Source organism: Rana temporaria, chromosome 2, assembly GCF_905171775.1.
Source record: "Rana temporaria chromosome 2, aRanTem1.1, whole genome shotgun sequence".
Taxonomy (NCBI): domain Eukaryota; kingdom Metazoa; phylum Chordata; class Amphibia; order Anura; family Ranidae; genus Rana; species Rana temporaria.
In genome coordinates, this window is record NC_053490.1 from 17,475,664 (window position 1) to 17,547,752 (window position 72,089).

Sequence of the window (72,089 nt, forward strand, 5' to 3'; positions counted from 1 at the left end):
AAGTGAGGTCAAGCCTCATTACCATCAAACACGCCCCCCTCCAAGTCATTTGAATTCGGCGCTCCTTACGCCCGCCCGCTTTAGGCTACGTCGCCGTATATTAGCAGGCAAGTACATTGGCCTGGATTCAAGAAGCAATTGCGCCTGTGTAACCATAAGTTACACAGCGCAATTGCTTACTTACGCCGACTGCAGCCTAAGATATGCGTGGCATAAGGCTCTTATGCCCGCATATCTTAGGCTGCATTCTTGCGATGGCCGCTAGGTGGCGTTCCCGTTGTGCTCAGCGTATAGTATGCAAATTGCATACTAACGCCGATTCACAACGTTGCGCGAGCCCTGCGTACGCAATTTACGTTGTTTCCGTACGGCGGTTTTCGCGTAAGGCTGCCCCTGCTATTAGCAGGGGCAGCCAATGTTACGTATACCCGTCGTTCCCGCGTCGCGAAATTTTAAATTTACGTAGTTTGCGTAAGGGAATCGTGAATGGCGCTGGACGCCATTCACGTTCACTTTGAAGCAAATGACGTCCTTGCGACGTCATTTGCCGCAATGCACGTCGGGAAAGTTTTCCGACGGAGCATGCGCTCTACGCTTGGCGCGGGAACGCGCCTAATTTAAATGATTCCTGCCCCCTACGGGATCATTTAAATTGCGCGCGCTTACGCCGGGCATTTTACCGGCGCGCCCACGCAATTTACGGAGCTACTGCTCCGTGAATCAAGGGCAGCGCAGTAAATTTGCGGGGACGCAGGGCAAAAACGTTGCCCTGCGCCTCCGTAAAAAATGCGCAAATCTACTTGAATCCGGGCCTTTGAGAATCATGTACTTGCCTCGCTAACTTACGGCGGCGTAGCCTAAATTCCTTAAGCTACGCCGCCGCAAAGTTACAGTGATCTTACTGAATCTACCCATTAGACTCTAATCATGTGCTTAAAAAAAAAAACATTGGAATCCATGCACCCGGCGCCCTGTATGTAGATTAGGGGGCCGAGCGCATGGATTAGGGGAGCCTTAGGCACTGGTCTTTCAGATAAAGGGATCACTTTTAGAAGTGGTAGGATAGGTGCCGCCCCCCCCCTCCGCCCACCGATTCTCAGTGGCTCCCAGGCTTACGTTACCGATCGCTGAGCCCCTCGGAACCTTTTGGCATGGGCGACGTGGCTTGCTATAGAGATAAGCAATGGCAAGATGGCCACCACTCATCTCTATGCCTTTGGAGGACCGAAGCGACTTCTGGTTCTCAGGCCAGGTAAACATGTTTTTTTTTAAATCTTTTGCTTGTAAGGGTCCTTTAAAACCCCAAAGCTCTCCACAAAGAGGACCTGTCATGCTGTATTGTTATCGCAAGGGATGTTTAGATTGCTTGTGATAGCAATAAAAGTGATCTTTTTTTTTTTTTAAAGAAAAAAAAATTGAATACAAATAAATAAATAGTTAAAGCCCCCCCTGTCCCCGCTTGCTGGCGTGGCGTAGTAAATGCATACGTAGGTTACACCCACATATGTAAATTGTAAGAGCAATAATTCTAGCGCTAGATCTCCTCTGTAACTCTAAACAGGTAACATTTAAAAAGATTAAAAGCGTTGCCTATGGAGTTTTTCAAGTACTGAAGTTTTGCGCCATTCCACGAGTGTGCGCAATTTTAAAGTGTGACACGCTAGGTATCTATCACATTATGCAAAAAAAATTGGGTATATATTATGTTTTTATTTTTAATTATTATTCATTAAAGTGTATTTGTTTCCCCAAAAATTGTGTTTGAAACACCGCTGCGCAAAAAACGTGTGACATAAAAACATTGCAACGATTGCATTGTTTTGCAGAATTGTTTTGCAGAATTTTATTCTCTAGGGTCTCTGCTAAAATATATATATATAATGGGCCAGATTCACGTATCTGGGCGCATCTTTGTGCGGCCGTAGCGTATCCTATTTACGCTATGCCGCCGCAACTTAGACAGGCAAGTGCAGTATTCACAAAGCACTTGCTACGCGGCGGCGTAGCGTAAATTGGCCGGCGTAAGCCCGCGTAATTCAAAGTAGGCTGGTAGGGGGCGTGTTGTATGGAAATTAATCGTGACCCAACGTAAATGATGCGCCTAACGAACGGCGCATGCGCGTGCATGCTCAGTATCACGTCAAATTTTCTCCCTAAGTTACGCCGGCTCAATGCTTAGTCGACATGAACGGAACCTACGCCCATCCCCATTCACGTACGACTTACGCAAACTACGTAAAATACAACGCTGTTCCGACGTTTCCGACGTCCATACCTAACGTGACTTACCCCTGCTTTATGAGGGGTAAAGTTACGCCGGACCAACGCCTTACGTAAACAACGTAGCTAAATCCGACGGGTGCAAGTACGTTTCTGAATCGGCGTATCTAGCTAATTTGCATATTCAACGTGGAAATATACGGAAGCGCCCCCTAGCGGCCAGCGTAAATATGCACCCCAAGATACGACGGCGTAGGAGACTTACGCCGCTCGTATCTTGGCAACAGTGAGGCGTATCTGATTCTATGAATCAGTCGCAAACATACGACGGCGCACATTCGTAAGTTCTTTGTGAATCTGGGCCATATTGTTTAGGGGTTCCAAGTAATTTTCTACTGGATATTACTTGTGAATAACAAATGTCAGAAAAAGGCTGGGTCCTTAAGTGGCTATTGGTGTACTTGTGTCTTTTGTCTATATAATTTAAGCTCCATTCACACTGATGATTAAGGCTGGTGAGAATTGTAACAGCGGTTCCTACTGCAGCTTTCAGCGGCTAGGTGCGGCCGCCGGCCCCGTTCACTATAATGACAGGATATTGGTGGCCACAGCAACTTGCAGCTCTCTGAAAGCTACAGATAACTGCAGGTAATCGCTGGCTGTGTGGACAGCCGTGAATCGCTGCGGACACCAATGACCTGTCATTATAGAGAACGGGGCCGGCGGCCGCACCTAGCCGATGAGAGATGCAGTAGGAGCGGCCGCTACCGCTCGCACTGGCTTTAATCGGCAGTGTGAAGGTAGCCTTAGGTTACTTGCACATGGTACTGATCAGTGGCAGCCCATCCATTAGGGGCGCATGGCCACCTCCCCCCGTATCCATTTGTCTTGCCCCCTGATCTACATACAGGGCACCGGACTATGGATTCCAATGGGGAGAAGTGTTTTTTTGAAGCATGTGATTAGATCCAGAGGCTCTAATAGGCTTAAAAAAGAGTGGGCTTGGGGCGCAGTGCATTGTGCCCCAAGCCCAACCAAACTGGGCTAAATCTCCCCCGCCAATCAGGAAGCCGGTCGTGCGACCCGTTTCCCAATTGGCCAAAATGTCAGGCGATCCTATTGAACGCCTAGCACCTAGGAAGAGGAGAGAGAAGACGCACGGTGAAAGCTGCCGTGCTGAAGCAGAGGACACCGGAGCTGCTTCCCACAGACCGCTACTTGCCACCCGCCACCTAGATCGGGTTTGCTGTGCTGGAGCAGAGGACACCGGAGCCGCTGCCCGCGGCCCGCCGCCTGCCAACTAGATTGGGTACGCCATGCTGGCGCAGAGGATACCAAAACCGCTGCCTGCCGCCTGCCACATAGATCGGGTCGCCGTGCTGGAGATGAGGACACCAGAGCCGCTGCCCGCAGCCCGCCACCTAGATCGGGTCCACCATGCTGGAGATGAGGACACCAGAGCCACTACCCACCTCCCACCACCTACATTGGGTCTACCATGCTGGAGCAGAGGACACCGGAGCCACCACCCACCATCTAGATGGGGTAAGTGCCACTTACAGCGGGAGTCGTGGGGCTAGGGCCTGCCGCCAGCCACCCGGGAGGGGGTAGTTTTTTTCGCCCCCCCCCACAAAAAAACTACCAACTGCCACTGGTACTGATATATGCGCAAAAAACGCAAAGACTGGCTTTTTTAGGAAATGCGCATATTTGCGTGTTTTTGTGCGTATGCATACACGCACGTAAAATTTATTTTATCATTTTTTGGGGGGTGTCATACGCCTGTATATGTGCGCACATGCGTAAACCACCCTCCAGCAAAGCAGATTTGTGTATTAACTGATGAGCATCGCAAGTTTACACGCCCGTGCCTACAGGCCTCTTAAAAACAATGAGCTTCATTTAGATCAGCAAAACGAAAAATGCTACCCTGTTTCCCCAAAAATAAGACCTACCCTGAAAATAAGACCTAGCGTTATTTTCCAGGAGGGCTGCAATATAAGCCCTACCCCAAAAATAAGCCCTAGTTAAAAATGCTTGTAAAATCCTATAATCTACTATATTACAGTAGTTTATAATGTACAATGTGTGTGTTTCTGTAATATAATTGCGGGGAAGAGAGCTCTGGCGGGTAACAGAAGTGCAGAGTGGCACTATAACAAATGTATTTGGCACAATTATATTACAGAAACGCACACATTGTACATTATATACTACTGTAATAGAGAGGATTATAGGATTTTACAAGCATTTTAACTCAGTTTACACTGGGGATTCCTGACAGGCAGGGAGGGAGAGGGGGAGAGAAGACAGCACATTACATGGTAAGACCTACCCCGAAAATAAGCCCTACTGTGTCTTTTGTTGGCATAATTAATATAAGACCCGGGCTTATTTTCGGGGAAACACGGTAGAAGGCCAAAAAAATTGGCAATTTATAGGCATAAGCGTGCAAGAGCCCTTACGGCCTCATTCACACGGGCTTAAAAATGTGACATGTGTTTTCTGGGAGAAAAGTTCCTGCGTAATGATCAGTAAAGTCATTGCGCATAGATGCGTTTTTAATGATTAAAGATGCATACGAGTACATAATTTGATTTTAGGATAATTTATTTCCCTTTGTGGTTAGACTTAGTTAAGCATTTATAAACGCGTATGACATGCGTTTATACGTGTAAGAGCGTAAAGTGTAAGCTCTTAGACGCAGATTTTTGATTTCTGCGGTGCGGCACTGAAAGCAGCTCATGTTTACGCCCCTTTGTGAACGGCTCCATTGAAAGCAATGCAGATTCAGAATCAAAGAGCACTTGTATGGGCCGGTTCACACCCTAGAAACCAGTGGCGGCTGGTGGTATATATATATTTTTTTGTGGGGGCAAACAATTCACCCTCAGGCTCAGGCCCCAATCATGTGCTTTAAAAAAAAAAATGGAATCCATGCGTCAGGCGCCCTGCATGTAGATTAGGGGCCGGAAGCATGGATTAGGAGGCCTGTGCCCCGTATGGACGGTCCGCCAGTGCTAGAAATACAGTTTGGATGAGCTTCTGCATGTGCGTTTTTGCCGCATTTTTGATGTGTTGTGTGCAATCTTTTTTCTTTCTTGTTTTCTTCACCTTAAATAGGGGCATGTGCATTTTTGCTATGTTTAGGTGCATTCCAGTACAGTTTAGGGCAGAAAAACTGCAACATTTCTTACTTTTTTTTGTTCTAGAACTGGAACGCACTGAAATTCACCGCAATGGTTTTAACTATGGCATTGGAAACCATTTAACCTACAATTCATGTGTTTTTGATGCACTGAATTGCATGTGGTGCAGCCCTATATGAGTTTTTTTTCTTTTTTTTTTACAGCCGTGTGAATGAGACCTAAAGCAAGCCATAGATGATAGACATGTGACATGTGACATGTGACATTGTTCCAAAATTAAATTTGGACAAATTTTCATTTTAGAATAGTACAGAATTTAAACAAATCCGAAATAACGAATAAACAAATTTGGACGAAATTCAAATTTTAATTTTTTTCGAAACGTTTTCAAATTTTTTTTTTTTAATTCAAATAGATTTCCAATTTTCAAAGAGAAAAAAATTTAATAGAAAATAAAGGAATAGAACAGTATATATATATATATATATATATATATATATATATTGTGGGGCAGATTCACGTAGCTGCGCCCCTTCTTACGGCAGCGCAGCGTATCGTATTTACGATGCGCCGCCGTAAGTTTGAGAGGCAAGTGCTGTATTCACAAAGCACTTGCCTCGTAACTTACGGCGGCGTAGCGTAAATGGTGCCGGCGTAAGCGCGCGTAATTCAAAAGATGATGAGGGGGGCGTGTTTTATTTAAATTATGGTGACCCCGCGTTTTTTACGTTTTTTACGAATGGCGCATCCCAGTGCGCATGCTCGAAATTCCGACGCAAATCGTCATTGCTTTCGACGTGAACGTAAATTACGTCCAGCATTATTCGCGAATGACTTACGCAAACGACGTAAAAAATTCAAATTTCGAAGCGGGAACGACGTCCATACTTAACATTGGCTGCGCCACCTAATAGCAGGAGCAACGTTACGCCGAAAAAGCCTTACGCGAACGACGTAAAAAACTACCGCCGGGAGCAAGTATGTTTGTGAATCGACGTAACTGGGTAATTTGCATATTCTTAGGCCAAAAACAACGGAAGCGCCCCTAGCGGCCAACGTAATATTGCACACAATTATACGCCGCCGCATTCAAGTTACGTCGGCGGAGGAAGCCTATTTTTTAGACGTATCTGCCTTGGAGAATCGGCGTAACGATACGCCGACGCAGATTTGAAATTGTATGCTGAATCTAGCCCTATATTCCTTTATTTTCTATTCTATTTAATTTTCTTTGGAAATTGGACAACTATTATGCCGCGTACAGAAGACCATTTTTCAGGTTGTAAAAAAATCTTTTTTTTTTTTTTTTATGTCATTAAAAACGATCGTGTGTGGGCTCCAGAGCATTTTTCACGACGTAAAAAATGGGCATTAAAAATTTTAGAACATGCTCTAATTTTTCACGTCGTTTCTAACGTTGTAAAAAATGGTCGTGTGTGGGCTTTAACGACGTGAAAAAAACGTGCATGCTCAGAAGCAAGTTATGAGACGGGAGCGCTCGTTCTGGTAAAACTAGCGTTCGGAATGGAGTAAGCACATTCATCACGCTGCAACAGACAGAAAAGCACGAATCGTCTTTTACTAACACAAAATCAGCAAAAGGGTGGCGCCATCCGAATAGAAATTCCCCTTTATAGTGCCGTCGTACGTGTTGTACGTCACCGCGCTTTGCTAGAGCATTTTCTTTTCACGATCGAGTGTAGGCAAGGCCGGTTTAACGATCGGGTTGAAAAAAACATTGTTTTTTCTAGACCATTAAAAATGTAATTTTTTTACATCCCGAAAAACGGTCGTGTGTACGCGGCATTAGAGTTAAAAAAAACTACAGTGCTCTGCACCCCGAGCCCACCCAGTTGTGTGACAATAGCGACTTAATATTCGCTATTGTCTTCCTGATTCTCCTCCCGGCCAATCAGGAAGCAGGTCCTGAGACCCGTCATCCGATTGGCAGAGAGCCAAAGTGATCCTATTGGCTGCCGGGGAAGAGGAGGGAGGAGACGCAGGGGAAGCCTCTGGAGCTGAGGAGGGGGGGGAGACACAGGGTGCCCGGAGGAAGCACTACCCTCAAACTAGATGGAGCTGGTGACTAAGGATGAGCTCCGGCGTGTTCGCATAGAACACGTGCAGAGCCCGCCAGGAAGTCGGCACCCGCGCTGCGCTAATCACAGCCAGGCAGACATTTCCCGATCTCTGCAGCCGAGCATCGGACAATGTCTGCCTGGCTGTGATTAGCGCAGCGCGGGTGCCGACTTCCTGGCGGGCTCTGCACGTGTTCTATGCGAACACGCCGGAGCTCATCCTTACTGGTGACGAGGGGGGTTCTACAATTGGATTGTTTGCCTCCCCCAAAAAAATATACCACCAGCCGCCACTGGTCGTAATCATTATTAGCCCAGAGCTATCCCAGTAATAATAACATATCATTACGTCGTTGAGGGATAGAACTGTACATCTGTCGTACATTGAAATGAATCTCCTTCTAATGAAATGATACAATGCTACAATGATACAATGCTAAAATGACACAAGTGGTTCCTATGCTACTACAACAATACAAGTGTTTACAACGATACAAATGGCAACAAGTGGTTAAATGTTGAAGTAGCAGACAGATGTCATGGCTGATGTAGCTCTGGGCTAAGTTTTGGAAACCCAAAGTGGTGGGGGGATGGGTGTTATAAAAGGTTTTTAATGAACCGTGTGCTGCACCGGGCTTCCATATTCAAATTCCCTCCCCCTGGTCTTGCTTATAACCCGATTATCTACCCTGATTCCTATTCTGGCTCTTGGAGACAATACTTGTGGACTTCCCCATCAAACAATGACTAATGAGAAGTAAATTAACGTGGTGCCTTTAACTCTCTCATTCCCTGATTAGGAGGAATAAGGACTCCTCCACAGTCTGTACCGACCAGCATGACACACGATGCACTCAGCTCGACGTATAATACTGCGACGTGTACCATGGACAGCGCCAAGAGGACACAATGTGATTCCCTCCCTTACACAAACCTGGGCTGAGTGAATAACCTGATTGTCAGGTTAATCCAATGGCTTCAATACTTTCAGCATCACTAAAGAAACAGCAGAAACTCTGACTTTGCTGGCTGCATGCTTGATCCCAGTCCGTGACCCCAAAAGTATGGAAGCAAGAGACAGCCAGGCAATGAGTATTTTCAGCAGAAAGAAAGCAAAGGCAGATCCCATATATGTCCCGGCACCATCTTTCCTTAAAGTGTACGTATAGCCAAAAGTTTTTGTTGCTGATTTTGGATAGAGTAGGGAAGAGTAAAATCCTATCAAGCTGTGTCCTGTGTGTGTGTGTGTGTGTGTGTGGGGGGGGGGGGGTTCTTTTCACTTCCTGAGAGAGTGAGAAACTTATATAGCGCAACACATGCAAACTGAATCGCCTCTGGACTTCCTGTCTTGGAGGTGCAACAGGAAGTGAGAGGAAGTCTCCCCAAAGTGAGTGGATCCCCAAAGTGAGTGGATTTGCCATCTTAGAGTGATGCCAACTTTCATAAAAACTGTAAAGTAGACATGAGCGGTTCATTTAGACCCCTTTCACACTGAGGCGTTTTTCAGGCAGTCTAGCGCTAAAAATAGCGCCTAAATACCGCCTGAAAAACTCCTGCCCTGCAGTCTCAGTGTGAAAGCCCGAGGCGATGCGCTGGCGGGACCGCTCCAAAAGTCCTACCAGCAGCATCTTTGGAGCAGTGAGAGGAGCGGTGTGTTTACCGCTCCTCCACCGCTTCTTCCCATTGAAAACAATGGGACACCGCGGCTATACCGCAGAGGCGCATTGCCGGCGGTATTAACCCTTTTTCAGCCACTAGCGAGAGTTAAAACCGCATCGCTAGTGGTCGATTACCGCCACAATTCCGACGGTATAGCCCCGCTAAAAATAGCGACGCTTTACCGCCACCGCACCTCCCGCCCCAGTGTAAAAGGGGCCTAAGTTCAAAAGCTAAATTTGGACACAATTTTTGTTATATGGAGATTTGGATGTTTATTGAATCACAATAGTAGCAAATTTAAACAAATCCAAAATAAGAAAATTTTGTCCATAAAATAAATAATCCCAATTTGAATCAGATTTGAATCGGATTCAAAAAAGAAATTGAATTTGTTATTGTATTTTCCAAGAATACAATAAAAAATATTTGAAAAGAAAAGAAAAAAGAAATTGAATTTGAAAACAAATTTGAAATGTAAACATGTTGGTGGCTATTGCTGATTTCCTTCAAAGACTGAGTGTATCAGTTTTAAAATATAGCCTTCTTTCAAAATTTGAAAATAAAAGAATAGAGTAGAAACAAAAGAAAATTGAATAGATAGAATTTATCTGTCTTCCGTAATTCAAATTTCAAATTTTTGAATAGAACAGAATACATTTAAAAAGATAATGGCCGTCTTTTGAAATTCAAATAGAATAAAATAAAATAGAAAGAATCTAGCCGTCTAATGGAATAACATTTTTGAAAAGCACAGAAAAGAATAGGAGAAAACGGAGTAAAAAATAAATAAAAAAATAGAAAAATAAAATAGAAGAAAATAGGAAGAATATAGCCATCTTCTGAAATTAAAATTAAAAAAAAAGCACAGAAAAGAATAGAAGAAAACAGAGTAAAAAAATAAATAATAATAATAATAGAATCGAAGAAATAATAGAAAAGAAGAAAATAGAAAGAATATAGCCATCTTCTGAAATTAAAATTTTAAAAAGCACAGAAAAGAATAGAAGAAAACAGAGTAAAAAAAATAATAAATAATAATAATAGAATAGAAGAAATAACAGAATAGAATAAAATAGAAAGAATATAGCCATCTTCTGAAGTTCGAAATTTTGAAATTCACAAAGATTGGAATAAAATAAAATAGAAAGAATATAGCTGTGTTCCAAAATTCGAATAGAATAGAACCAGCTATTCTTCACAATGAATTTGGATTGATTTGATATTTTCAACTCAAATTGGATTTGAATACTTCACATCCTTAGGAAGACATCTAATCTGGTTGAAAACGAATAAACAAAACTCAAACTAAACAAATACAGCAAAACTAAATAAGTAACTTAACAAATTGATCTGTAATTAAACAATTTGTTTTCGTACTCCGCATGTCTACTTCAAAGGTTTTGATTTTCCCTAGTGACAAGGGTCAATAGGACAGGACAAATAGATTAGAAAGTGTGAATCTCCCATGTGATTTCACCTCCAAATACTGAAAGGTTTTTTCACAGTAAGAGCTGTGAAAATGTGAAACAGACTCCCTCCAGAGGTGGTTCTGGCCAGCTCAGTAGATTGCTTTAAGAAAGGCCTGGATACTTTCCTAAATGTACAGAATATAACTGAGTACTAAGATTTGTAGGTAAAGTTGATCCGGGGTAAATCCGATTGCCTCTCGGGGGATCAGGAAGGAATTTTTTCCCCTGCTGTAGCAAATTGGATCTCATGCTCTGCTGGGGTTTTTTGCCTTCCTCTGGATCAACTGTGGGTATGGAGTTGGGTGTATGGGATTGTACTGTGTTTTTTTATTTTGTTTTTTAATTTTTTGTGGTTGAACTGGATGGACTTGTGTCTTTTTTCAACCTGGCTAACTATGTAACTATGTGGTGATATAGACAGCAATATAAACTTGGCAAAGGACCTAACTCTTCCACACTCCATCCAAAACAATAAAACAAACAATGTTTTGCCTTTACATACCCTTTAAAAGCTCATTGGCCTCTAGCTTGACCTATGGCGTAGATCCAAGCCCAGAATTCATGTCCTATGACTTTATCTCCTCTATGCATTGAAATTGTTAAAAAAGAAACGTCATTCACGGCGTGAGCGATCAAGTTTATATCCCAGTAGAAGCATTTGATCTCCTGGGATCTGAGTCCTGCTCGTACCGGTAGTGATAGCCCTCCATCTGGTCCCTGCAGGCCTCCCGGAAGTTGTTCATCCACCTTTTAATCCCTCGCCTGTTTAGGTAGAGGACCATGAGAAATATGACCCCAATGAGAGCCAGGACTATCCCAAAGAAGACATAGGATGCTGTCTCCATGTTCTCGTTTGAACATTTCAGGTTGTCGCCTCTGAGGTTGGTGACCAAGGAACCATTCAAGGCCGAAGGTCCGAAGCACTGGAGCTGCCGGGCGTCCAAAGTCTGGGAAGTGTTTCGAAACCAAAAAATCATTTCCTTGATCCGACAATCACAAAAAATGGGGTTGGGGCTAATATAAAGCCGGGCATTCTTGTCTCTGAGCACCGAGATCTCCTCCTCTTTGAGTCTCTTAATAGAGTTATTTCCAAGGTGGACAGTCTGCAAGTTCTCCAGATCCTTCACAGCCATGGGGAAAGACTGTAGCTCATTTCCAGATAGCTCTAGAGTCCTAAGACTCGGCAAATGTTGAGCCCATCGAGAGTTAAAAATGTTGCTTCGGGCTGGTTCTCGGAGAGCTTGGTTTAATTTTAAAACTTGAAGCTGAGATAATCCTGCAAAAGCATCATCAGGAAGGGAGTTGAGGGCATTGAAGCTCATGTCCAAGGTGGTGAGGCTTGGGAGGTCAGAGAAAGCCCTGGCCTCTATGGCTTGGAGGTTGCCGCTGGCAAGTACAAGTGTTGTCAAATTGTACAGGCTTGTTCCATTTCTCTGGAAGGCTGAGGCTGGGAGGACGGTGATATTGCTGTTGGTGATTGACAGGTTCTGGACCCAGTGTGGTAAATCCCCCGGAATCTCCTGGAGAGACGAAGAGCGGCATTGCACAAGGCTGCTCTTGCTGTAACAGTCACAGTTTAAGGGACACGATAAGGTGGCATTCAGGAAGATCAGCAGCCCGACCAACTTGAAAACCAGACTGCCATTGGCTTCAGCTAATTTCAGTAGCGTGTTGTTGGGGTTGCCATGGCAATCAGGGCGTCTCGGTGACATCTTTCGGAGTTGTGTATGAATTTAGGACACGGCCCCAAAGTACCGAAAGTGCTTTGCCGTCCTCCTGTCCGTCGGTGTAACGAAGCACCAAGATCGACTTCTCTTTCATTCTCAGATGCTGTCAATATGTTGGAAGGCTGGACGCCCCTTCTGAAGCTAGACGAGCTTGCCGTCCTTGCTTGGAACTCTTAATTTGATTTTGACGTCTCTGGCAGGTCAGATGGATGGACTAGTGTCTAACGGAGATGCCTCTCCCCCCCTCTTCTCCCTCCCGCCTCTCCCCATCAGCTGCTCCACTCTCTTATTGAAGAAGAGAGGCTGGAGTGATTCGCTAGGATGTATTCCCAGCTGGAACAAGCCTTGCCTAGCTCTCATTTATACCTAGCTGCTGCTTAACCCTGCCAGAGCTCCAAAGACAAAGGGAGCCGGATAGGCATGGCTCCAGTGTCACTCCATGAACAGATACTCCAGAAATCATCCCTCAGGCTGCCATAGACACAATGGTCACAAGTGATGCTGGCAGAGTGCAGGGACCACAAATAATCCTAATAATCAGGGGTCACCCTTCATCACTTGCTAACCCTCACATGAGTAGAAGGGTATTACTTCATTTTCTTTTATGAAACAAGTCAACCTCTCTCGTAATCTCTATTATGTTCTCTGTATGTGTTTCTCTCTTCTCTTTCTCTCTCCACATCTCTTTGTCTTTCTTCTCTATCCTGCTCTCTCTCTTCGTGTCTCTTTCTCTCACTCTCTCTGTCTTTCTTTTTCTCTTTCTCTCTCTCCACATCTCTTTGTCTTTCTTCTCTATCCTGCTCTCTCTCTCTCTCTCTTTGCGTCTCTTTATCTTACTCTTTCTTTCTTTTTCTCTTTCTCTCTCTCCTTCTCACTCTCTCTTTCTTTCTCTCTTTTTCTCTCCCTGCTCTTTTCTTCCTCTTTCTTTCTTTCTTTCTTTCTCTTTCTTTTTCTTTCTTTCTTTCTTTCTTGCTTGCTATCTCTCCTTTTTTCTTCACTGTCTCTCTTTTTTACCGTGTCTACCTTTTTCCCCCTGACTCTTACTCTCTCTCACTGTCTCTTTTCTCTCTCCCTGTCTCTCCCTCCTTGTACCTCTCCCATTCTCTCTCTCTCTTTCTCTTCCCTCTCTCTCTACTTTCTCTCTCTTTTTTTTGTTGCTTACCGTCTTTCTTTTTTTTTCTCCCAGCCTCTCTCTCATTCTCCCTCTGCCTCTCCCCCCCTCTCTCTCTCTCCCTCCTTTTCACTCTCTCTCACTTTTTTTTTTTACTACCTCTCCCTTTTTGTCCCTGCCTCTCTCTCTCTTCCTCCTTGTCTGTCCTCTCCTCTCTCTTCTATCCCTGTCTATCTCCCCCCCTCTCTCTCTCTCTATCTTCCTCCCCCTCTCTCTCTCTTTTTTGCTTACTGTCTCTCTTTTTTTCTCCCTGCCCCATCTCTCTCTCTCTCTCGCTCCCTCTCTCTCTCTATGGCCCCGTACACACGAGAGGATCGATCCGCTGAAATTGATCCGCGGATCGGTTTCAGCGAATAGATCCGCTGGTGTGTACGATCCAGCGGATATTTATCCGCGGATATATTTCGGGCCGACCGATTTCCAGCGGATAAAAATTTCTTAGCATGCTAAGAAATCTATTCGCTGGAATCGGCTCCAGCGGATCGATCCGGTGGTCTGTACAGACTCACCGGATCGATCCGTCCGAACCGATCCCTCGCATGCGTCGTAATCATTCGACGCATGCGTGGATATCCTTATATGACAGCGTCGCGCACGTCGCCGCGTCATCATCGCGGCGACGGCGCGACACGTCACCGCGGTGTGAATTCGGCGCGGATTTCGATCCGATGGTGAGTACAATCCAGCGGATCGAAATCCTCAGAGGATTTATCCGCGGAAACGGTCCGGAGGACCGTATCCGCGGATAAATCCTCTCGTGTGTACCCGGCATATGTCTCTTCCCCTCTATTTCTCTCTCCCTCCTCTCCCTCTCTCTTTATCCCTGTCTCTCTTTTTCTCCCCATCTCTCTCGCTCTCTTTTTCTCTCCCTGTTCTTTTTTTCGTTCTCTTTTACACAGTTTTTTTTTCTCTCCGTCTCTCTTTTTCTCTCCCTCCTTGTCTTTCCCTCTCTCTCTCTCTCTCTCCCTCCCCATGTCTCCCTCTCTCTTTTTCTCTCCCTATCTTTCTTTCTCTCCCTCCTCTCTCTCACTCTTTTTTTCTCCCCCCCTGTCTTTCTCTTTCTCTCCCGCCTTGTCTCTCCCTGTCTCTCTCTTTCTTTTACTCTTCCTGTCTCTTTCTTTCTCTCCCTCCTCTACTCTCTCTCGCTCTCTTCTTTCCCTGTGTCTCTCTCTTTTTTTCTCCCTGCCTCTCTCGTTCTTTCTCTCCCTGCCCATCTCTCTCTCTCTTTTTCTCTCCCTTGATTTTTATTTCTCTCCCTCCTCTCTTTCTCTCTCTCTTTATCTCCCTCTCTTCTCCCCCTCTCTCTCACCTTTTCTCTCCTTGTCTCTCTCTTTCTCCCCCTCGTTCTTTCTCTCGCTCTCTCTTTCACTCTCATTGTAACTCTCCCTGTCAGTCTACCTCATTTTCTGTTTCTCTCTCTCTCTCTTTCTCTCTCTCCTCTCCCTGTCTTTCTCTCAAATTCAAATTCAAAGCTTTATTGGCAGGACCAAATACATGTTAGCATTGCCAAAGCAGTTGAGTTTGTATAAGGAAAAGGGAAGGGGGTAATATAAAGGGGAATGGACATAAGTATGTGAAAGGATTTTTAAGTCCTCAGTTTCTCATGTCCCTCTCAGTCTGTGACACGCTGTCACATATTGGGCAGCTACCTTTACCATTGGTTCCTCAGTCTATGTCATATTGCGCAGCTATGCTCCCCAATGACACCTTTTCTCCCTGTAGAATGTGGAGTCTCATCTCCTCTTCTAAAGAGTTGAAGTCCAGGATGACAGTGTAGAGTCTCTAGAAATGTGTACCTGGGGCCCCCGTAGCATGAAATGGCCCTCAACTTCCAGTGCCCCCCCTAGTCACACTGCACTCTCTTTTTCTATTGCCTATTATTGTTTTATTAATTGTTACATGTTTCTTTTCAAACCTTATGGACTTGTCATTGGAACATTTTATATATTTTTTGTTCCACTCCTACTTTTCTTTTGATTTCCAGTGCTCTCTTTTGCTAGACCAACCTTAGGTAGGGGCGGGTTTAGGTTATCACCTGCCCCCTATCCATTGATTAGCACACCTGTGCTCCTTTTCAGGAGACCTTAAGGGCTCTTTCACACGGAGCGGATCCGTATTGATCCGCTCCGTTAGCCCGTTTGGCTCAGCGGGGATTCCTCTGTAATCCCCGCTGAGCTGTCGGCGGACAGGGCGGTCCCCGCACACAGTGCAGAGACCGCCCTGTCTCTCTTCCGCTCTCCCCTATGGGGAATCGGATGAATACGGACCGTGTGTCCGTATTCATCCGATCCGTTCCGCCGGACGGAAAAAAAATAGGGTTTTCTTCCGTCCGCAAAAGCGGAACTTTGCGGACGCGGATGGTTGCGGACGTTAGCGGATGCATCATCCGCTAACGTCTGCAATCCCATAGGGATCCATTACAAGTCCGTAAACGGACTTGTAATAAACGGACCGTTTGTCCGTACGTCTGAAAGGGGCCTAAAATTCATAGGTAGGACTGCAGCTATACAGAGTGCCTTGTCGTTGGCCTGCAGCTTCCCAGGTATCTGCAGATACATGCAACTAAACCTCTGTTTCTATTCACACACATTTAGACAGATTCATTTGGTTTAGTGCTTTTTTGGTTGGCAACTTTGAGCCTGGCCAATATGGAAACATTTTTTATATTCCATATATTTATTTAATTGCATACTGCTAAAAACGCATCTCATCTAAAGTCCCAACCCTCCCCTCTTTTTGTATCTATTTACAGGGATGGTAGTTCTATCATATGCCTCATCTAAAGTCCCAACCCTACCCCCCCCCCCTTTTTGAACATGTTCCATTTCAAACCTTATGGACTTGTCATTGGAATATTTTATATATTTTTTGTTTGCATTATTACCCATTCGTGTTATGTCTATTGGTTTGAACAGCACCTTGGCGGATGGTGGTGCTATAGGATCAATGATAAAATAACAAATACAGTCCCTTGATGAAGTCTCGTGGCCATGACATCAAGTGCCTTTAAAAAGTCCCACTTTGGGGAAAATTCTCAATCTTTTTATGACGTAACGCGTAGGGCGTGAAGAGAGGCAGACGAGGACCAGAAGTGACGGGGGGGGGGGGGGGGGGTCAGTCTTAGTACCTGGTGTAGTTTTACTGTGGCTTTTCTAGGTCCCAAATGGACAAGAGGCTTTGGAGTGTCTGGAAATGTTGAGACATCTTGGTGGATAATTACGTACAGGCATAACTTCTATTGGTTGGAGGTGAGAGTTCTGAGAGCATGTGGGGTATAATTTTAGGAGCACATCTATATCTACCCAGCTGTGGGACAGCATGGAAGGAGCAATGTATTGTTATGTTCAAGAAGAGACAGATCACTATACGTTGTTTAATATTCGGCAATTGTGTTTGCATATTTTTAGGACACTAACTGACATCATTTAGGTGGAATATATGTGATTTCCATGGTGCATATATACATTTATTTGTTATTTTATACATAAGTAGCACTACCCCCGAAGGAGCTGCTGGTTTGTTTTGGGTGGCATGTTACCTCGTGTTCCTCTGCCGTCTAGGGTAGGGTGACCAGACATCCCCGGTTTCAGGGGACAGTCCCCGGATTGAGGACACTGTCCCCAGACAAAGTCTGCCCCCAGTTTTGTCCCTGGATTGGATTTGAACAGGGGCTGGGGCAATTTCAAAGACAGTCAATGCAGAATTAAAAAAAAATTACACCCCCCCGCTCCGCCGCGCCTAGTAGCTTAGGGGTGTATTTTTTTCCATTATCTATGCCCCTTTCTGATGATCATGTGCTGGTCGGAATGGAGTGAATATTTCTTCAGTTTCGGGTGCATGCCCATTCATCTCCGCTCGCATGTTCTTCTGTCTTGGCTCAAGTCTCGGCCAGCCACCTGCCTTTTTATCGCCTTCCCTTCCCTGGCAGAGGGATCTTCCTCCGCTCCCCACCCAGTAGTAGCTGGGGCCCAGAGAGTTAGACTTGACAGGCGGTGGCGGGCAGAGTGTCGCTGATTGCTGCCATTACTAGTAAAAAAAAATATGTCCCCTGATTTTATTTTAAAAATCTGGTCACCTTAGTCTAGGGGTATTTGGTGAAAGTTGTAGTAACAGAATGTCCACGTGTCTTTTTCTGTGCTCTTTATTACCCAGCCGGGTAAAAGCAATAAAACTTAGTGAAGAATAGAGGTTTAGCGAAAGTGGAGATAGCAGATTCAGGAGTGAGCAATAGGGAAACAGTCCTGCTTCCAACAATACTTTCTTTTTCACCACTCCAGCCTGAGTGGGTATAGCGTACCCGGATAGGCCACTCTCACAAACCTGGCAGCTAGAATGTCACTCGGAACTTGGGAAAGAAGTCTCTGCCACAGACCCTCCCTATGGTTGAAATAGCGGAGGTAATCCTCCTTAGCAGACTTGACACCTGGATCTCCTTCAGGTAGTTTTAAATTAGGGAACCATCTGACAGGTGGCCAACATCCAGCCTCTCGGTGTCCGGTTCCCCTGGTCCCCGATGGATGGTCAGGCCCCTATTGGAACACCAGCCTCTGGTACTCCTCAGGCAGACTCTCCACCATACAGCTTCCTCCAACAGGACGGACAGCCCAGGACCTCTTTAGATGGGACCCAGTCGACTACTGAGTCCCCAAATGGCAGATCAATTTCTCCGGGCCAACGTGCACCCCAGCCCAGAAGGCCATTTGCCGGGGCGGCGTGAAGGTGGGCACCACACGAGGAGAAGACCCAGGAAAATGGAGTCTGCCTCATAAATGCCCTCCCCCAGCATGCACAGCCAACTCCTCCTGATAGGCTGCTGGGTAAGAGCACCCAATCTTCGACTCCACTGCTGCCACCTGCCAACCTGGGGTGTGATCAGCCACCCAGATACAACAGAATGAGCCGTGTTGTGGGTAACTCTGCACTGCCAGTGAAAAATGAAGCTGCTAACACAGCTAATTGGAAAAAAAGCAAGTGAAAAAATTGTATTATGTATGTGTAGCGCTTAGAATAATACAATAAATAATAAAATAAATGTATCAAAAATTAACATAAATAATACTGTATAAATACAAAACAATTGTGAAAAATGTTCAGTGAAATCTCACAAAGATAAAATGTGAACCAAATACTGATAATAAGTCCATGTGTGACCGTAAATGGCCAAAAACATCCACCGCGTGTCATAAAATAGTCTGAAACCCAAACATTGAAGTGACGCAAAAATCAAGGTGACTTCTCATGTGCAGTAAAAGGACCCTCCACCGATAAGGATGCAGGCTTACCGGAACATATGGACTCAAAGAAATATATATCTCATATGAGTCAAACAAGCTTAAGGACCGAAAGTATAGTGATCTGTCTCTTCTTGAACATAACAATACGTTGCTCCTTCCATGCTGTCCCACAGCAGGGTAGATATAGACATGCTCCTAAAATTATACCCCACATGCTCTCAGAACTCTCACCTTCAACCAATAGAAGTTATGCCTGTACGTAATTATCCACCAAGATGTCTCAACATTTCCAGACACTCCAAAGCCTCCTGTCCATTTGGGACCTAGAAAAGCCACAGTAAAACTACACCAGGTACTAAGACTGACCCCCCCCCCCACATCACTTCCGGTCCTCGTCTGCCTCTCTTCACGCCCTACGCGTTACGTCATAAAAAGATTGAGAATTTTCCCCAAAGTGGGACTTTTAAATAGCACTTGACGTCATGGCCACGAGACTTCATCAAGGGACTGTATTTGTTATTTTATCATTGATCCTATAGCACCACCATCCGCCAAGGTGCTGTTCAAACCAATAGACATAACACGAATGGGTAATAATGCAAACAAAAAATATATAAAATGTTCCAATGACAAGTCCATAAGGTTTGAAAAGAAACATGTAACAATTATAAGAAACAATAATAGGCAATAGAAAAAGAGAGTGCAGTGTGACTAGGGGGGCACTGGAAGTTGAGGGCCATTTCATGCTACGGGGCCCCAGGTACACTCGGTCCTTAGCGTCTTAAGAGACAATGAGTCGACCAATGGAACTTCAGCAGAGATGGATTCAACCAAGCAAAGTGTAGACAATAGCCCCAATGGCTTACAGCTTGCCCTCACTTCCGCAGGTCAGTATCACGTGACGCCTGAGGTTCCTCTATGGTCCAACACAAGAAGAGTGATCCGCTCCTTCTGAGAACCACATTGGTCTACACTGCCCCCAGCGTCTGGTGACAGTGTAGGCCAATGTGGTTTTCAGAAGGAGCCCATTGGTCGACTCATTGTCTCTTAAGACGCCTTTGGAGGTGACAATGGTCCTTTAGCTTGTTTGACTCATATGAGATATATATTTCTTTGAGTCCATATGTTCCGGTAAGCCTGCATCCTTATCGGTGGAGGGTCCTTTTACTGCACAGAAGAAGTCACCTTGATTTTTGCATCACTTCAATGTTTGGGTTTCAGACTATTTTATGATACGCGGTGGATAGGGATGAGCTTCGAGTTCGAGTTGAACATTGCCTGTTCGGCGAACAACGAACAATTAGGGGTGTTCGCGGCAAATTCAAAAAGCCGCGGAACACCCTGTTAAAGTCTATGGGAGAAATCTAAAGTGCTAATTTTAAAGGCTAATATGCAATTTATTGTCCTAAAACGTGTTTGGGGACCTGGGTCCTGTCCCAGGAAACATGTATCAATGCAAAAAAAAGTTTTAAAAACGGCCGTTTTTTCAGGAGCACTGAATTTAATAATGCTTAAAGTGAAACAATAAAAGTGTAATATTACTTTAAATTTCGTACCTGGGGGGGGGGGGGGTGTAAAGTCAGCATGTGAAAAAGCGCATGTTTCCCGTACATAGAACTGTCCCTGCACAAAGTGTCATTTCTGAAAGAAAAAAAGGCATTTAAAACCGGCTTTGCGGCTCTAATGAATTGTCGGCTCTGGCAATTACAGAGATGATTCATTCATAAAGAAAAACAATGTGTGGGGGTTCCCCCAAATTAAATTACCAGGCCCTTCAGGTCTGGAATGGATATTAAGGGGAACCCCGCCATAAAAAAAAAAAAAATGACGTAGGGTTCCCCGCAAATATCCATACCAGGCCCTTCAGGTCTGGTGTGGATTTTAAGGGGAACTCCACCCCAAATAAAAAAAAAATGGCATGGAGTCCCCCTAAAAATCCACACCAGACCCCTTATCCGAGCGCGTTAACCTGGCCGGCCGCAGAAAAGAGGGGGGGACAGAGTGTGGCCCCCCCTCTCCTGAACCGTACCAGGCCACATGCCCTCAACATGGGGAGGATGTCCCCATGTTAATGGGGACAAGGGCCTCATCCCCACAACCCTTGCCCGGTGGTTGTGGGGGTCTGCGGGCGGGGGGCTTATCAGAATCTGGAAGACCCCTTTAACAAAGGGGACCCCCAGATCCTGCCCCCCCTATGTGAATTGGTAATGGGGTACACTGTACCTCTACAATTTCACGAAGGAAGTGTAAATAGTTAAAAAAAAACACACAGACACCGTAGAAAAAAATCCTTTGTTAATAAAAAAAAATAAAAAAATCCAGCGATGTGAATCCACTGTCTCCTATCCAGCGATGGATGATCTCTCCAGCGATGGATGATCAGCGGTCCGGTCCAGCGATGAGAAGATCCCATCCGTCCAGAGCCCAGCAGGGGAGCTCCACTCTCCGCTGGACACAGCCCAGCGGAATGACGCGCTGGAGTTGTGACATTACTTATATAGGGGAAGCGGCCACCCGTCACGTGACCCCGCCCCCTCTGACGCACCCTCGTACGTCACTGGGAAAGACCCTGAAAGACCGGGCTTTCCCAGTGACGTACGCAGGGCCGGATTAACAATGGGGCTGATGGAGCTGCAGCTCCAGGCCCCTTTCTCAAGATAGGCCCATTTGCCCAAAAAAAAAAAAAAAAATTTTTTTTTTTTTTTTTTTTAAGAATTTTTTTTTTTTAAGATCGAATTTGGGGGGTTGTAGCTCGATGACCAGAGGTCACAGAAACCCCACATTTGGGGGTAGGCATGGGAAGAGCTACCCCACAACTGGTTAAAATATGGGACGGCTATCATTTATGGTCCTGGAGATACGGGCCTGCTTGCACAGCCTGTCAGAAGCTACATTCAGAGCGGCCAATATAAATACAAGCTGACACACTGCAGCAGACTGATAGGATCACAGTGCTTATAATAATTATTTGTATATTACTCATGGTAATTACCCCCTTGCCACCCAGGCCAATTCTGACACTTCTCTACTACATGTAAAAATCATCATTTGTTTTTTGCTAGAAAATTACTCTATGGTGGTCTTTGCACTTTTTATGTTGCAGGGTACAGAGCTGCACGATTCTGGCTAAAATGAGAATTGCAATTTTTTTGCTTAGAAGATAGATCACGATTCTCTCACGATTGTTGCGGCGTAACATCATCTTTCACATTAAAACAAAAAAAAAAAAAAAATGGGCTAACTTCACTGTTTTGTTTTTATGGTTTTTATTATTCATTGAAGTGGGAAAATGCAGTGTGACATAAAATATTGCAGCAATAGCCATTGTATTCCCTAGAGTCTCTGCTAATATATATATATAATGTTTGGCGGTTCCAAGTAATTTTCTAGCAAATAATATTACTTTTTAACTTAAGAAACAAGTGTTGGACTTTAAGTGGTTAAATTTAGTTACAATGTTAGTTAGTTACAATGTTTCATTTTGTTTACAAACTTCGCAGACTGCCCAGATTTGTTCTTTACACACAGAAGTGTATCCCTTCGATCCAAGAAGGAAGTGTTAGTTACAATGTTTCCTGTTAAAAACTTGGCAGACTGCCCAGATATTTTCTTTTGACAGCTGAAAGTCTCTCCACTTGTTATATGAAAGAATCAGCAAACTCTACATTGGAGATCGTCAGGGGGGTTGAATCGAGATCACGATTTTTTTAACGATTAATTGTGCAGCTCTAGCACGGTATTTGCGCAGCAATTTTTCAAACATGTTGTTTTGGAAAAAAATGTTTCATTCATTAAAAAAACAGTTAGTTAGTTAGTTAAGTTAGCACAATTTTTTTTGGTATCCTAAGCGATGCTTTACATTTTTTTAGGTTACATGTTTAGAGTTACAGAGGAGGTCTAGTACTAGAATTATTGTTCTCGCTCTAACGATCGTGGCGTATGTAACCTGTGTGTATCTGGCTCTGATACTACCAGTGCCTACCCAGCCACTGACTAGTATCTCTCCCCAGCCTGTCCCCACACACCCTCTCACCTGCTGACCTGTGGATGGGGGAATCACTCTTGCAGTGTTGTGTTCTGCCAGTGCGTACAATGATCAGTGTTGCTAACTTTAGCTGGCAGCACTGATTGTTTTAAGAAAAAAAAAACAGGCTGGTTGTACTCAAGTTGATTAATAGATTGACTTGTGTAAAACCAGCTAGCCCATACATAGATTGACTATGGCTGGTCTCTGCATAATTGGCGTAATTTCAATCCATGTATGACCCGCTTAACCACTACGCAGTCCCTAAATATCCTTCCACTCCTGTACATAGTGCTCACTGTCATACTCTCCACACTCCTCTCCTGTACATAGTGCCCACTGTCATACTCTCCACACTTCTCTCCTATACATAGTACCCACTGTCATACCCTACACACTCCTCTCCTGTACATAGTGCCCACTGTCATACCTCCACACTCCTCTCCTATACATAGCGCCCACTGTCATACCCTTCACACTCCTCTCCTGTACATAGTGCCTGCTGTCATACACTTCTCTCCTGTACTTAGTGCCCACTGTCGCACCCTCCACACTCCTCTCCTGTACATACTGCTCACTGTCATACCCTCCACACTCCTCTCCTATACATAGTGCCCACTGTCATACCCTCCACACTCCTCTCCTATACATAGTGTTCACTGTCATACCCTCCACACTCCTCTCCTATACATAGAGCCCACTATCATACCGTCTACATTCCTCTCCTGTACATACTGCCCACTGTCATACCCTCCACACTCCTCTCTTGTACATACTGCCCCATCATACCCTCCACACTTCTCTCTGGTACGTACTACCCTCTGTCATACCCCCTCACTCTTCCTGTACATACTGCCCATTGTCATACCCTTCACACTCCTCTCCTGTACATAGTGCTTTTTTCCGTACCCTTTGTACTCCTCTCCTGTACATAGTGCCCACTGTTAGACCCTCCACATTCCTCTCCCTCACCTGCACATACTTCCCACTTATATACCGTCCATACTCCTCCCCTATGTCACTTACCCACAAAAACAGTCCTTTAAAATTATACTGAATATCCTCAATGTTACCAGCTCTAGAATGGACACACTTTTGTTAGTTCAACTAAAGGAAATATCAGTTCTCATATTTGTTCTGCCCCATTATTATTACTCATTTAATTTTGTGATTACTACTATGATGTATAGAGGAACATCGGGGATCTCAGCTACTCTAAATATAGCACTTATATAAAAATTTGGCCCTGAAAATATTTTTTAAATGTTGGCAACTGTGCACTTAGGCACTGCCCAAGGGCCACCGGGTCAGTAGGGGGCCCCATGAGAGGCTCCTGGGATTCTGTGATAATAAAGCGGTAGTAAACTTTCCTGACATTGCTACTTTTTAGAGGCCCTGGGATAGGTTATGCCACGACGTACAAGTATGCACAGCATATTAGCACATTAGTGTACACTTACATTTTCAGACTGAGCCCTCCAGTGCTGCGATGAATCAGGCGGGGCCTGGGCGCTTACATCTTCACCCGGTCTTCCTTCTGGGTTCTGTGCCTTTGGTCACTTGCCTTGGCTGGGCTGCGTTCATGTCATTCCCACGCATTTATTTATTATTTATTACACCCAATTCACACCTCCGCGACAAAACGCCCGACGCCGGCCGCTCGTGCCGCTGGAGGGGAGAATTCCCATTGCTGTCTATGAGATGGTTCACATCTCATAGACGCCGTACACCTGCGGCATGAAAAAAAGTCCCGGACCCTTTTTTTCAGGCGGCATTGGCGTTCGGCCATACAAAGCAATAGGAAGGATTTGTAAAAAAAAAGTTACACTATTCGCGGCAAAATACGCCGCGTACGCGGCGTTACTTGTCGCGGAGGTGTGAATGCAGCCTAAAAGGCCCCACCAAAATCCTCAGCACCAGGCCCATGATGTTCTTAATCTGGCCCTGGACGTACGAGGGTGCGTCAGAGGGGGCGGGGTCACGTGACGGGTGGCCGCTTCCCCTATATAAGAAATGTCACAGCTCCAGCGCGTCATTCCGAGTGGAGCTCCCCTGCTGCGCTCTGGACGGATAGATCTTCTGCATCGCTGGACCGGACCGCTGATCATCCGTCGCTGGAGAGATCATCCGTCGCTGGATAGGAGACAGTGGATTCACATCGCTGGATTTTTTTTTTTTTTTATTATTAATAAAGGATTTTTTTCTACGGTGTCTGTGTGTTTTTTTTTTTTAACAATTTACACTTCCTTTGTGAAATGGTAGAGGTACAGTGTACCCCATTACCAATTCACATAGGGGGGGGCCAGGATCTGGAGGTCCCCTTTGTTAAAGGGGTCTTCCAGATTCTGATAAGCCCCCCGCCCGCAGACCCCCACAACCACCGGGCAAGGGTTGTGGGGATGAGGCCCTTGTCCCCATCAACATGGGGACATCCTCCCCATGTTGAGGGCATGTGGCCTGGTGCGGTTCAGGAGAGGGGGGGGCCGCACTCTGTCCCCCCCTCTTTTCTGTGGCCGGCCAGGTTAACGTGCTCGGATAAGGGTCTGGTGTGGATTTTTAGGGGGACTCCACGCCATTTTTTTTTTAATTTGGGGTGGAGTTCCCCTTAAAATCCACACCAGACCTGAAGGGTCTGGTGTGGGATACCAATGATGGGGCACTATTCCTTCTACTGATACCAATGATGGGGCACTATTTCTCTCACTGATACCAATGATGGGGAACTGTTCCTACCACTGATACTAATGATGGGGCACTATTCATTCTACTGATACCAATGATAGGGCACTATTCCTCCCACTGACACCAATGATGGGGCACTATTCCTTCTACTGATACCAATGATGGGGCACTATTTCTCTCACTGATACTAATGATGGGGAACTGTTCCTACCAATGATGGGGCACTATTCCTCCCACTGACACCAAGTCATTTTCTCCCTCCACCGGCCATGGTCCAGTCTCACTGAAGTCTGAAGGACAATAGTGGGGCCCTAAGTTTGGGGCCCCCTGATCCCGATAACTGTACCAGGCGTGGAGAGGAAAGGGTTAATCCAGCAGGATGGGATGCAGGGGAGTATTGATTTTTCCTTTGCTTCCTACAAGTGGTAATAAACACTTGTGTAACAGCTTCAATCTGGTCCAGATACGCGTCATTAAATCTCCCCACCTCCTCTCCGCTCTCTCCAGCCATGTGAATGTTTTGTGGCGCTCTGCAAACACTGGGCTGGATTGAAGTCGAATTGCGCATTTTTTACGGAGGCGCAGGGCAACGATTTTGCCCTGCGCCCCCGCAAAATTACTGCGCTGCCCTCGATTCACGGAGCAATAGCTCCGTAAATTGCGTGGGCGCGCCGGCAAAATGCCCGGCGTAAGCGCGCGCAATTTAAATGATCCCGTAGGGGGCGGGAATCATTTAAATTAGGCGCGTTCCCACGCCGATCGTAGAGCGCATGCTCCGTCGGGAAACTTTCCCGACGTGCATTGCGGCAAATGACGTCGCAAGGACGTCATTCGCTTCAAAGTGAACGTGAATGGCGTCCAGCGCCATTCACAAATCACTTACGCAAAGTACAGTAAATTTGAAATTTCGCGACGCGGGAAAGACGGGTATACGTAACATTGGCTGCCTAATAGCAGGGGCAGCCTTACGCGAAAGACGCCGTATGGAAACGACCTACGCAGGGCTCGCGCAACGTTGTGAATCGGTGTTAGTATGCAATTTGCATACTATACGCTGAGCACAACGGGAACGCCACCTAGCGGCCGTCGCAAGAATGCAGCCTAAGATATGCGGGCATAAGAGCCTTATGCCGCGCAGATCTTAGGCTGCAGTCGGCGTAACGAGGTTCCTGAATCAGGAGCATTCGTTACGCCGGGGCAAGTAAGCAATTGCGCCTGTGTAACTATGGTTACACAGGCGCAATTGCTTCTTGAATCCAGCCCCCTTATTTTAGCTTTTGTGCGAGGGTCGGACCCCCATCAGCGCAGACTGATTGCGTCTCCTCCACTTGTGGTGTAAAGAAGCGATGACCCTTTGTGAACCGGCTTCCCGCTGGAGCTCTGCTACCGGAGAGTAGATCTATAATACAGTAGCTGTGCAATTTCATTTAAATCTGGGGGGGGGGGGGGGCGACCTTTATTTAAACCTTCATATCTCTCATTGATTGTTCATTAGCTGCGGGAGCTCGGTACATAACAGACTGCCGGATCCTTTTCTGCATAATAATGGCCGGAATTATAGAAGACCATCGGAAGGTACAAGGAGAGAGAAGAGCCCCAAGGCAAGTCAATGCAGCCGGAGCCCCTGACCTCCATCAATGGAGATATTAGGAGGAAGGTACGGGATATTAATAGGAAGTCATACATCATGGGAAGTGCAGGACTAACTGAGGAGGAGAGGAGAGGGATGGGAGAGGAGAGAGACTGGTAAAGGAGATGAGAAGAGGAGGGTGCAAAAAGAGGAGAGGAGAGAAAAAGGAGAAGGGAGAAGAGAGAGAGAGAGAGAAGTGGGATGGGAGAAGAGAGAGGCTGGTAAAGGAGATGAGAAGAGGAGGGTGCAATAAGAGGAGAGGAGAGAGGGAGAAAAGAGGGATGGGAGAGGAGAGAGACTGGTAAAGGAGATGAGAAGAGGAGAGAAGAAGAAGGAGAGAGAAAAGAGGAATGGGAGAAGAAAGAGGCTGGTAAAGGAGATGTGAAGAGAAGAGTGCAAAAAGAGGAGAGGAGAGAAGAGAGAGAGAGAAGTGGGATGGGAGAAAAGAGAGACTAGTAAAGAAGATGAGAAGAGGGTGGTGCAATAAGAGAAGAGGAGAGAAGGGAGAGAAGAAGACTGAGAGAGAGAGAAGAGGAATGGGAGAGGAGAGAGGCTGGTAAAAGAGATGTGAAGAGAAGAGTGCAAAAAGAGGAGAGAAGAAGGAGAAGGGAGAAGAGAGAGAGAAAAGTGGGATGGGAGAATAGAGAGACTGGTAAAGGGGATGTGACGAGGAGGATGCAATAGGAGGAGAGGAGAGAAGAAGGAGAGAAAAAAGAGGAATGGGAGAAGAGAGAGGCTGGTAAAGGAGATGAGAAGAGGAGGGTGCAATAAGAGGAGAGGAGAGAGGGAGAAAAGAGGGATGGGAGAGGAGAGAGACTGGTAAATGAGATGAGAAGAGGAGAGAAGGGAGAGAAGAAGAAGAAGGAGAGAGAAAAGAGGAATGGGAGAAGAAAGAGGCTGGTAAAGGAGATGTGAAGAGAAGAGTGCAAAAAGAGGAGAGGAGAGGAGAGAAAAAGGAGAAGGGAGAAGAGAAAGAGAGAAGTGGGATGGGAGAAGAGAGAGACTAGTAAAGGAGATGAGAAGAGGGGGGTGCAATAAGAGAAGGGAGAGAAGAAGAAGGAGAAGGAGAGAGAAAAGAGGAATGGGAGAAGAGAGAGGCTGGTAAAGGAGATGTGACGAGGAGGGTGTAATAAAAGGAGAGGAGAGGAGAGAAGAAGGAGGAGGGAGAAAATTGGGATGGGAGAAGAGAGAGACTGGTAAAGGAGATGTGACATGAAGGTTGCAATAAGAGGAGAGAAGAAGGAGGAGGGAGAAAATTGGGATGGGAGAAGAGAGAGACTGGTAAAGGAGATGTGACAAGGAGGGTGCAATAAGAGGAGAGGAGAGAAGGGAAAGAAGAAGGAGAGTGAGAAGTGGGATGGGAGAAGAGAGAGGCGGGTAAAGGAGATGTGACGAGGAGGGTGTAATAAGAGGAGAGGAGAGAAGAGAGGGAGGAAATTGGGATGGGAGAAGAGAAAGACTGCTAAAGGAGATGTGATGAGGAGGGTGCAATAAGAGGAGAGAAGAAGGAGGAGAGAGAAGAAAGATGGATGGGAGAAGAGAGAGAAGAAAGAGGGAAGGGAGAAGAGAGAGACTATTAAAGGAGATGCGAAAGAGGAGGGTGAAATTAGAGGAGAGGGGAGAAGGGAGCGAAGAAGAAGGAGAGAGAAGAGAGAGAGAAAAGAGGAAAGGGAGAAATGAAGATGAGAAGAGAAAAGTGCAATACAGAGATAAGAGGGAGGGGAAGAGAGAGAAAGGGGAGGAGCTAGAGAAGGAGAAGAAGTGAATTGAGAGACAAAATGAGAAAGGATAAGAGAGAGGAGAGGTGAGGAAATGGAGAGGAAAGAACAGGCAAGGAATAGGAGAGAGATGGACAAAGGAGATGAGAAGAGCGCAATAATGAAATAAGAGGGGGAATAACAGAGAGAAGTGAGAGAAAAAAGAGAAGGTAGAGGAGAGAGAAAAGGAGAAGAAAGGATGGGAGAGAAGAGAAAAGAAGGAGAGGAGAGAAAAAAGAGGTAAGGAAGAGGAAATAGATGGATAAAAAAGGTGAGAATAGAAGGGTGCAATGAGGGGATAAGATGGGAGAAGAGAAAGAAGAGTGAGGCGAGAGAGAAGAGGAAAGAAAGAAAGAAACGAGGGAGAGGAAAGGAAAGAGAGACAAGGGAGGAAATAGGATAGGATGTGAGCATAAAGGAAATGAGGAGAGGAAGAAGAGAAGAGAGAGGGGAGAAGTAAGGAAGAGGAGAGAGATGGGTAAGAAGATGAGAAGAGTGCAATGAGGAGAGAAGAGAGGAGGCAGCAAGGTAAAGAGAGATAAGGAAGGTGAGATATAAAAGAGGGAAGGGAGAGAAAAGAGTGAAGAGGAAGGGAGAAAGGATAGAAGAGAAGAGAAGAATAGGCAAAAGAGAAGAGGAGAGGGAAAAGAAGTAAGGGAGAGGAGAGAGATGAGTGTAGGAGATGAAGAGAGAGAAGTGAGAGACGAGGGAAGATGGAGAGAAAAGAGAGAAAAAAATGGGGGAGCAGGTTGAGGAGAGGAGTGCAAAGATAAACAGATAGAGGAGAGGAAATGGAGAAGAGGAGATAAAATAAGAAGGGGTTTAAAAGGGGGGAGGTTGAGGAGAAGAGAGAAATGGTGAAGCCGGAGAGAAGATGGATGGTAGAAAAATAAGGAAAAAAAAGAGCAGTGGGAAAGAGTAGAAGAGGGGAGAAGAGTGAGGGGAGAGAAGGAGAAGGCGGAGAAGAGAAGGGTGAGCTGAAGAGATGAGGAGAGAAGAAGGGAGAGGAGATGATAGAAGCTATTAGAAGAGAAGTAGTGTGGGGGAGGAGGCCAGAGAAGAAGAGTGAGAGAGAAGAGGGGAGAGGAAATGAAAGGGGAAAAGTGTAGCGGTGAGGTGAAAAGAGGAGAGCTGGTGGTCTTGGAACATGCCAGCTGGTGGTCCTGGAACATGCCAGCTGGTGATCCTGGAACATGCCAGCTGGTGGTCCTGGAACATGCCAGCTGGTGATCCTGGAACATGCCAGCTGGTGATCCTGGAACATGCCAGCTGGTGATCCTGGAACATGCCAGCTGGTGGTCCTGGAACATGCCAGCTGGTGATCCTGGAACACGCCAACTGGTGATCCTGGAACATGCCAGCTGGTGATCCTGGAACATGCCAGCTGGTGATCCTGGAGCACCCTCCATGATGCCTTTCAGGACATTCAGAGCACAAACTCTCTTTAGGATTTAATGGAGATGGAGATGAATGTGCGCAAACATCGTCAATCTTTTAATTTAATTATAGAACATCTCTGTCCTCACTTAAGAAAATGAGAGTTGTCCTCAGAACAAGAGGTGAGGAGAAATCTTTAAGTGTGGACACCTGGGAAAGAGAGAGTGGGGGAGGGAGTGTGTAAGAAAGGAGGGGAGAAGAAGAGATAGGGCTGAATATATAAGGGAGGCAAGAGATGAGAGGGAGAGGAGGAGTAAGGACTAGGAGAAGAGGAGTAAGGACAGGGAGAAGAGGAGTAAGGACTAGGAGAAGAGGAGTAAGGACTAGGAGAAGAGGAGTAAGGACTAGGAGAAGAGGAGTAAGGACTAGGAGAAGAGGGGTAAGGACTAGGAGAAGAGGAGTACGGACAAGGAGAAGAGGAGTAAGGACTAGGAGAAGAGGAGTAAGGACTAGGAGAAGAGGAGTAAGGACTAGGAGAAGAGGAGTAAGGACTAGGAGAAGAGGAGTAAGGACTAGGAGAAGAGGAGTAAGGACTAGGAGAAGAGGAATAAGGACTAGGAGAAGAGGAGTAAGGACTAGGAGAAGAGGAGTAAGGACTAGGAGAAGAGGAGTAAGGACTAGGAGAATAGGAGTAAGGACTAGGAGAAGAGGAATAAGGACTAGGAGAAGAGGAATAAGGACTAGGAGAAGAGGAATAAGGACTAGGAGAAGAGGAATAAGGACTAGGAGAAGAGGAGTAAGGACTAGGAGAAGAGGAATAAGGACTAGGAGAAGAGGAATAAGGGAAGAATTAATGGCGGGGGTAGGGGATGCGCATAGATCCCAACTGTCCCTGATTTTGAGGGACTGTCCCTGATTTGGAGCAATTCCCCTCTGTCCCTCTTTGCCTCCCATTTGTCCCTCATATTGGTCTGATTTATATAGTTTATAGTTGTATATAAAATGCACGTTTTATCTTTCAAAAAGTGTTTCCCACTGCTAAACCTTTCATCCATTTTTTTAATTGCTGCATTTGTACATTTTAAAACTCAAAATAAATGAATAGTAGTGGTAAAAAAAAGTCCTTGTGGATTTAATTAACCTTTTTTTGGGGTTAATTCACCTTTAAGGGTGTGTGGCAGGGGGCGTGTCCTGGTTGGGAGGTATGGGGGTGTTGTTGATGAGATATGAGAACAAAGAGAAGCAGACAAGAGGAGATTGTGGGGCAGATCCTCGTACATTTGCGCCGGGCGCAGCGTATCTAAGATACGCTACGCTGCCGTAACTTATCTTTCTTTTTTTTAATCCACAAAAAATCCGCGCCGTAAGCTATGGCGGCGTAGGGTATCTCTCGTGGCGTAAGGGCGCGGAATTCAAATGGATGTAATGGGGGCGTGTTTTATGTAAATACGTCATGACCCGACGTAAACAACATTTTTTTTGTACTGCGCATGCGCCGGCCGTGGGGGTATCCCAGTGCGCATGCTCGAAATTAAACCGGAACCAGCCAATGCTTGCGACGGTGACGTCATTCAATGCAAATTCCTATTCGCGAACGACTTACGCAAACAACGTAAAAAATTCAAAATTGTACGTGGGAACGATGGCCATACTTAACATTGAGTACGCCTCATAATAGCAGCTTTAACTATACGCCGGAAAAAGCCGAACGCAAACGACGTAAAAAAATGCACCGGCCGGACGTACGTTCGTGGATCGCCGTGAATAGCTAATTTGCATACTCGACGCGGAATTCGACGGAAACGCCACCTAGCGGCCGCCGAAAACTTGCAGCTTAGATCCGACGGCGTACGAAGACGTACGCCTGTCGGATCTAGCCGAGATGCCGTCGTATCTTGTTTTGAGGATTCAAAACAAAGCTATGACGCGGGAATTTTGAAATTACGCCGGCGTATCAATAGATACGCCGGCGTAATTTCTTTTGTGGATCTGCCCCGATATGTGGATAGATAAGCGAAGGAAGAGGAGATGAGGGGAGGGTAAGAAGAGGGAGGAGGGGTGGTAATGGGGTAGGGGGTGCTGGGGTAGGTAGGTGAGACAAGAGAAGGGGAGAAGAGGAGATGAGAGGAGGGTAAGAACAGGGAGGAGGGGTGGTAATGGGGGGGGGGGGTGCTGGGGTAGGTAGGTGAGACAAGAGAAGGGGAGGAGAGGAGATGATGGGTGGATAGATAAGAGAAGAAAGAGGAGATGAGAGAAGGGGGGAATTGAGGTCATAAATGAAATAAAGGAGAGGATTTGAGGGGGGGGGGGGGGAATCTTTGCCAGCATCTTTCTGCTTACCTGGATCTTGTAGTTAAAGTGTTACTAAACCCACAACACCAAAATCAGTCTGTAGATGCAGTAAAGCAGGCTTGTTATATTTACTGTGGAACGTAAGGGGTTAATCCTCTGCAATGTGTGAAAAGGCTGTCTGATCCTGTATGTGCAGATCCTCCCCTTCAAGCATTGTATCCAAAACATCTTCGGATAAACCAGAGTTAGTGGAGTCAGTTTGCACATGCTCAGTTTGGTGTGTATTGCTAGAGCGTTTCTTCTTCTTCTTCTTCTTCTTCTTCTTCTTCTTCTCAAAGGTTGGACTTGATGGACTTTTTTCAACCTCACCTTCTTTGTAACTATGTAAGGGTCAATCAACACCGCCCAGACAGAGGGTCCTGCATCCTCATAGGACAGCCAGTGCAGTATGAAAACTCCTATGAGTTTTAACCAGGCACTGATAGAAGTCACAAGACTGCTATTTACTGCTGATGAGAAAAGGTATTTAGCCGTTTATATTTACTAAAAATAATTGCATTTCCATGTTGTGTGTACTGTGGGAGACCAGATATTGTGAATGCAGGCTCCTATAGTAACACTTTAAGTTTCAATGTCCTTATGTACGTCTTAGGTTTGTTTTCTGAGGCTGGGCTGGGGATCATTTTTTGGCTTTTGAAGATTTGGTAAAGAATGGTAAGCCCTCGGGGCTTTCACACTGGAGAGACAGCAGCAGCTGTTTAGGGTCGGTTTGCAGACACTGGGCCAGATTCAAGTAGCAATTGCGCCTGTGTAACCATAGGTTACGCAGCGCAATTGCTTACTTGCTCCGGCGTTACGAATGCTCCTGATTCAGGAACATCGTAACGTCGACTGCAGCCTAAAATCTGCGTGGCATAAGGCTCTTATGCCACGCTGATTTTAGGCTGCATTCTTGCGTTGACCGCTAGGGGGCGCTCCCATTGTGATCAGCGTATAGTATGCAAATTGCATACTAACACCGATTCACAATTGTTGCGCGGGCCCTGCGTACGCAAGTTACGTCGTTTCCGTACGGCGTGCTTAGCGTAAGGCTGCTCCTGCTAATAGCAGGCGCAGCCAATGCTAAGGATACCCGTCGTTCCCGCGTCGTGAAATTTGAAATCTACGTAGTTTGCGTGATTCGTGAATGGCGCTGGACGCCATTCACGTTCACTTTGAAGCAAATGACGTCCTTGCGACGTCATTTGCCGCAATGCACGTCGGGAAAGTTTCCCGACGGAGCATGCGCTCTATGCTCGGCGCGGGAGCGCGCCTAATTTAAATGATTCCCGCCCCCGGCGGGATCATTTACATTGCGCGCGCTTACGCCGGGCAATTTTGCCGGCGCGCCCTTCGCAATTTACGGAGCTACTGCTCCGTGAATCGAGGGCAGCGCAAAATATTTGCGGGGGCGCAGGGCAACGATTTTGCCCTGCGCCCCCGCAAATATTTTGCGCTGCCCTCGATTCACGGAGCAGTAGCTCCGTAAATCGAGGGCAGCGCAAAATATTTGCGGGGGCGCAGGGCAAAATCATTGCCCTGCGCCTCCGCAAATAGAGCGCAAATGTACCTGAATCTGGGCCACTGTCACTACTTTTGTCAGCCTTGTAACAGAAGCAACATGCACAGGGTTCCACCATCCTTGCAATAAACCATTGCACCCAGGGCAGGCGTCCCTTCTGCCCCCCCCCCCCTGTCCTGGCCCTGGCAGGGTAGAAGCCCTTTCACTGCCACCATAACTACATGCTGGTGCTATGAATGGTTTAAAACAGGTGTCTTTTACGTAGAGATGATTTTGGCAGCAGTAGTCATAGGATCACCTTTACATGTCTGCAGAATGTCCTTTCCTTGTTTACTGAACCCTCTGTGAATTCAGGACATCATCATCTTCCTCATTCAGGATGAAGATCAGTAGACTCCCGACCACTAATTACTGCTCAGCCCTCAGTCGTGGCGCCTGAGCTGCAGATTGAGAATTCGCCGTCTCTGATCTACACTGACCAGACATAAAAAGGCACTGGGATTGTATTATAAAGTAACCATAGTGTCTCCATAAAGAGCACCTGTCACCATTACCATCTATTCTCACTGTAAGGCAATGTAGAAGTAATCCCAGTCACTAAACTCTTATATAAGCTTTACATGGCAATGCCATACTTATATTTTACCACCCACCTATACAGGAGCATGCAGATGTAGAGGACTGTATACATGTTTTGCGGCCAGATCCACAAATATCGGGCGTAACTTAACTTTTCCCATTTAAGTTACACTGCCGCAAATTGTCCAAGTTAGTGCCCGATCCACAAAGCACTTACCTGGAAATTTGCAGCGGTGTAACTTAAATCTGTCCGGCGCAAGGCAGGCCAAATAGAATGGGGCGAGTCCTATTTAAATTAGGCGCGCTCCCGCGCCGGACGTACTGCGCATGCTCCGTCGGGTAAATTACCCGACGTGCATTGCGCTAGCTGACGTCGCACCGACGTCATTTGCTTAGACGGTACCGTAAATGGCGTCCAGCGGCATTCACGGACGTCTTACGCAAACGACGTTGATGTTTAAATTTCGACGCGGGAACGACGGCCTTTCTTAACATGGCTTAAGAGAACTAGGGCTCAGCCCTAGTTTTACGCGGCGTAACCCGATGGTAACTACGTAGATTTAGATCGACGGGCCGTTTGGGACGTTCGGGGATCGCCGTAAATCTTCATTTGCATATTCTACGCCGGCCGCAATGGCCTCGCCACCTAGATGCCGGCCGAGAATTGCATCCTTAAGATCCGACAGTGTAATTCAATTACACCTGTCGGCAGGGCCGATCCTAGGCAGGGTGCATTGCACCCAGGTGCCTCCAGAGGTGGGGGCGCCGAAGTGCCAGAGTTCTCCCCTCCCTCTTTCTCTCATTGTTTGTGTCCGTCCAGAACTAGTGTTCTGAGTATAGGTGTGTGTCCGTCCAGAACTGATTTGTGAGCATAGGGCAGCCCGTCCAGCCTGGCAGTGCTCGGGGGAGGGGCCGCTTCTCTTCCTGACATGAGAGTTCTAGTTTTCAGTGGCTGCTGAGTGCAGGAATGAATTCCTAACACTGGGAGTCTTGGATCTTGGATCTCCACCAACTCCAGTTGGAATGCCTCCCACTCCCATCTCTATCTCAGGCTGCACAGAGAGAGAGAATGGGGTTGAGTCACAGTGTTTAGTGTGCTGTGTGCTGGGGGATGGCATCCCCAGCATCCCTTTACACGTGCTCTGGGCTGCCCCATGCTCTAGATGTTTTATGGCATGATAGATTGCATAGGATACACAGCCCCTGCCCATTCCTGCGCCTAGTCCATCTACAGATGTGATGTATAATGAGATGTAAAGGGGAGGAGTTAGAAAAATTACAACGCCCATGTGGGGGCGCCGGAAATATTTCTGCACCCAGGCGCCTGTGACCCTAGGATCGGCCCTGCCTGTCGGATCTTAGGGCTAGCTATGCGTAACTGATTCTATGAATCAGTCGCATAGTTAGAAACAGAGATACGACGGCGTATCAGTAGATACGCCGTCGTATCTCGTTTGTGGATCTGGCCCTAGGTAACTAGCATTTTCAAAGGGAGGCCAGCAATGGCAGCCACCATGCTTTTCTCAATGAATCACTTTTATATACTGCAAATAGGACACACTTTACCTTGCAGTGCTTAAAGAAGGATTGGTGCTCCCCCCTCCCCATAAACTAACAAGTGTGTTATTGCAATGCTGCAGAGATCCCTCTGAATGAGATGTAACTTGACAACTCAATTCACACAGCAGTCCCAAGTAACCCCCACAGCTCTCCGGTCCGATGACTGACACATTGCAGATACCTTCAAATGAAAGCCAACTATCTGCCACCTCCCAGAGTCCTCATTCAGAGTTCGGCCTTATCCTCCACTGCAAATTAAAAGAGTGGCTGCAACCGTCGTAAGGCTGGAGCCTCTACACTGTGAAATACAGAGTGGGCAGCACTTGAAAGTAATCACAGACGGAGCAGAAAACAATGTTCTGAAAGATTTATAGGAAGAGGAAAAAATATGACTCGTGCTGTGAGGACATTGGAATTGATCTAAGATGCTGCAGGCTGCAGAGCATGAAAAGAATAGTAATAAGCCTTCCTGTTCTATAGATGACTCTCAGGTGCCACACAACAAGCTGGGATCAATATAACATATTAGTTGAACATTGGCGCCGTTCTGGGCAGACTCTACGGCAGGAAGGAGAAGCTACTGTACATGGTGTCACATGCAACAGGGTTGAGGACTTTGCCGGGAGGCTTTAGTACAGGGGTTGACAAATTTGCTTGGAATCTAGGAGCCAGCTAAAAAAGTTAGGAGCCAGAAAACGCGCCCCGTCCCGACGAGCTTGCGCGCAGAAGCGAACACATACGTGAGCAGCGCCCGCATATGTAAACGGTGTTCAAACCACACATGTGAGGTATCACAGCGATTGGTAGAGCGAGAGCAATAATTCTAGCCCTAGAACCCCTCTGTAACTCAAAACATGCAACCTGTAGAGTTTTTTAAACGTCGCCTATGGAGATTTTAAAGGGTAAAAGTTTGTCGCCATTCCACGAGCGGACGTAATTTTGAAGCGTGAGATGTTGGGTATCAATTTACTCGGCGTAACATTATCTTTCATAATATTAAAAAAAATGGGGATAACTTTACTGTTGTCTTATTTTTTAATTAAAAAAAGAGTAATTCTTTCCCCAAAAAAGTGCGCTTGCAAGACCGCTGCTCAAATACGGCGTGACAGAAAGTATTGCAACAATCGCCATTTTATTCTCTAGGGTGTTAGGATAAAAAATATATATAATGTTTGGGGGTTCTAATTAGAGGGAAGAAGATGGCAGTGAAAATAGTGAAAAATTACATTAGAATTGCTGTTTAACTTGTAATGCTTAACTTGTAATACCAACGGCCACCACCAGATGGCGCCAGCTTACACATCTGGTGGTAATAACTTGTAATACCAACGGCTCACCACCAGATGGTGCCAGCTCACAAAAAAAATAAATAAAAAAAAAACATTTTTATTTTTTTTATTTTTTTTGCCCCCCCTTCCAAGCCAAGTCGCCAGGACCCTATTTCTAGTTGCCATGGCGACCTGGCGCCCAGGATTTTTCGAGCCCTGCTTTAGTATATTTTGGTATTAAAATGTATCTCTAGCCAGAACAGTTGTTTTGGAGTGAAGGGTGGGGTAGAAAAAGCAAGGGCAGGACTGGACTTGCAGACAAGGGGCATTTGCCCCTCAGGTCGGTGAAAACAAGATATGTTGGGCTGGTGGGCCCAAACAAATCACAGTGGCTCATAACTGATATGGTCCAGAAACATTTATACAAAATAAAGGTTAACAAATAACCGGGACAAGATGGCTTACACCCTTGGGTCATCAAAGAGTTGAGTTCAGTTATTTTAAAGCCATATACTAACCAGATATGTTAGTCTGGTGGGCTCAAACAAATCGCAGTGGCTTATAATTGATATGGTCAAGAAACAATTAGATAAAAGTGTACAAAGTTTTACATGCAACACAGTTGAGGACTTTGCCAGAAGGTTTTAGTATATTTTGGTATTAAAAGTGTATCTCTAGCCAGAACAGTTGTTTTGGGGTAAAGGGTGGGGTAGAAAAGGCAAGGGAAAGACTAGACTTGCGGACAGTTGAGGACTTTTGCCCCTCAGGTCAGTGCAAACAAAATATGTTGGGCTGGTGGGCCCAAAAGAATCACAATGGCTCATAACTGATATGGTCCAGAAACAATTAGGCTGCATTCACACCTAGGCGTAGGCAATAGCAGCGTTTTCCGGCGTTTTTTTTCCGGCGCGTATTCATGCTTATTTGCGCGTTTGCATACAGCGTTGTCCGACGTTTTTGTACTTTGACGTTTTTTTTTTTAGCCAATAGGAAAAACTATCATCTTTTCATCACTTGTTGCTATGTTGGTAGATTTTTTTAATCTTCTGCATGGGCGACAATTTCTATTGACGAAACGCCCGTAGCAAACGCCCGTTGTCGCGCAAGTCGCTTGAATCGAGCATTTCCATTACTTTCTATGGGAAATGGAAACGCTCAAATACGCGCATATCGCGCGATATGCGCAACAAAAAAGGGTCCGGAACTTTTATTGACTACATGCGATGCGCGTCAGGCGCATCGGCGTTCAGATGTGAACCATGCCCATAGCCTTACATGTATTTTGGTCCCTCTGGCGTTTGTGCGCGTCGCGCTACAGGCAACAAAACGCCAAGGTGTGAATGGGCTCTTAGACAAAATAAAGATGTACAAAGAACCTGAACCAGTTGGCTTACACCCATAAGTCGTCAAAGAGTTGAGCTCTGCTATTTTGAAGCCATTGGGGCAGATCCACATACATCTGCATCGGGCGCAGCGTATCTAAGATACGCTACGCAGCTGTAACTTAATGGTGTTTGGTTTGAATCCTCAATTTTTTGCGGCATAAGTTACGGCGCCGTAGTGTATCTGTTGCGGCGTAAGGGCACGGAATTCAAATGGAATTGATGGGGGCGTGTTTTATGTTAATACGTCGTGACCCGACGTAAACAACGTTTTTTTTTAACTGCGCATGCGCCGTCCCTGGGGGTATCCCAATGCGCATGCTCGAAATTAAACCGGAACCAGCCAATGCTTACGACGGTGACGTCATTCTACGCAAATTCCTATTCGCGAACGACTTACGCAAACGAGGCAAAAAATTCAAAATTGTACGCGGGAAGGACGGCCATACTTAACATTTTTTTTTTTTTTTTTTTAATTATAACATTTTTTATTGTTGTTTGCATATATAAAGTACAAAAAGCAATACACCAACGTGCATAGTCTTAACATAATAAATACACAACCATACATTTTTCCCCTCCCCCCCCCTATCTTATCTTCCCCTCTTTCTTTGTATCATTGAGGCCATACTTAACATTGAGTACTCCTCAGAACAGCAGCTTTAACTATACGCCGGAAAAAGCCGAACGCAAACGACAGAAAAAAATGCGCCGGGCTCACGTACGTTCGTGGATCGCCGTAAATAGCTAATTTGCATACTCGACACGGATTTCGACGGAAACGCCACCTAGCGGCCGCCGAAAAATTGCATCTAAGATCCGAAGGCGTACGAAGACGTACGCCTGTCGGATCTAGCCCAGATGCCGTCTTATCTTGCTTTGAGGATTCAAAACAAAGATACGACGCGTAATTTCTTTGTGGATCTGCCCCATTGTTTCTAATGTTAAAGGATCTAATGACTGGCGTTGTGCCAATGGAGCAGCACAAGGCCAATTTGGCTTTAGTTTATTATGGTATTAAAGTGTATACTCTAACTAGCCAAAACAGTTATTTTTTGGGGGGTGAAAGGTGGGGTAGAAAAGGCAAAGGGAGAACTGGACTGGTGGACAGGGGTCATTTGCCCCTCATGCCAGTGCTAAAAAGATTGTGTTGGGCCGGTGGGCTCAAACGAACCATAATGGCTCATAACTGATATGGTCCAGAAACAATTAGACAAAATAAAGGTGAACAAAAAACCCAGACCAGATAGCTTATACCCATGGGTCATCAAAGAGTTGAGCTCTGATATTTTAAAGCCACTGGCCTAGATTCAGGTAGATTTGCGCCCTCTTACGGAGGCGCAGCGTACCGTTTTAACGCTACGCCTCCGTAAATAACGTGCGCTACGCTTCATTCACGAAGCAGCAGCTCCGTAATTTGCGCGGGCGCTCCGTAAAAATGTCCGGCGTAAGCGCGCGTAATTTAAATGATCCCGTAGGGGGCGTGGATCATTTAAATTAGGCGGGTTCCCACGCCGAACGTAGTGCGCATGCTCCGTCGGAAAACTTTCCCGACGTGCATTGCGGTAAATGACGTCACAAGGACGTCATTTGCTTCAACGTGAACGTAAATGGCGTCCAGCGCCATTCACGATTCACTTACGCAAACGACGTAATTTTTAAAAATCGTGACGCGGGAACGACGGGTATACTTAGCATTGATGGGGTGAGTATTACCGCGCTTACCACGAGAGTGGGGGAAGGGGGAGAGAGAGGGGGTACAGCTGCTGCACTGGATGGTGTATCAAACCAGGAACAAATGAAGAATAACGGGGTAGTGCTGCGCTTTGAATGGGGAATGGGGTAACGTGGAATGATAAGGTGAAGAAAACACCTGAAATCAACCTTTCTTCATGTCACTTTGGCATCTACACCAGTACTTTTATTTTGGACTTTGCCTGTTGTTCCGTTTACAGTTATCTGCTGCATGGACATTTAATCTAGTCCATTATAATCACCGTTGTGTGTTATACTTGGCACGTTGTACACCCCATTGTGTATGGCCCCGTACACACGACAGAGGAACTCGACGTGCTTGGCACGTCGAGTTCCTCGTCTCGTTTTGGGATGAAGCCGCCGAGGAGCTCGGCGGGCCGCCTTCTCCTATAGAACAACGCGGCCAACGAGAAAATAGAGAACATGTTCTCTATTTTCTCGTCGAGCTCCTCGGCGGCTCCATCGAGCCAAAACTGTACAGACGACAGAGATTCTCGGCAGAATCCGGGTTTTGACCGAGTTTCTCGGCGAATTCTGCCGAGAATCTCTGTCGTGTGTACGAGGCCTATCAGTACATTTTTTACTACTTTATATGACACTTGCACTGTCACTTTGCAATATTTCACATTTTGGCAGCTAGCCCTGGCTGTATTCTAGCACACTTTGGCCCAGATTCAAGAAGCACTTGCGCCCGCGCAACCATAGTTGCGCGGCGCAAGTGCTTACTTGCTCCGGTGTAACGAGTGCTCCTGATTCAGGAACCTCGTTACACCGACTGCAGCCTAGGATGTGACAGACATAAGCCTCCTTATGCCTTCACATCCCAGGCTGCATTCTTGCGTTGGCCGCTAGGGGGCGTGGCCTTTGTGATCGGCGTGTAGTATGCAAATTGCATACTACCACCGATTCACAAAAGTTGCGCGGGCCCTGCGTACGCAAGGTACGGAGTTTCCGTACGGCGCTTTTAGCATAAGGCTGCTCCTGCTAATAGCAGGCGCAGCCAATGCTAAAGTATAGCTGCGCCTCCCGCCCGTGAAATTAAAATTTCACGTCGTTTACGTAAGTGAACCGTGAATGGCGCTGGACGCCATTCACGTTCACTTAGAAGCAAATGACGTCCTTGCGACGTCATTTGCCGCAATGCACGTCGGGAAAGTTTCCCGACGGAGCATGCGCTGTTCGCTCGGCGCGGGAGCGCGCCTAATTTAAATGATTCCCGCCCCGGGCGGGATCATTTATATTAGGCAGCCTTGCGCCCGGCTGTTTAGCATATTGCCCGCGCAATTTACGGAGCAACTGCTCCGTGAATCGCGGGCAAAACGCAATATTTGCGTGGGCGCAGAGAAAAAAATTTGCTCTTTGCCCACGCAAATATTGCGCGATTCTACCTGAATCTGGGCCTTTATTTTGATGTTATTTACTTATTAGAATTTACCACTACCATTCTTTATTATTGTTACTTATGATCACTAGTCAGAGTATATTTTTCCATATATAAGGATTTGCCACACTTCCTTTGCACGTTTCCCCATTCATAGCGCAGCACTACCACTTTATTCTTCATTTATACTTAGCATTGGCTGCCCCTGCTAATAGCAGGAGCAGCCTTACGCAGAACCTGACGAACGTAAACGACGTAAAATGCGTACGCAGGGCGCGCGTAGGGTTGTGAATCGGCGTGAGTATGCAATTTGCATACTCTACGCTGACCACTACGGGAACGCCACCTAGCGGCCATCGTAAGAATGCAGCCAACGATACGACGGCATAAGAGCCTTTTGCCAGTCATATCTTAGGCTGCAGTCGGCGTAACGAGCTTTCTGAATACAGAAAAGTCGTTACGGCAGCGCAACTAAGCAATTGCGCTGCGTAACTATGGATACGCAGACGCAATTACTTACTGAATCCACCCCACTATTTCTAAGCTTAGAGTTTCTGAGAATTTGCTTTGTGCCAATTAATCAGCAGAAGACCAATTTGGTGCTTATATTTAAAAAAGTTTCAAAGTCTTAACCTGAGAATTACAGGCCTGTAACATAAACATCTATAGTTGAAAAGATACTCAAGAGTTTCATAAAGGACCAGATGGAAGAATTGCTGCTGCTTTCTTGTTATTCATTAAAACGCACAGTAGAGGATTGTTATTATATTAAGTTCCATTGACATAACAGAAGTCGTGCTTGTAAAGAACGGATAAAAGACAATAAATGCTTGTATATCACAATAACAATGTTTAGATTCATGTAAACTAATTGGAGAGTGTACGGTGACAACGCTGAATATATTGTTGGTTGATAATAAAGATAATAATAACGTAACAAAGTCGGTAAGACCCGGTTCACACTGGGGCGACCTGTCAGGCGACTCAGCCGCCTGACAAGTCGCAGTCCACAGTAGTCAATGGAACCGTTCTAATAGGAGTGACGCAAGTCGCTCCGACTTAGAAAAAGGTTCCTGTACGACTTTGGGGGCGATTCGGGGCGACTTGCATTGACTTCAATACTGAAGTCATTTTGCAAGTTGCCTCTCAAGATGCCTTGAGATCGCCTTGCCGAGTCGCCCCCAAAGTCGTGTCGCCTGTGTGTGAACCGGCTCTAACAGTGGACTATATCGGTGTGGTAGCAAATTGTCCTGAGATGTTGGGGTTTACATTTTGATTGTGAAGTTTGACAAGATCTGGAACCTACACGTACCACCTGGATTGGTGTGGAACTAGGAGGAGAATAGAAGCTTAGGGGGTAGTTACTGATCAGTTCCTTCAAGTTAGAGTGCTGTGCTTCTTTGATTAGCAATCCAAGGTGCCCAGTTTTTGTAAAAGGAGGTGGTCAATTTGGCTTTAGCAAATGAGAACTCCAGTTGGAAGTGTCTGTTTAATAGTCTGATAAGGTCTGACATTATGGGTGGTTGTGTTGTTTTCTATTTTTTATTTCTTTGCAAGTGCTAGGCGTGCAGCTATTAGTATATGAGTTGCCAGTACTTTTAGTTGTTCAGGCCAAGTGGGAATCGACATTTCCAGGAGAAGATCCAATGGGGTTAATGGGAAGGAGACATTGCAAATAGTAGAAATGAAGATAAATACTTCTTGCCAGTATTTTTTTACGCTAGGGTAGTCCCACCAGATATGACGTAGGGTTCCCAATTTGTTGCATCCTCTCCAGCATTGAGGTGAGGTTGTGGGGTAAAATATCACTTGTGAAACAGTTTTTTTATGGATTGCCAATGGGAAGTACAGTGTGACATGCAAAGGGGCAAGCTTACAGCCCAGTGCCATAGTTAAGGCGAGGGAGGAGTATCCATGAGTGATGACCAGAAGATGATAGAGGAAAGCGGCTGATCGATAGGAGGTGTAATTAGCAGGTTGTATGCCAAGGAGATTCCTTTGACTAAAGGGATAGGGGTCTCATAGAATTTTTAAGAGAATAACTGATAAAGAGTCTTTATCCATCAGGTTGAGAGTATTGATCTAATTCTGAGGTTCAAGAAGAAGGTCGTAGAGGAGATGTCATATGTAACAGACATAAGTATGAGAATGAGTCTGATGTAGAGAATAGTAGCCCTAAGTTGTTGAGCCCTTTGAGTATACAGGCTGTAAGGGACAGGTCCGGTGATAGAAGTTCAATTGCTTTAATGGGTAGTCGATAGAGAATGGACTTAGGTAGGCCCTTGGTATGTTGTGTGGAGGCTGACCATACCATAGTGCTGCCGTTACCGAATTTAAGTATTGCTGTTGTGGTTTGAAGTTGAGCAGAGCAGCAGTAAGAAGATGTTTTGTGTTCACGTTGAGAGCTCTGGATTCAATTTGGTTCTAGATTTTGTTGGAGGTGACCACCATTCTCTGAGTTGGTCCAGGACCACTGCCCTATAGTATGCCTGGACATTTGGGGCTCCCATTCCCCTGAGGTGTACAGGGGTGAGGAGAATGTCTTTCTTAAACCTGGGTTTTTTATGTTGCCATATAAATGTGTTGATTATTCCTTGTAATTTCTTTAATTGCGTGGGCAGAAAGGGTAGAGGGATTGTACAAAATGTTTATAGTATATGAGGGAGCAGATACATTTTCGTTTGAGCAATTCTGCCTGCCGAGGAGACAGAAAAATGGCTCAAGTCTTTGGATATGCACATAAGCTTTTCTTGAAGGTCATCATAATTTACTCTTAATAATGTCCTGTTTGGGAAAGTTAGGCGAATTCCTAATTATGGGAGTGAGGAACTAGGGGGTTCCTTCTGAAATATTTTGTTTGGTTTGTGGGTCGATACCTAGGTTTAGCATAGTTGATTTACTGTGGTTGATTTTATAGAGAGAGACTGAACTGAAATGTTCTAGGATCTGTTAGACAGATAGGAGGGATGAATTGGGGTTGGTTAAGGTGATGATGACATTGTCGGCATAGAGGCCCAATTTATGTTCTATGTCTCCAATCTTCAAACCCGTTACTGATGATGCTGACCTAATGGTTGGTGCAAGAGGATCCATTACCATGGCAGAGATAAAAAGGAAGAGAGGACATCCTTGTCTTGTGCCATTGGTAATTACAAAAGGGTCTGATTTTATGCCTGACGTCCAGACTCGTGCACTGGGGGAAGAGTAGAGATTCAGAATGGCTGAAAGAGATATCCCTGATAAACCAAATTTGCAGAGTACTGTTTTTATGTAAATCCAGTGGACCCTGTCAAACGCATTCTCTCCATCAAGAAGAGAGAAGGCGTTTTACCGTGCTCCGCCCACTGTATTAAATCGGACGTCTAGTGCCACCAGAGGCTTGTCTGCCTGGCACAAATCCCACCTAATTGGGGTGGATTACTTGGGGGATAATCAATGAAAGGTGTTGCACTATGAGTTTGGCATATAGTTTGGTATCTGCGTTCAGGAGTGAGATTGGGTAGTAATTAGCTGAATTGTCAGGGACTTTGCCCGGTTTCGGTAAGGTAACTACCAAGGCCTCCAAAGATTCTTTGGGAATCTTGCTGGTAATTGCGTATTGATTAAAGATATTGCATAGGTGTGGAGTGATCAGGTCAGAGAACTGTTTATAATCTTTGTTTGGGAATTATCTGGGCCAGGCGCCTTATGTAAGGGTAGTTGTTTTATAGTTTTACTTATTTCTGCTGAGGAGAAAGGTGTCGATAAGGATTCTAGTTGGGAGAGATAGACGGAATGTGAACAGATGAGAGAAAGGCTTCAATATCTTCATTTTTGGGGGGCTACCGGTTCTGAGTCTTTAAGATTATACAATTTGGCATAAAAGGTACTAAATTCATTCACTATATCTAGTGGGATTGGTTAAGAGTTTGCACTGAGAATTTGTGAGGAACTGGATCTTTTTGTTGGCTAGTTGTCTCTTCATTTGTTTGGCCAGAAATGTTTATTGGCTGAGGTATAAAATTGGAGTTTCAGTCGTTTATTCTAGTAGTCAAATTTTTTATGAAGGTGTTCACTAAGTTGGTATCTGAGGTTTTTGAGCTCTAGAAATATCTTGGGGGTGGGCATTATTTGTTTAAAGGCGTTGTAAAGGAATTTTTTATTTTTTTTGCTGAAATTACTGTTTACAGGGTATAGAGACATGCTAGTTAACTGATTCCTTTTAAAAATGATTAAGAATAGATAAAAATCAATCATATAATGTACCTACAGTTTCAGTTTCGTTTTTGCATGCTGTTTCCTGCTTCTGTGATGTACAGAGACTCAGAGCCAATACAGGGCAGTGATGGTTTGTAAAACTAAACTGATTGGTGTTGAGGGGTTTTAGACACACAGTAATCACACCTCCTTGATTAGTGACCACAGAGAGAAAGCTCCCATGACTTTTCATCAGGAAACAGACAACCAGGAAGTGTTCAGAACAGAGAAGGATTACAGCAACATCAGAGCAAAAACGAACAATGAGGACATGAAACCAGGACTGCAGTAAGGTAAAGGAAGCTATTTAGTTAAAAAAAAAAATCCTTTAGTGACCCTTTAAGTTATCAAGGGCACATATTTGTTTTAATAAATTCTCTGTAGTGGGTGAATGGTATTCCTTTTCCTGAGCCCCCAGTTTTATGAACAGGCCTTGTAGAGAAGCTTTGTGCGCATGCCAAATAATAGAATGATCATCAACTGGATGCATGCTCTTTTCAAAATAGCTCTCAATCTCGGATCAAATTTTATTTTTGTGTGCTGATTTTGGTGAGCAGGGAGGAATTTAGTCTCCAGACAGTATTGCCTTCTGGAAGTTTCCCTATGGGAAACACTGCGGTGGAGCATACACTCGGCCGGGATTCCTGGCCAAAGCTCTCACCGCAGTTTTCCCGACGGGAAAACCTCTGGTGTGTACAGGGGGAAAGTTACCGAGAAGGTGACCCCGGGATTTCCGGTGGACTTTTTACCGCCGGGAATCCCGGTCGTGTGTACAGGGCTTTAGTCTTGGGTATTGGTAAATAGTTTAATTGATATTGGCGCATTGGTTGGACCAGGTAATTTCACCTATACGTGCTTCTGTAACTGATTGGAGTAGGTATTTTTCTGTAAGAAACAGATCAATCCGAGAATAGGAGTGTTGGAAGTGGGAAGAAAATGTGTAGTCTCGCTCCTCATCATGCAAGCATCTCCAGGGATCATATAAGTCCTCTTTTTTCAGTAAAGAGGAAAGTGCGGAAGGCCTGCTTTTTGTTGGATTGGAGGTGTCAAGAGATGTGTCAATATTGTCATTAAAGTCCCCACATAGTATTACTGGATTAGATCTGTATCTAGCTAGTTTAGAAAGCAGTTTTGTGTAAAAAAAAAATTGAGCCGTGTTGGGCGCATAAAAATTCACTAAAGTTATGCGTTGATTATCATTTATCGCAGAGAGAATCAAGTACCTGCCATCCACATCTGACTCTGGTGTAATGTGAAAGAAACAGAGGAACTGATTGCGATCATGACCCTTCTTTTCTTTTTAGGGGCACTGGCAAAAAAGCAATGTAGGTAATGTTTATGTGAGCATGTGGGGGATTTATTTTTGGAGAAATGCATCTCTTGCACGCAAAGAACGTCTGCTTGTTGGATTGGGGCTTCTTTCCATAGAAGGTTACGCTTGAAGGGGGAGTTCAATCCCTTTGCATTTTGTGAGGTAACTGTGATGGCCATGTTGATGGATATTACCTGAGGATGAAAACGGAGGGAGTGAGACCACACTTGAAACGCTTGTCAAATTAGCGCAATAGGGGTATCAAACCAGTGTACCAATATACAGAGTAAAGGATCACTAAAGGAATTTTTTTTTTTAGCTAAATAGCTTCCTTTACCTTACTGCAGTACTGGTTTCATGTCCTTATTGTTTGTTTTTGCTTTGAAGTTGCTGTAATTCTGCTCTGATCTCCACACTTCCTGGTTGTCTGGCTCCTTATAACCATCGTACTGGGAGCTTTTCACGGTGGTCTAAGCTGTCATTACTGTGTGTCTAAAACTCCTCAGAACCAATCAGATTCATTTTAAAAACAAAACACTGCCCTGGATTTGTTTGTTTTTGGTCTGTGGGTCTCTTTACTTCACATAAACATGAAACCAGTTTAAAACTGAAAGTGAAACTAGAGGCACATTATATGATTGAATTTAATCTATTTTTAATCATTTTTAAAAGGAATCAGTTAACTTTTATGTCTCTATACCCTGTAAACAGTCATTTCAGCAAAAAAAATGTTTTCCTTTAGTGACCCATTAAGCACAAAATAAGCAAGTGTAAATTATTATAATGTATTAGAAGATGTATCACAGTATATCAGTAGGCAATGATATCAACAAGAAAAAACAAACTGGTGTGCGTAGCACACAATAACCTGAGGGGGTGGATTTAAAGATCTATTGTCGTCCATGCTGAATCCGATTCATGCATGGAACCGATAGAATTAGTGGTGGTTATTCTATGTCTTTATCTGGTGCTAGGTTCAGTGTTGTGTTGGGTGGGAAAGCAAGGAACTCCCAATTGCTCAACTTTTTATACCCATCTTTGGGTGTAGGTATGGGTATTATTTGTTGCTTATAAGTGACCAACAATTTGGTAAGGAAGCACCATTTATAAATGATTTTACGCTTTTGAAGGATGGAGGTGATTGGAGTGAAGGCTCTGCGCATTTCTATGGTAGCTTTTGAGAGATCACTGAACAGCTGGTGTAAGGAGCTAGTAAAGGTTTAGTGGTTTTGGTAGCATGAAGAATTTGTTCCTTCAAATGAAAATAGTGTATCCGTGCCAGGATATCTCTTGGAGTATCTGGGGTGGGGGGGGGGGGGGGTGGGTTTGGCGATTCTATGGGCCTGATCAATGGTGAGGTCACGTGCATTTAGGCGAGGAAGCAATTGTGAGAATAGTTGCGGTATGGAGTGATCTTGTTTGTCTTAACTGAGTCAGGGATGCCTCTAAATTTGATGTTGTTTTGCCTGGAACGATCTTCTAAGTCAGCTAATTTCATTTCACCCAAAGGTGTTCTATCGGGTTGAGGTTTCTGTGCAGGCCAGTCAAGTTCCTCCACCCCAAACTCATTCATCCATGTCTTTATGGACCTTGCTTTGTGCACTGGTGTAAAGTCATGTTGGAACAGGAAGGGGTCACCCCCAAACTGTTACCACAATGTTGGGAGCATGCAATTGTCCAAAATGTCTTGGTATGCTGACGCCCTAAAGGGGTTGTAAAGTCTAAATGTTTTCTTTACCTTAATGCATTTCTTGCATTACGTTAAAAAATGTTTAGGTGTCAGGATTGCCCCCTCAGCCCCCCTTTACTTACCTGAGACCTCATTCAATCCAGTGCCGTGCATGTCTCCAGATATTTTCTCCCCTCACTTTTTGGTCTTGCTGGCTGTGCTGGGGCACTGGGAGTCATTAGCTCCCAGTACTGCCAATCAAAGCCAGTGACGAGGAAGCAGGGGGTGGGGCCGAGTCCCGCTGTATATTTCAATGGATGCAGCAGAAAGACTTGTGTCCGAGCACGCACTAGTGCCCCCATGGGAAGCGCCTTCTCATGGGGCCACTGGCCAGAGAGGACGGGCCAGGAGCAGGGGACCTGAAAAGAGGCACTTCTCGGCCGCTCTGTGCAATTCCATTGCACAGAGTAGGTCAGTAAAGACATGTTTGTTATTTATGTTTTTATTTATTATTACCTTTACAGCCCCTTTAAGAGCTCCCTTCACTGAAACTAAAGGGCCAAGCCCAATCTCTGAAAAACAACCCTCCACCATAATCCCCTCGCCACCAAATGATTTGGAACAGTGCACAAAGCAAGGCCCATAAAAGCGTGGATGAGCGAGTTTGGGGTGGAGGAACTTGACTGACCTGCACAGAGTCCTGACCTTAACCCGATAGAACATTTTTGGGATGAATTAGAGTGGAGACTGCAAGCCAGGCCTTCTCGTCCAACATCACTGCCTGACCTCACAAATGCGCTTGTGGAAGAATGGTCAAACATTCCCATAGACACTCCTAAACCTTGTGGACGGCCTTCCAAGAAGATTTGAAGCTGTTATAGCTGCAAAGGGTGGGCCAACTCAAAATTGAACCCTACGGACTAAGACTGGGATGCCATTAAAGTTCATGTGCGTGTAAAAGGCAGGTGTCCCGATACTTTTGGTAATATAGTGTATGTGCACATGAAGTCTGCTTAGGAATTCCCATTTCTTCAGATTGACATCCTCCCCTCAAGGCATTTTAATACTTGCATATGTCCTCCCAAGGGCCAGCCCACTGCTTGCATCAGGACTGAAGGCTCTTGAAAGGAATACTGAGTCAGTGTAACGTTACGCCGGATATTATTTGAGAGTTAGGATCTGAACTGCGGAGACTACTCAGTTTCGGACCCAGGTTTCACTCTCTTGTGTGCAGAGAGTTTGGAATCCTACCATCACAGTCTCAGTCAAGAAACATGGCGCATATTCCTTCATAGGCGCCAGTGAAAACTCAAACAAATTAGTATAAAGTCCAGGTAGAACTGATACTAGTTAAATGCAGAAGTAGCCGAGCATGCGTGGCATGTAAATAACCTTAACGGCAAAGTCCTCAAAGTAATAGGTAGTATATGTGCACACAATAACATTTTAGAAGGAGGTACTTAGGCATGAAAGACTTCCGTTTATACTTGGTGACTTAGAATGTAGAAATCATGGCAGGATCCTTATTAGAAGTACCAAACATAGAGAGACTATGGCTGCAGCAATTCCTGGTATAGTTAGCATACATAATTAGCAGGCAGGGCAGTTCACAGGATAGTAATGCATAACAACATCAGGGTGCTTGCGATACTGAAGTGAATGATGCAGGCATAAGGTCAGGCTCCAAGGGTCCAGACGGGTAAGGCTGGTGAAGCAGGCAGTGGAGACTCCTGGTCCAGGTCAGGAAGCTGAAGTTCAGAGCAGGTGCATCTGGATACCCAACCGGCAGAGGCGTTGTGTCAGCCAAAATAAAGGAACACTTCCTGGTTAGTGCTAGGAGCTTAAATAGGCCGCCCAGCAGCTTAACAGGAAGTCACAGGCTAATTAGAAAGAAGGAAGTAACTATAGTTGAACTTCGAGTGAGAGACTCTTCAGGAAGAAGGTTTGGGAAGGAAGTAACGGATGAGAGTTAACTGGGAAAGAAGCACAATTGTATTTAGTGCAAAATTGTTTGTGAGACGTTACAGTCAGGAAGCTATATACAGCACCCTGCTGACCCCTCCCATCAGCCATGATCTGTTGGCATTGCATAGAGAAGCAAAAAATAAGGTATGTAATGAAAATTGAAAGTTTTTATTTGAAAAATGTAAATGTAGTGTGTTGATTAAAGGGGAAATGGAGAAACCAGGGAAGGCAAAATATAAGCAGATAAAATATTAGCTTTGATATATAATACCTTCATTTCATTTATGATAGAAAACCAGCAGCTATATATAGATTTAAAAAAATCGGTTAAGCACAGAAATTTAAGTTTGAATAAACTTCAGCTTTATCCACACAGTTGCTTAAGATGCAAAAGCACATACAAGAAAAAAAAAAAGATTTTTTTTTTTGCAAGATTGTAGATTAATTAGGTTCGGAAAACATTCTTAAATCGCATTTTCTTATTTGTAAAAGTTTTTATTAAGCGAAAAACAGTTACATAAAACAATGCAGATAAATATGACAGAAAAGCCAGCGGAAATGTCTGCAAACAGAGAGGAATAAACATTCCTCTTTCAAATAATCCAAACATTGAGATTGAGCAAGAGAAAACAATATAGTCTTTGTTCAAGACTGTATGCCACAAAGTGATCATAAATAAATAAAAAATTGGTAAACATCAGTGAGAATTATTCGATGAAGAATAACAGTCAATATATAATGTAAATAAAATAAATAAGGTCTAGATAAAAAACAGTAATAAATTCAAGTAGAGATAAAAGTGTAACATATAAAAGCGGAGCTGTCCGCAAAACATAAAAATAACAACAAAGGCCCAGATTCAGTAAGAATTGCGCATAAATTACGGAGGCACAGGGCAACGATTTTGCCCTGCGCCCCCGCAAATTTGCGCCGCTGCCCTCGATTCACGGAGCAGTAGCTCCGTAAATTGCGAGGGCGCACCGGCAAAATTGCCCGGCGTAAGCGCGCGCAATTTAAATGATCTCGCAGGGGGAGTTAATCATTTAAATTAGGTGCGTTCCCGCGCCGATCGTAAAGCGCATGCGCCGTCGGGAAACTTTCCCGACGTGCATTGCGGCAAATGACGTCGCAAGGACGTCATTTGCTTCAAAGTGAACGTGAATGGCGTCCAGTGTCATTCACGTATCACTTACGCAAACGGCGTAAAAATTCAAATTTCACGACGTGGGAACGTCGGGTATACTTTAGCATTGGCTGCCCCTACTATTAGAAGGGGCAGCCTTACGTTAAAGACGCCGTACGGAAACTCCGTAACTTGCGTACGCAGGGCCCGCGCAACATTGTGAATTGGCGTAAGTATGCAATTTGCATACTATACGCTGAGCACAATGGGAGCGCCCCCTAGCGGTCATCGCAAGAATGCAGCCTAAAATCTGCGTGGCATAAGAGCCTTATGCCACGCAGATTTTAGGCTGCAGTCGGCGTTACGATGTTCCTGAATCAGGAGCATTCGTAGCGCCGGCGCAAGCAATTGCGCTGCGTAACTATGGTTACGCAGGCGCAATTGCTCTCTGAATCCGGGCCAAAGTATATTTAGAATCTCTAAATAAGTAGAAGAAGTAAGAGAGGACAGCAATTGTGTCCTTCCTGACCTTCTGTTATTATATATGTATGGATAAGTGAATGAGAGCTAAAAAAAATAAATAATAATAATAAGGTTATTGTTTAATATAAGGGAGGTAAATAACAAACAAAACTAGAAAAAAGGGGGAGAGGGATGTGGTGAAAGAGGGGGGGGGGGTATAAAGGGAAAGATATGAATAAAAAAAAAATTTTATGAGAAAGGGAAGGGAAGCCTGCCACAGCTCAATCGTTCGTAAGACTTCAAAAAGAAAAGTGGTAATAGCGTACATTCAGAGTAATGCATTCTTGTATGCATCAGAGGAGAGAAAGTCAATCCAGCAAGACCATATGGAAATAAACAGTGTAGGTGCACAGCAACTGGAGTGCCACAGGACTGGAACGCCTAAAAAGGGCAAATGAGTCCTATTGCAGTGGTGTGTGAATGCGTCTCCTAGGTGCTAATAAGGAAGGCTTATTGGAGGAATAGTGCCTCAACAATGTGAAAAATACAAGGTGCATGAACCAGTTCATATAAACAAACCATACATCACACCTAAAAATTGGATAAGCATAAAAAATAAATAACAGTGCCAACCCAAAATAAAATTAGTAATTAAAGGCTGCAACGTAACAGTACCAGTGACCAATAAAAAATGAGCTCAAGCAGTCACTCTATATGCACATATAGAAGATGTGACTTGCAACTGTCCTTAGTTACAGTTCATAGAAGTTCAAGCTTTATCTCCATCCAGAAGGTTACATAAAATAACACAGGTAATTATTAAAAGAAAATGCTAATTGCTCTCCTTGGGGAAATTGCTCTCCTTGGGGGATTTGGTTCAAAAGCGGGGGGAGGTGTCAATGATGGATTGGAAGTACCGGCAGCTGACAGACCTGTTTAATAAATGGAAACATCAAATTAGATCAGTAAACTCTATGGCCCAGATTCACAAAGGAGTTACGACGGCGTATCTCCAGAGTGTGAGGCGTCGCATCTCTGCGCCTGATTCATAGAATCAGATACGCCTCACTGTTGCCTAGATACGAGCGGCGTAAGTCTCCTACGCCGGCGTATCTTGGAGTGCATATTTACGCTGGCCGCTAGGGGCGCTTCTGTAGATTTACATGTAGAATATGCAAATGAGCTAGATACGCTGATTCAGAAACGTACGTGCGCCCGGCGCGTTGATTTACGTCGTTTACGTAAGGCTTTTTCCGGCGTAAAGTTACCCCTGCTCTATGAGGCGTAGCCAATGTTAAGTATGGACGTTGGGACAGCGTTGAATTTTGCGTCGTTTGCGTAAGTCGTACGCGAATAGGGCTGTGCGTAAGTTACGTTCACGTCTAAAGCATTGACTATTTGCAGCGTAATTTGGAGCATGCGCACTGGGATACTTTCACGGACGGCGCATGCGCCGTTCGTTAGGAGCGTCAATTACGTTGGGTCACGATTAATTAGCATACAACACGCCCCCTACCAACCTATTTTGAATTAGGCGGGCTTACGCCGGCCCATTTACACTACGCCGACGTAACTTAGGGCGCAAGTTCTTTCATAATACGGGACCTGCCTCACTAAGTTACGGCGGCGTAGTGTATCTGAGATACGCTACGCCTGCCTAAAGATAGGCGATTCTACCTGAATCTGGCCCTATGACTACTTTTGAGGAATGGTGTGTTAACCCTTTGGAACCGGGCCATATGTTATCCCAGATGCATAGATTGGTCCAGAGTGCTAAAAATAAGACAACTCCATATTATATCCGTGAATGGGAGAGGGAGTTGGGCCTCAATTTTACAGCAGAGCAAATGAAGAGGTTGATGGAAACAACACACCATTCCTCAATAAGCTCTTATATACAAGAGATGTCTTATAAGTTTTTGACTAGAAGGTACCATACACCGACTCTTTTGGCCCAGATTTACCCATCAATGGATGCCAAGTGTTGGAGGGGGTGTAACCAAAGAGGTTCATTTCTTCATATATGGTGGCAGTGTCCCAAGATTAGGATATTTTTGGGATGAGATATCCCCTTGGATAAAAAAAATTGACATTAAGACCTATCGAGCAATCTCCATTACATTTCCTGTTTCATGGGATGCCATCATCTATTAAGTTTTATAAAAGAAGTGTTACACCACACCTGTTAAATTCAGCGAAGGCATTGATACCTAGATATTGGAAGCAACCCAGAGTGCCAATATAATGGAATGGAAAAGGGAGGTAGAGAGGATAATGGAAGCAGAGAGATGGGTACTTACAGTTAAGGACCAGCAGGATAAATTTAAAGATGCGGGATGGATATATTATTCTCCTGAAATAGGGATGGACTAGCCTGGGGCTGTGAGGCCCAGGGGGGCAGGTGGGGAGGGGAGAGACTATCTGTGTTTTTTTTTCTCCCCCCACGGGGGCACCAGAGAGAGAGGATTAAGTGTACGGAAAAAGAAAAGAGACTTCGGTCCCCCCCCTTTTTTTTCTCTTTTCGTTTTGTCTTACATTTTTTCACAACACTATTTTTTCTGGATAACTTGCACAGTAGAGAGGGAGAACTAATTAAACTAGATAACACTTTATTAAGAACACTGAGAGTTGGAGGTTCTTTAGCCCCTCTTTAAAGATTTTGGTTGGATAGGGCCATAATAATGGGAAGTGGGGTTTTAACCACTTCCCGACCTCCTCATGTAGATATACGTCGGCAGAATGGCACGGACAGGCACATGAACGTACCTGTACGTGCTCTGCTTGACGTGGGTGGGGGGTCCGATCGGGACCCCCCCCCGCTACATGCGGTAAGCCTCGGGGAGCGATCCGGGACGACGGCGCGGCTATTCGTTTATAGCCGCTCCGTCGCGATCGCTCCCCGGAGCTGAAGAACGGGGAGAGCCGCGTGTAAACACGGCTTCCCCATGCTTCACTATGGCGGCGCATCGATCGAGTGATCCCTTTTATTGGGGGAGACTCGATCGATGATGTCAGTCCTACAGCCACACCCCCCTACAGTAGTAAACACACACTAAGTGAACACTAAATGTTACAGCGCCCCCTGTGTTTAACTCCCAAACTGCAACTGTCATTTTTTACAATAAAGAATGCAATTTAAATGCATTTTTTGCTGTGAAAATGACAATGGTCCCAAAAATCTGTCAAAATTGTTCGAAGTGTCCGCCATAATGTCGCAGTCACGAAAAAAATCGCTGATCGCCGCCATTAGTAGTAAAAAAAAAAATGCAATAAAACTATCCCCTATTTTGTAAACGCTATAAATTTTGCGCAAACCAACCGATAAACGATTATTGCAATTTTTTTTACCAAAAATATGTAGAAGAATACGTATCTGCCTAAACTGAGGGAAAAAATTTTTTATATATGTTTTTGGGGGATATTTATCATAGCAAAAAGTAAAAAATATTGAATTTTTTTCAAAATTGTCGCTCTATTTTTGTTTATAGCGCAAAAAATAAAAACCGCAGAGGTGATCAAATACCACCAAAAGAAAGCTCTATTTGTGGGGAAAAAAGGACGCCAATTTTGTTTGGGAGCCACGTCGCACGACCGCGCAATTGTCTGTTAAAGCGACGCAGTCCCGAACTGTAAAAACCCCTTGGGTCTTTAGGCAGCATATTGGTCCGGGGCTTAAGTGGTTAAAGAGATGTCATAGTCACGAAACAAAGAACTATTACGTTCTTTCTTTTTTACAGGTTGTTATTAACCCCCTCCTTTTTGTGTGGTATGGGGTCATAAGGTGGTGGGATTTAAAGAGTTACGAAGGGTCACGAAATAGGGAGCTTTTAAGTCTCTCTTCTTCAAAAGGGGATTACAATTCTGATATCTGTGTTCTTTTTTTTTTTCTCTCTCCCTTCTTTTTCCCTTTCTTCCTCTTTTCTCCCTCTCCCTCCTGTAGATGGAGGGTTGATTTAGGGGGGGAGAGAGGAGGGAGGAGGGGGAAGGGGAAGTAAGAGAAACAAATCGAGGGTGCTCTTGAGGAGGGGGGGGGGGGGTAGTTTACATGATATTGGTCTGATGTATTTTTATGTATGGTGTTGTTACTTTTTTTTTTTTTGTCCCTAGTGCTTTTGTTTTTTCTGTATGTGTTGTAATTTGTTATAATAAAGAAAAGAAGCAATTATAAAAAAATAAATAAAATGCTAATAAAATGCTAATAAAAGCATACAATAAAAAGCGTAGACGTCTTGTGACAAAACACGTAAGGCGTAGCCACGCACACTACGTCATTCCGATCTAGAGAGCAGTGTGCAACGCATGCTGGAACGCACGCCGCGGATCCCATGCTACGACTATAGAGATCGCTACACTTAGCTGCTGCGGACCATTCAGCACAGCTTCTAGTGCTTTTTATTGTATGTTTTTATTAGCATTTTCTTTTAATAAACTTACCATTTGGAACTTTACTATGGGAGTCTTTCTGTCTCTACCCACCTGAGAAGTTTTTTTATTGCAATTTGCCATTGGTCCTCTCTGGTGGAGATTGTGTGATCTGAGGATTGATCGTTGCCCACCTGTACCCAGGATCCATCGATTGGAGATACAGAAGCCAGATTGTACTGTATGTGCTTAGCAGCTATAATCTTGGGACTTTTAGACCAAAAGGATGTCGGTAAAGGGACATTTCAGGGACAGATGTAAAAAAAAACACAGATTTTTACATACTGTCCTTTGTTTTAATGAGGCTGACAACCCTGATGGGCCCCCTAGTGGCATGGGGCCCTCGGGGCAGTGCCCGAGTGCCCGAATGGTCAGTCCACCCCTGCCTCTTTCCCTTTCTGTCAAGAACGTGCAACTCACTGTCCTCTAATGCATGCATGGCCTCTTTCGCAACTCTTTGAAACCAGTTGTCCTCTCTGTCCAGAATGTGCTCCTCACTCTCCTTGAAGGTAAAGATGGCCTCTTTCGCAACTCTTGTTGGCTGGTTTCAATATTCAATATATAGTTTGTATCATATAATTAGTGCCCGGCCTCTGCTCAGCGCTCAGATCCCATCTGTGCGTGTAATCGGTTTATAAATGATCTGGTTATTCCAGAGTGAATCTATTATTCATAGATCCCCGGAGAGGAGTGAATCTATTATTTATGGATCCCCAGAGAAGTTTCATAGATGTGACATCCAGGACAGGCTTAGTTTGTCTTGTGACAACTGCTAAAAGTCACAGATTTTGTAAGGGACGGATCAGAGAGTGAGGGGACTCAGCGGGAAACCTTCATATTGATCTTTCCTGGTGGGGGAGGGTGCAAAGTAAGTATAAAGTATCTGTACAGTAATATTCCACTAAAAAAATCGAAATGTAAAACAGAACTCAGCATTTACAGTGGCGGTGCGTGCGCTTACAGCCAGTAAAATATACAGATTCATACACTGTATGAATCTGTATATTTTCGCCGCTGCCGCCCACTATTCAGCTGACCGGACGTTGAGCGCCGGTCAGCTGAATAGCGGCAGCTGGCTGGCTGTGTGGAGGTGCCTATCAGGGCCAGCGGCCCTGATAGCCTGTCCGAGTACAGCCCTGAGGCTGTAGTCGGCTTCCTGAAGCTCATCCTCGGGACTTACCGGCCGTGCGTTCGAGGATAAGACTGACAGGCGTCTCAGCCAGTCAGGTAACCTGATTGGCTGAAGCGTCATCGAGGGCGGGACGAGGGACATTGAGGGACGTAGAAGCCATAAAGGTAAGTGCCAGGAGGGGGGTACTGGGCACGGTGGCTAGTGGCTACAAGTGGGGGCACGGTGGCTAGTGGCTACAAGTGGGGGCACAGTGGCTACAAGTGGGGGCATAGTGGCTACAAGTGGGGGCACAGTGGTGACAATTGGGGGCACAGTGGCAACAATTGGGGGCACAGTGGCGACAATTGGGGGCACAGTGGCGACAATTGGGGGCACAGTGGCGACAATTGGGGGCACAGTGGCGACAACTGGGGGCACAGTGGCTGTGTTTGATGGCATAGTGGTGACAATTGAGCTGCGTTTGATGGCATGGCACAGTGGCTGTGTTTTGATGGCATTGCACGGTGGCTGCGTTTTGATGGCACGGTGGCTGCGTTTTGATGGCATGGCACAGTGGCTGTGTTTTGATGGCATTGCACGGTGGCTGCGTTTTGATGGCACGGTGGCTGCGTTTTGATGGCATGGCACAGTGGCTGCGTTTTGATGGCACGGTGGCTGCGTTTTGATGGCATGGCACAGTGGCTGCGTTTTGATGGCACAGTGACTGCATTTGATGGCATGGCACAGTGGTGACAATTGATAGGTACAGTGAGGCTGCAATTGTTTTTTTTTTTTTTTCGTTTGCGCCCCCCAAACATTTTGAGCACCAGCCGCCACTGCTCAGCAATTATTTAAGTTGTGTATTTATTACAAAAAATAATTGTCTCTTATTTATTACTGCTAGTATACCAATGTCTCTATTAGCTTCACATGATGCCTTCAGAGTAGGACTCTAATTGACACCTCCAATCAGACTCTGTTGCAGTACACAGTGATATCAGTCTGACACTGGCAATGTGCTGACCGGGAGCTTGATGGCCTTTTGATGTGCTGTTGCCTATTTAGGCTCTTTGTTAAAAAAAAAAAAAAAATACCAGGAAAATGCTCATTATTAACCACTTAAGACCCGGACCTTTAGGCAGCTAAAGGACCTGGCCAGTTTTTGCGATTCGGCACTGCGTCGCTTTAACTGACAATTGTGCGGCCGTGCGACATGGCTCCCAAACAAAATTGGCGTCCATTTTTTCCCCACAAATAGAGCTTTCTTTTGGTGGTATTTGATCACCTCTGCGGTTTTTATTTTTTGCGCTATAAACAAAAACAGAGCGACAATTTTGAAAAAAAATGCAATATTCTTTACTTTTTGCTATAATAAATATCCCCCAAAAATATATAACAAAAAAAAATGTCCTCAGTTTAGGGCGATACGTATTCTTCTACCTATTTTTGGTAAAAAAATCGCAATAAGCGTTTATCGATTGGTTTGCGCAAAATTTATAGCGTTTACAAAATAGGGGATAGTTTTATTGCATTTTTATTATTTTTTTTTTTACTACTAATGGCGGCGAACAGCGATTTTTTTCGTGACTGCGACATTATGGCGGACACTTCGGACAATTTTGACACATTTTTGGGACCATTGTCATTTTCACAGCAAAAAATGCATTAAAATAGTTTACTGTGAAAATGACAATTGCAGTTTGGGAGTTAACCACAAGGGGGTGCTGAAGGGGTTAAGTGTGACCTCATTTGTGTTTCTAACTGTAGGGGGGTTTGGCTGTAGGTGTGACATCATTGATTGTGTTTCCCTATAAAAGGGATCACACGATCAATGACGGCGCCACAGTGAAGAACGGGGAAGCTGTGTTTACACACAGCTCTCCCCGTTCTTCAGCTCCGGGGACCGATCGCGGGACTCCAGCGGCGATCGGGTCCCGCGGTCCCGGAGCTTCAGACCGGGTCGCGAGCGCTTCCCACGGGCACGCGCCCACGACCCACGGCTGGGCACTTAAAGAGGACGTACCTGTACGTACATGTGCCCAGCCGTGCCATTCTGGCAACGTATATGTGCAAGAGGCGGTCCTTAAGTGGTTAAAAGATCAAAGGTAAAGAACAGGGAACCTCGGTGCAGGGCCCACGTGACTGGGGGGCCGCTGGGGTTGGTTGCACCGGTCAGTTCCTGCTAATGTGCAGGTTAGGGGTGGGGATGGATTTTACTGGGTAATGGAAGGGTAGGGGGGTGCGGCTTGGGTACTGTGTTATCCCCGGGGGGCAGGGGGGTAGTTTCATTAGTGGGGAAGCTGAGAAGTGGTAACAGCACAGTAAGTTTGTCTTTCCCTCCCTCCTTACCTGTTAAGGTGTGAAGTTGTTTCATGTTAATTTTTATCATCTAATTTGCTGGCTGCAGAAGTCTCTGGTTCTTGAAGGTTGGAATGGTGGAAGGAATACAATCTATGGTGTGGAACAGGCTGGGCCTATCTCGGTATGGGTACCTTCCCTATCATGATAATAATGGGCTATCGGTCATCGGGCAAGAAGTTGGTAATAGTTTGTCCCTGGGCTGGTGGGATTGCGGCTAGGGTCCAGGATGCCTAGGTGGTGGTGGTACAGCCGATGCGATGATATCCTTCCTTCATGAAACTAAGACAAACAGTCAGTTTAAGGCTCCATTCACACCTAGGCAGACAAATTCGCGGAGTTTTGTCGCCGCAAATCGCGGTACAAATAGCGGCGTTTTGTACCGCGATTTGCGGCGACAGAACGCCGGTATTGTCCGCCTAGATGTGCCCCAAGATTACACCCTCTATGGAGATGGTTCCCATCTCCCAGCCGAACGCCGAAAGCCGCCTGAAAAAAAGGTCCGGGATCTTTTTTCAGGCGTCAGGCGTCCGGCGTCCGGCGTGGAGATGTGAACCATCTCCATAGAGGGAAATGTGTTTTCATCCCTCTGGCGGCAGCGGCGTCACACTACAGGCGACAAAACACCTAGGTGTGAATGGGGGCTTAGGTAGGTACAAAAGGTTGCGTTATAGATATAGAAAATGGAAGTTTTGTTATGGACATGTTTATCATATGTTATGTTATGTTTATCATAATATGAGGTGATCCACGGGTCATTGTATATTACCAGGATGTGTTATGTGGGGGAGGGGTGGATTTCTCACTTTTTATACTGTGGATCACCTCATATTATGATAAACATAACATAACATATGATAAACATGTCCAAGCTAGATATGTAAATAACCTGTCACTCAAAACAAGGAGAGAGGAATGGACTTTGTATTTAGACAGGGTTTTATCTGGAAGTCTGTTAATTTTCACTGAACAATAAAAGAGGATTGCTCAGAGCTGGATTGACTCTGTGTGGCAAGACTGGGCACAGATGATAGAAAATCTTATACTCTACATTGTGACATCAAAACAAATAATAATAATAATTTTGGGTTTACATCCACTTTAATAAAGGGGCCATACCGCCATTTAATCCAGAAGGTATCATGTATTTCTTTCCTAAGGTTTTATGGGTTTAAAATAAATAGAGGGGCGGTGCTAGTAGGTGGTGGCAGACAACACATCAGCCATACACCATTCATACATGTAAAATGTGTGTGAACTATCCACTTTAACCATTTGCCAAATGCCTCGCGTACAATTACATTGGCAGATTGGTTTGGCTGGGCAACGCAACGTACCTGTACACCGCAAGCTGTCAGAACGGGGAGATGCCGGCATTTCCCTGTTCTGCCTAGTGACAGGACAGTGATCTACTGCTCCCTGTCATCGGGAGAAGTGATCCCTGTCGTGTCACTGGTAGTCCAGCCCCCTCACAGGGGGCTGGAGAAGAGGAGAATAAGGGGGGATATGATCAACATGTACAAATATATAAGAGGTCCATACAGTGAACTTGGTGTTGAGTTATTCACTGTACAGTCAACACTGAGGACAAGGGGGCACTCTTTACGTCTAGAGGAAAAGAGATTTCATCTCCAAATAAGGAAAGGTTTCTTCACAGTAAGAGCTGTGAAAATGTGGAACAGACTCCCTCCAGAGGTGGTTCTGGCCAGCTCAGTAGATTGCTTTAAGAAAGGCCTGGATACTTTCCTAAATGTACATAAAATAACTGAGTACTGACATTTATAGGTAAAGTTGATCCAGGGTAAATCCGATTGCCTCTCGGGGGATCAGGAAGGAATTTTTTCCCCTGCTGTAGCAAATTGGATCTCATGCTCTGCTGGGGTTTTTTGCCTTCCTCTGGATCAACTGTGGGTATGGAGTTGGGTGTATGGGATTGTACTGTGTTTTTTATTTTGTTTTTTTGTTTTTTGTGGTTGAACTGGATGGACTTGTGTCTTTTTTCAACCTGACTAACTATGTAACTATGTAACAGTTGGAATCACTTCCTAGGACATACTTAACCCCTTCCTCGTCCCCTAGTGGTTAACCCCTTCCATGACAGTGTCATTGACACAGTAATCAGTGCAATTTTTTAGCACTGATCGCTGTAAAAATGACAATGGTCCCAAAATAGTGTCAAAAGTGTCCGATGTGTCCGCCATAATGTCACAGTCACGATAAAAATCGCAGATCGCCGCCATTACTAATATATATTTTTTTATAATAAACATGCCATAATACTATCCCCTATTTTGTAGACGCTTTAACTTTTGCGCAAATCAATCAATGCACCTAATAAAGTGTCCGGTGAGTGTATGGCGGATCCCTGTATGGAATATATGGAGGAGTTTGTTTTGTACATTAATAGGAATTCCTCCATAATACTGCTCACCGCGGCTCATTACGGCTGATTGATGTGTCTTCTGCTTCAGTAGGAACACTTAATAGGAAATCTTTCTTTTTTGTTTTGTTTTTTCTTTCTCTGAACGCGGCTGACAGCGGGAACCTGGATGAAATATTGTGCAATGAGAATTCGGAGGCCTCCGCGTTGGGTGATTACAGAAGATGAAGGAAGTTCAGATCTCCATATTATCCCCTGTAGGAAGATCCTGTCTTATCTCGTATTTCAGGTTGTGTTAGGAATAGGGACAATTTTCGATAAGCTGCCACCTGGATCCATCAAAAATAAGGAATTACAATTCAGAAGTGCATGATATGGACTGCCAGTGGATTTATAATTCCATACGGCCACTACTGTGATACATACACCCTGCCAGACAGCACAGCCAGGAGGTTGAGAGGATTAATGCAGAATTAAAGGCCCGGATTCACATACATCGGCGCATATTTATGCGGGCGTAGCGTATCTAATATACGCTACGCCGACGCAGCGCACAGATGCAAGCACTGGATTCACAAAGCACTCGCCCCCAAATCTACACTGGGTTTCCTCAGGGTAAACCAGCGTAGGTGGAAGTGGGCGTGAGCCATGCTAATGAGGCGTGACCCCATGTAAATGATGGACTGAGCGTTAAAAAGATACGAATAACGTACGGCGCATTCGCTGTCCCGTGGCCGCATCCCAGTGCGCATGCTCAGAATCATGTCGAAACAACTGCCTATAGATGGTGAATAACTATACGCCGGACGTAAGCCTTACGCAAACCGCGTATATTAAGCGCCGGGCACAACTACGTTCGTGAATCGACGTATCTCCCTCATTTGCATATTTGCAATGAGGCGGCCAGCGTAAATATGCGCCCACGATACGCCGGCGTAGGAAAGTTACGTCGGTCGGATGAAGCCTATTTTCAGGCGTATCTAGTTCTGTGGGCACGGCGCACAGATAGGACGGCGCATAGTTACACTTACGCAGCGTATATCGAGATACGTCGGCGTAAGTGCTTTGTGAATCCGGGCCAAAGAATTTTTTATTTATTGATTGATTTTTGGAGCCAAAATTTTATCTTCTTATGTTTGTCGCTCTCCCCTTATCAACATACTAATGGTATTTAGATGTACATTATTTTACGCTTATGGCACATACACACGATCGGAATTTCTGGCAACAAATGTTCGATTGGAGCTTGTTGTCGGAAATTCCGACCGTGTGTAGGCTCCATCAGACATTTGCTGTCAGAATTTCTGACAACAAAAATTTGAGTGCTGGTTCTCATTTTTTTCCGACAACAAGTTTTGTTGTTGTAAATTCCAACCGTGTGTACACAATTCTGACGCACAAAATTCCACGCATGCTCGGAATCAAGCAGAAGAGCCGCACTGCCTATTGAACTTCATTTTTCTCGGGCTTGTCGTACGTCTTGTACGTCACTGCGTTTTCGACGTTCGGAATTTCCGACATTATTTGTGTGACCGTGTGTATGCAAGACAAGTTTGAGCCAACATCCGTCGGAAAAAAATCCACGGTTTTGTTGTCGGAATGTCCGATCGTGTGTACGCGGCATTAGTGTTGTCATCACTGGATCTCTGTGCATCTCCATGCAATGCAGGCAGATTATGGCTGGGGATGGCACAGTGCTGAACATAGCCTCCCGAAACCATCACAGAGTCCTACGACCCCTAAACCCCGATTCAAGTGGTGGGCTGGCACTGGGAGGAGTTATGCAAATAATAAATGCCTTAGTCTCAGTGTCACGAGATGCCGAAAGAAGCCGAACGTCGGTGCGGCTCTATACGGCGCATGCGCGCCGACGCTCGGCTTCTTTCGGCATCTCGTGACGCGATGTATGCGTCGGTCGGATGCCTGTCCATCAATTAGGAACGCCCACTGCCAGCATCGTACCCGGAAGTGGCGGTGGGAACGAATATAACAAACGGTATGTACGGACCTTTTTTTTTTAATAAAACCGGCCGATTCTAATCGTAATTTATTTGGGGAAAGCAATGTTAAAATTTTATTTTTAGGGGAACCACCGCTTTAATTACGGTACATCACTATTGTGAGCCTTTCTTTTTTGGGGATTCTTATACCATCTTTGCCAATCTGGAGGATCATCATTTCTGATGTCGATGGCGGTTCTAGTGTAAAGATCCTGGCTGGGGTTCAGCCGCAAGCTTATTATGCTTGCCTTTTGGTAAGCGCACATCCTATTTAGTTTCTTCACTGGTGGTGGTTACGTTTTTGGTTTCACTGCAATTTCGTTTTTATCACCATTTATACTCCAAGCTATTTGAGGACTTTGGAATCTATGGACTATATAGCTTGGTCTTGCCAATATTGATCATCAATTTCAATCTTCACTTATTAGCACAACTACAATCTTCTTTCTTATGTACTTTTGTGTGTATATCACTTTTTTGTTGCAGCTCACCTTTAGTTATTTTTACAATTTTTAGCGCGGTATAACCTTTTTGTCTATAGATCTAAGTGTCCCCAGCAGTGACCAGTATAGATCTCAGTGTCCCCAGCAGTGACCAGTACAGATATCAGTGTCCCTATTAGTAACTAGTTGTCAGGGCTGGGCTCAGCCCTTCCTTCTCTGAGCTGGCCGCTCAGCTGTTGGCTAATTGCCAGCTCCTATCTCTCCACAGTGACTCACCTGTTGATGATCCTGCTCGTCAGTCCTGCCTACTTAAGTTCCTTCCTGTTTAGTTGATCTCTGCCTTCGCCTTGGTCAACATCACAGAGACGCCTGCGTTCCTGTTGAAGACTTGATTGGCTGATGTCTCTTCTGGCTCCTGATCTTGCTGTTCTACATGCTCTTCTCTGGCTCTTTGACGTTTGGCTTGGCTGACTATCCTATCCGGTTTCTATGACTATGCTTACTCTGTTTATCTTTTTTTTATTATTATTAAACAAGTGTAGTTTAACTGTACTTCTGTCTCGATTTATGGTTTCAGACACTAGTATAGATCTCAGTGTCCCCATCAGTGACCAGTACAGATGTATGTGTCCCCTATCAGTGACTGTATAGATCCCAATATTCCCAGCAGTGACCAGTATAGATCTCTGTGTCCTCATCAGTGACTAGTAAAGATCTTGGTGTCCCCATTAGTAACTAGTAGAGAGCTCAGTGTCCCCAGCAGTAACCTGTTTCAATATTTTTTATTGGATTTTGTTTTCAAAAATAGGATCCACAATACAGGTGGAGCATATCAAAACATTAAGAACAGGTATAAGAGAGAAATCACATATTATATCATCAGTTATGTCCGACACAAAGAGGTACTATATAAATTAGGAATTCAACATAAAAGAAAAAGGGGTTCTCATAGAAAACAGCAATCCCACTCAGAACCCCCCCCCCCCCACCAAGGGGAACATTAGAACCAGTATTTTGCCACCACCCGCTGGCATGGAACTAAATGAAAAGGGAAGTGTGAATCCAAGAAAGAAAAGGGGGATGAGGGGGGAGAAGGGGAATTAGAAGGAAGCGAAGACGAAGCAACGAAAGGAACAAAAGAAGAGAAAGAGAAGAAAAAGAACGAGACAAAGCAAAAGGCGAAAGAAGGATTACCCTAACGCCTGCCTCCATTCCTCAGTCAGCTGGAAGTTAGAGATACCTCATCCAAGGATTCCAAACACAGTCAAACTTAGCAGTCTTATGCCGCGTACACAAGGTCGGAATTTACGACAAATGTTCGATGTGAGCTTTTGGTTGGATATTCCGACCGTGTGTAGGCTCCATCGGACATTTGCTGTCGGAATTTCCGTCAAAATTTTTTTGAGAGCTGGTTCTCAATTTTTCCGACAACAAAAGTTCTTGTTGGGAATTCCGATCGTCTATATGCAATTCTGACGCAAATAAATCCTACGCATGCTCGGAATCAATTAGACGCATGCTCGGAATCATTGAACTTCAATTTTCTCGGCTCGTCGTAGTGTTGTACGTGACCGCGTTCTTGATGTTCGGAATTTCCGACAACATATGTGTGACCGTGTGTATGTAAGACAAGTTTAAGGCCCCGTACACACGACCGGATCGATCCGCTGGGATTGATCCGCGGATCAGTTCCAGCAGATAGACCGTTCGTGTGTACGTCCGAGCGGACATTTCCCAGCGGATAAAAATGCAGCCAACGGATTCCCAGCGGATAAAAATTTCTTAGCATGCTAAGAAATCTATCCGCTGGAATCCAGTCCAGTGGACTGATCCGGTCGTCTGTACAGACTCACCGGATCAGTCCGTCCGCTCCAATCCCTCGCATGCGTCGTAATGATTCGACGCATGCGTGGAAGTATTTACCTTCCAGGGTCGCGCACGTCGCCGCGAGGGCGTGGCACGTCACCGCGGATGTATTACGCGGGGATTTTGATCTGATGGTTGTTGTAATATTAATATAGATGTGTAGGTATTTAAAATATTATGTTATATATATATATATATATATATATATATATATGGCATGGTTTACATACAGGCATTCAAGGTTACACATGAAAAGGTGTTTGCTGACCAAAAGGGTTAGTGGTCAAACGACACATATCAAAAGGTACAGAAGACTCTTTGATGTGTTAATCTTATCTAAGACGACCTAGGTGTGTGAAATGGCCTGGTACTTCCTTACATAAGGAAGTGTTTATTGATGGTAATTAGACTTGTGGGATGTTCATTCAATGGGAACATTTGGTTGACCCCCCCCCCTTTCAGTGTGAGTCCAATATTTGAAGCACTCAAGCTGGCATTCAAGTAGTCTAGTTTTGTCACTCTATGATGAATATAGCACAGGTCTAGGAAAAGATGGGATTCTGAAATACTCTGTTGGATTCTTGTATCGTCTGTGGACTTTGGACTTTGTATGTTATTGGAAGTTAATTAAATTTGCGTTCTCTGGAGAACCTGGTGTGAGTTGCTGCGGAACAACAAATTTATAGTCATCGTACTAACATCTAAGATATTAATTATCTGACCGGAGTACTGGGCACACTATACCTTATCACTACATTTATTGGACAAATTAGATCACTACATTGGTGCCGTGACCCGGATAAGGTATAGTGTGCCCAGTACTCCGGTCAGATAATTAATATCTTAGATGTTAGTACGATGACTAACATCTCATGGAAAGAGCTGCAAGGGCTGGGACGGTGATAATAATGGGGGATTTTAACTACCCAGAAATTTACTGGATTAATGGCACTTCTGGGACAGTTAAATGACAAAAATTTAAAAACCTATTGCAGGACAATTTTATGGTGCAGTTTATTGAGGCCCCAACTAGGAATGATGCTCTGTTGGACCTGATAATCTCAAACCATGCAGAGCTTATTACTAATGTTCAGATAAAGGAACACCTGGGTAGCAGTGATCATAACATGATTTCATTTAATGTTAACTATAAGCAAGAAATACATACAGGAAATATTAAAACACTAAATTTTAAGAGAGCAAATTTTCCAAGGATGAGGGCTGCTCTCCAGGACTTGGACTGGGAGGGACTATTGGCACCGATGAACACAGAACAGAAATGGGAATTCTTCAAAAAGACTGTGTGGAACCTCACTGCAAAGTATGTTCCCATGGGCAATAAGTTTAAAAGGCTGAAAATAAAACCTATGTGGCTCACGGTCAAGGTTAAAAAAGCTATAAACAATAAGAAAGTAGCTTTTAAAAAATATAAAAATGAAGGAACACTAGTGTTTAAATGTTACAAAGAATATAACAGGATATGCAAAAAGGAAATCAAGGATGCAAAAATTCAAAATGAACGACAGATTGCAAAAGATAGTAGGACAAACCCCAAAAAATTCTTTAAATATATTAATAGTAAAAAGGTGAAGTCTGAACATGTAGGCCCCTTACAAAATAATCTAGAGTGGGTGACTGGGGACAAAGAGAAGGCAAATTTATTAAATGCTTTCTTCAGCTCTGTGTATACAATGGAGCATGGGAGAGCTCATGTCCAAAATGGGGGTGGGAGTGACACAGCCCCAAATCCACAATGGCTCAAAAGTGATATGGTCCAGAAATATTTAGACAGAATTAAGGTGGATAAAGCACCTGGACCTGATGGCATCCACCCACGGATCCTAGGTGAGTTGAGCTCTGTCATTTCAAAGCCACTGTATCTAATATTTAGGGACTCATTAAAGACAGAAATAGTACCACTGGATTGGCGCAGGGCCAATGTGGTGCCCATATTTAAAAAGGGAACAAAGTCTTTACCAAGTAACTATAGACCTGTTAGTTTAACTTCTATAGTTGGGAAGATACTGGAACGTTTAATAAAAGACCACATGGATGAGTTATTGCTGGAAAAAAACTATTTAAGCAGCAGACAGCATGGATTCATGAAAGACAGAAGTTGTCAGACAAACCTGATTTCCTTTTATGAAGAGGTAAGTAAAACCCTGGACAGAGGCGTGGCTGTGGATGTGATATATTTGGATTTTGCAAAAGCGTTCGATACAGTTCCGCACACACGGCTCATGTGTAAGGTAAGGTCTACAGGATTGGATATATCAGTTTGTAAATGGATAGAAAACTGGCTGAAAGACAGAATTCAGAGAGTCGTGGTAATGATTCTTACTCTGAATGGTCCAATGTCATCAGTGGTGTACCCCAAGGTTCAGTGCTGGGACCCTTACTTTTCAATATATTTATAAATGATATTGGGTCTGAGATCAAAAGTAAAATTTCTGTCTTTGCAGATGACACCAAGCTATGCAGTGGAATAACGTCCTTGCAGGATGTCTCCAATTTACAAGCCGACCTCAATGCTCTGTCTGATTGGGCGACTGAGTGGCAGATGAGGTTTAATGTTGATAAATGTAAAGTTATGCACTTGGGGGCTAAGAATATGCATGCATCATACATACTACGGGCAGGGGCGTTGCTAGGTGGCAAAAAGACCAGGGGCTTCAGCCCGAAGCCAAGCCGCCACCTGGGGGGGGGGGGGGGTGTTGTAGCACGGTCGGTGGAGTGGCGCGGCGCAGGGTGACCTACCTGACACATACCCTGACCTAAGTCAGTGTGTGTGTGTGTGTGTGTGTGTGTGTCAGTACACACTGACATAACCTGCATACACTAACACAACCAGACGCCACTCCACTGACCACTGAGACCAGACTACACTGACCAGACTACACTGACCACTGAGACCAGACTCCACTGAGACCACAGACTCCACTGACCACTGAGACCAGACTACACTGACCAGACTACACTGACCACTGAGACCACACTACACTGACCACACTACACTGACCACACTACACTGACCACACTACACTGACCACTGAGACCAGACTCCACTGACCACACTACACTGACCACTGAGACCACACTCCACTGACCACTGAGACCACACTCCACTGACCAGACTACGCTGACCACTGAGACCAGACTCCACTGACCACTGAGACCACACTCCACTGACACCACACTCCACTGACCAGACTCCACTGACCACTGAGACCAGACTCCACTGACCACACTCCACTGACCACTGAGACCAGACTACACTGACCACACTCCACTGACCACACTCCACTGACCACTGAGACCAGACTACACTGACTAGACTCCACTGACCACACTCCACTGACCACACTCCACTGAGACCAGACTACACTGACCACTGAGACCAGACTACACTGACCACTGAGACCAGACTACACTGACCACTGAGACCAGACTACACTGACCACTGAGACCAGACTACACTGACCAGACTACACTGGTCTCAGTGGTCAGTGTAGTCTGGTCAGTGTAGTCTGGTCTCAGTGGTCAGTGTAGTCTGGTCTCAGTGGTCAGTGTAGTCTGGTCTCAGTGGTCAGTGTAGTCTGGTCTCAGTGGAGTCTGGTCTCAGTGGTCAGTGGAGTCTGGTCTCAGTGGTCAGTGGAGTCTGTGGTCTCAGTGGTCAGTGGAGTCGGTGGTCTCAGTGGTCAGTGGAGTCTGGTCAGACTACACTGACCAGACTCCACTGACCACACTACACTGACCACTGACCAGACTCCACTGACCACTGACTCCACTGACCACTGAGACCAGACTCCACTGACCACTGAGACCAGACTCCACTGACCACTGAGACCAGACTCCACTGACCACTGAGACCAGACTCCACTGACCACTGAGACCAGACTCCACTGACCACTGAGACCAGACTACACTGACCACTGAGACCAGACTACACTGACCACTGAGACCAGACTACACTGACCACTGAGACCAGACTACACTGACCACTGAGACCAGACTACACTGACCACTGAGACCAGACTACACTGACCACTGAGACCAGACTACACTGACCACTGAGACCAGACTACACTGACCACTGAGACCAGACTACACTGACCACTGAGACCAGACTACACTGACCACTGACCAGACTACACTGACCACTGAGACCAGACTACACTGACCACTGAGACCAGACTACACTGACCACTGAGACCAGACTACACTGACCACTGAGACCAGACTACACTGACCACTGAGACCAGACTACACTGACCACTGAGACCAGACTACACTGACCACTGAGACCAGACTACACTGACCACTGACCAGACTACACTGACCACTGAGACCAGACTACACTGACCACTGAGACCAGACTACACTGACCACTGAGACCATACTACACTGACCACACTACACTGACCACTGAGACCAGACTACACTGACCACTGAGACCAGACTACACTGACCACTGACCAGACTACACTGACCACTGACCAGACTACACTGACCACTGAGACCAGACTACACTGACCACTGAGACCAGACTACACTGACCACTGAGACCAGACTACACTGACCACTGAGACCATACTACACTGACCACACTACACTGACCACTGAGACCAGACTACACTGACCACTGAGACCAGACTACACTGACCACTGACCAGACTACACTGACCACTGAGACCAGACTACACTGACCACTGACCAGACTACACTGACCACTGACCAGACTACACTGACCACTGACCAGACTACACTGACCACTGAGACCAGACTAC

General features: G+C 45.2%; 2 protein-coding genes across 2 annotated transcripts; both read right to left on the reverse strand.

Moving 5' to 3' along the window:
• Window positions 1–10,932: 10,932 nt before the first annotated feature.
• LOC120928492 (trophoblast glycoprotein-like) lies at window positions 10,933–12,516 on the reverse strand. Its single transcript, XM_040339587.1, has one exon. It carries the CDS (start codon window positions 12,285–12,287, stop codon window positions 11,214–11,216), a length of 1,074 nt encoding a protein of 357 aa, XP_040195521.1. The 5' UTR covers window positions 12,288–12,516; the 3' UTR covers window positions 10,933–11,213.
• A 17,857-nt stretch (window positions 12,517–30,373) lies between these two features.
• On the reverse strand, window positions 30,374–45,098 carry LOC120928187 (extensin-2-like). The gene is made up of 2 exons (XM_040339297.1): window positions 45,052–45,098; window positions 30,374–31,001 (listed from the first exon to the last, which is right to left on the reverse strand). Exons 1-2 carry the CDS (start codon window positions 45,096–45,098, stop codon window positions 30,374–30,376), a joined length of 675 nt encoding a protein of 224 aa, XP_040195231.1.
• Between the last annotated feature and the right edge of the window lie 26,991 nt (window positions 45,099–72,089).

Bases quoted from the DNA above. Each gene is read 5' to 3' on its own strand.
- LOC120928492 (XM_040339587.1), bottom strand. From the start codon at position 12,287: ATGTCACCGAGACGCCCTGATTGCCATGGCAACCCCAACAACACGCTA.
- LOC120928187 (XM_040339297.1), bottom strand. From the start codon at position 45,098: ATGGCACAAGACAAGGATGTCCTCTCTTCCTTTTTATCTCTGCCATG. The intron at 31,002-45,051 runs GTAATGGATCCT...CTCTTCTCCTAG, and splicing joins TCCTTTTTATCTCTGCCATG to TCCTTATTCCTCTTCTCCTA.